Consider the following 71,028-nt stretch of genomic DNA (forward strand, 5'->3'; position numbering starts at 1 on the left):
CGACTGCTGTAGGAGAAGTAATCATTCAAGTTCCCCAGTAAGTCAGTATCATTGTAAAGGCTGCCAGGAATATCAGCACTGGAGAAATTAACAGGATTTTCATCTGGGGATATGCCAGAGCTCAACGCTGAATCATTCCCATTCTCGTAATCTATATAATCTCCATAATCCCTATCATCTCCAAATTGATAACGACACACAGTTTTGCCGAATTCATCTGTGAAGGTCTCATGGTAGAGGAAGGCAGGACAGCACATAACAAAGGCCAGGAGCCAGATACAACCGCACATCACTGATGCAAGCCTCACAGTACGGTGGTTCTGACACCAAACTGGCTTCATTACCATCAAGCACCGGTCAGTGCTGATGGCAGTGAGGAGAAAGACACTGGCAAACATGTTGAGGATGATGGCTGATGGGATAACCTTGCAGAGGAAGTGGCCATATGGCCAGTACTCATGGAGGATCAGGTGAATGATGGAGAATGGCAGAGACATGCAGCACAGGAAGTCAGCCATGGCAAGGTGCAGGAACCACACAGTGTTCACGGTCCGCTTCATTTTCAGGCCAGCCACCCAGATCACCAAGCCATTGCCCAGGAGACCCAGGATAAAGGTGACAATGAAGATAATTAAGGAACCAATGATTTCTGGCGTGTACTGTCGCGTGGCACCATCATCTGGCTTGTAGGTGCTGTTACTCCTCAGGAGCAGAGACATAGTCTTTAGATACTGGTGGCAAAAAAATAGAAGATCATTTGCTATACCATTAACACACCCCATTGCCAGCTGTATGTGCCCAACCCCAAGATTATGCTTTCTGTATGTATCAAGACATCTTTGTGTGGGTTGTCAGGAGTAGAGGTTGAACCTAGAAGCTATAAATATGACAGCACAAGTCCCCCCTACTGCCTGAGCAGGAAGACCTGGCTGTACTAGTGCAAAGGCTGTAGCCAAATCATACATCTCTATGTGGTCTAGCCACGAGAAGTGGTCATAGTGCCACAGTGTAAATGTTGGTGTACTCAGATTCTCCTATGTCCAAAATAGCCTTTAATGCCAGCACTATCCTTAGTAGAGATTATCCTTTATTTACGCTCCCGGTCACCCTAATTCCAGCTGTCCCTCCTCATCTCCTTTTAACTCTCTATAAAATATAAATAATTCTCTCCTTTACTGCCAAAACTTAGTCTTAGCTCCTCTTTCCTTTAAAATCGAAGTGGTTCCCTCTCTCTTGGGTGGTGAGGTTTATGCCTTGAAAGCAATTTTTGTATTCCCATGAGCCTCTGGTTTGCAACTGTTTCCATGATGTTACAACTAGAACAGTGGAGTCAGCGATCCCATACAGAAGGGGACATTTCCAGCAAAAGTCTTGTGTAAACCTTCCTTCTCCCCTGCTTTCCTAGCCAAAGCAGTTTAATTCTGAGCATCCCCCAACCCCCACTATTCCAAGGAAGAAGAGACACAGGATGTAGAGTAAGAAATTGATGGATAGAAAAAGACAGGTAAATAAAGAGGGATCTCAAAGACCTCTACATAAGTCAAAAAGTGTCATTAGACAGTACTTAGTCCTGCCATGAGTGCAGGGGACTGGACTAGATGACCTCTCGAGGTCCCTTCCAGTCCTATGATTCTATGATTCTCTCTAGATGAAGAAAGAGGCACAGAGAGATTAAAGTACAGTTTTACTCTGAAAAGCACAGTGTAAAAACAAAAAGAAAAGGAGTACTTGTGGCACCTTAGAGACTAACAAATTTATTTGAGCATAAGCTTTCGTGAGCTACAGCTCACTTCATTGGATGCATTCCGTAGAAAATACAGTGGGGAGATTTACATACATAGAGAACATGAAACAATGGGTGTTACCATACACACTGTAAGGAGAGTGATCACTTATGGTGAGCTATTACCAGCAGGAGAGCGGGGCCGGGGGAGGGGGGGAACCTTTTGTAGTGATAATGAAGGTGGGCCATTTCCAGCAGTTGAAAAGAACGTCTGAGGAACAGTGGGGGATGGGGGGTGGAATAAACATGGGGAAATAGTTTTACTTTGTGTAATGACCCATCCACTCCCAATCTCTATTCAAGCCTAAGTTAATTGTATCCAGTTTGCAAATTAATTCCAATTCAACAGTCTCTCATTGGAGTCTGTTTTTGAAGTTTTTTTGTTGAAGAATTGCAACTTTTAGGTCTGTAATCGAGTGACCAAAGAGATTGAAGTGTTCTCCAACTGGTTTTGAATGTTATAATTCCTGACGTCTGATTTGTGTCTATTTATTCTTTTACGTAGAGACTGTCCAGTTTGACCAATGTACATGGCAGAGGGGCATTGCTGGCACATGATGGCATATATCACATTGGTAGATGTGCAGGTGAACGAGGCTCTGATAGTGTGGCTGATGTAATTAGGCCCTATCTTAGGCTATTAGAGGCTCGTTCATCCCTAAAAGAGAGACGCACAGGGAGAGAGAGATGCTTTAAGAAGGCACGGAGGAAGTAACAAATCACAACAAAGATAGGGAGAGAGAGAGAGACACTGTAAGAGCAACAGATGGAGGGAAAGAGCAACACGGAGAAATTGAAGAACAGAAAGACAGAATGCTGTCTGCCTTCTGTACATACCCCAGTGCAGCAGATTCCTCAGTGTACTGGGGAGCAAGAACCACCCTGATCATAGGTCTTGTCTTACGCACTGGCTCTGGAGTCATCAGAGAAAAACTTATATGGTCAGTTTAGGAACTGACTTTTTTTTAAGCCCATTATTTGAAGATTTTTCGCACCCAAGCGGAAGGACAAGAATGAGTCACTTCTGTAATCAGATAACATGAGCTGCAAAACATCTGGCCTAATGCTGCTGAGATAAAGCAATAGTGGCATGTGGACAAATATGGTGCTTACAAGAAGTTTTCATAAGGAAATTGGACTCACCGTGTGAGATCAAAGCAGTAGATTTTGTCTCTTGCCTCTTGCCATGATAACACAGATCATTGCTCCATCTAGTTCAGTATCCCATAGCCTGCTCGACCACATCACATTACTGATCTATTTTGTCTGGTATAGCAGATCAGAACATTGATCTATCTGGTTCTGTATACTGTCTCCTGCATATTGGATCCATCTAATCTTATATCCCAACTCCCATTAACCTGGACCATCTAATTTGGAATACCATGTGTCACAGAAAACACAAAACTCAAAAAGAAGACACAAAACCCCATAATGCACCTCACTGCAAGGAAATTTCTTCCCAACCACCAGCTGATGATAAGATTTCACTCTGAAGCATGAGGAATCATAGAATCATAGGACTGATAGCCCATTTTTACTGTAAGTAGCATCACTGAAGATAGTACAGCTTTCTGATTCATGTAGGTGTCAAATCTTGTTACTATTAATCTGTTTTTGACCTCAGTAATATCATGCAGTGAGAAGTTACAGACTACTTGGCCAAGCACAGTGGGGCCTTACATTCAATTCGACAGTATTTCTGTTTGTCTGTGCAAAACCTTACACTCACTTCAGTGCCATTTCTGTTTGTCTGTCTGTCTGTAACTTGATGGCATATGAGGTTCTAATGAGAATGGCCAGCACATGAAAAATACCTTTACTACCTTCCAGTGACTTTCACTCAAGCCAGACCACATCCTTGATTTGCAGCCAAGGGGAAGTGAAGTGCATGTCTTAGCGCATATCTTGGGAAAAATGAGGAGGTCTCCCCATATCACCACACTGCACCCTCATTTTCCTCTTTGTGGATATAAATGTGTTGTTTCCTAAATGCTCCCTCCACATCACAATAAATAAATTACATAAAAGAGTAAAGAAAAATATAATGAGCTTTACAAAGCTCTGTACCTTTTCCCCAGCAGAAGTGGAAGGAAATGAATTTGCATCTCTTTTTAGTGATGTTATTTTCTGTTCTGAAACAATCAGAGGAAATGGATATGAACATCTTATTTCCTTATATGTGAGGGGCCAGTTGTGAAGAAGCAGAGGGTCTGCAGGGCATGATTGGCAGAGCTTCATGGAGAGCTCAAGACTGGAATAGCAGGGGAGCGGCAGAGCAGAATAGAGGGGCATTGGCATAGCCCTGACTGAGGGCAGGAGTGAGGAAGAGCAGGATTGTAGTATGAGATGCAGCTGTTAGTCACATTGTATGGAAGTGTTGGAGTGTTTTTTGTAGCAGAGATTTGTGGGGCAGGAATGGTTTGGATTTGTTGTTCATTTTGGGGTGCATCATCTTCATCATAGTGACAGGTGACAAGGAGGGGAAGTGGGCCATTTCCTCTCAAGTACTTTGTGATTGGTCAGTGTTGCCAAATCTTGCCATTTTTATCATGAGTCTTGCGGTACTGGGTGTTTTTCTTAAAGGCTCAGCTCCTAGATTAATGTGATCACAGTAGAATTCCAGCTTTAATTTAAAACAACCGTTTCTAGCCCTTGCGGTTACAGAGAGAAGCTTGGAAACACGAAGCCAGTGCACGCTAACGGTGCAGAAACCAGCAGACAAAGAATCACTAAAGGATCATTTTAAAAAAGAAAGTCTCCCGATTTCTGGGGCCTGACTTGATTTTGGAAGGCTCGGGTCGGCAGTGGTGGTGCTGCGGTCTTCTTGTCGGTATCTCCGTGGTTCAGCGGTGCTCATTGTAGCCCTACCCTGGGCACTGGGGCAAAGAGCGGCTGATGCCCTATGGGAGCCAAGTTGCCCATGCCACGTTAGGGCACTGGCAGCTCAGCTTCCCTCCTGAACCACCACAGCCCTGAAACACGCCCCCATGCTGCCCTGCACCCCTAATCTCTATCAACACACCCCACCTCAACACCTGCCCCCTCAAAATCTCCCAGGGCTCTTTAGCCCCTGGGCCAGCACGAGCCACCACCATCACCCTGAGGATGCCCCGCTGTGGAACCAGAGGGCCAGGGCCTGCCAGGAACCAAGATGGCCTTCTGTGGTTGCTTCACGCTGCCCGTTTCCACAATGCAGGCTGAAGACGAAAGACCAAGAAGGTGCCAGGATTAAGGATGGCGACCGCCGTAGCTTCATCAGCCCGCTTCCACCATGGCCTCCCAGAGCAGCGACAAGGCTGCCAGGATCCAAAATGGCGTCGGTCACCGCTTGACCAGACCGGCTTCCAATATGGCTGCCCTCCGCCCGTGTCAAGCTGCCAGGATCCAAAATGGCTCTCGCCACAACTTCAACGGGCCTGATTCCAACATGGCCGCCATCTCCCACGGAGCAGCCTTTGCCCGTAACAAAAATGGCGGTCGGAAGCACCCCCGGTTACTAGACCCCCCCCACCCCCCGCCAGGGTCTCAGATCCGAGATGGCGGCGGCCGAGGCGGAGTACGAATCCATCCTGTGTGTGAAGCCCGATGTCAGCGTCTACCGCATCCCGCCGCGGGCCTCCAACCGGGGATACAGGTAGCGGGGCCGCATCCTGCTCTGCCCCGCCCCGGGCCGGCGTGTCCCGTCCTGCCCCCGCGGGCAGCTTCACCCTCCTCCCCGGCCCCGCTTGCTGCCTCCCCCTCCCCCCCCCCGCCTGCTGCCTCCATCGCGGGGGCAAGGCCCTGCCCCAGGGCCTGGCGTCGTGCTGCCGGGACCCCGGCCGCGGCCCCCGCTCGGCAGCCCCGCTCCGCCCGCCGGCGCCCAGCGGGACTGTCACGCGGGTGTGTCGTCCGGGGGGCGCCGCTCTCCGAAAGCCGGGGGGGGGGTCCCCGCGGGTGTCGGCGGCGGGCACGGAGGGGGGCACTCGGTCTGGGGTCGCTCAGCCCACCACACCTGGGCTGCTCAGGCCCCTCTGCTCGCAGCGCCGGGGCAATTGAGCTCCCCCCCACACCCCGCCCCAGCGGGCTCTCCCCGGGGCGGGGCTGGGGCACACGGGCACGGGGAGGAGGGTCGCCTTTGAGAGGCGCTTGTGCTGCCCCTGTGTTTGCTGCCCTTGTTCTCCGGATAAAGGGAGCCTCCTTGTCTCCAGCAGTGCTAAAATTCACAGGCAAGCTAGTAGGGAGGGGGACCTCGCCAAGCTATTTCTCCCCCTCCCTCAGATTGTTCAAATGGGGAATACAAACAAAGCCAACTACCTCTTTGCCATTTGTAGATGTTTATTTCCCCCCATCTGACTGGTTAGTTTCACTTCCTAATGCTTGTGTCCTAGGCGGTGTTGTGGTCGATTTTCTGACACTGCAAGGGAAGGAAAAATGACTCTATATAAAAATGGCATCTTACTCAACAGTTCTGCTCCCTGTCTGTGCTCTGAGTCATACAATACCTGCTCTCTTCAGTGTCAAATATGTTTTACCTCCCATTAGCCCTGCAGATCCAGGACAGCTATGGAGGAGTGAGCTGGATTCTGTTCTGGTCCTTGCACAGTCACCTATTTGACTGGAGTCAGCATGACTTGTTCTGCATGAATAAGCAAAGGGTTGGAGGGCAGACGCTTCTATGTACTAATACCTGCCCTACCACTGACCCTCTCTGGCCTTGAGCAAGTCAACTGAGGCCTGACTTTGAGGTGCTGAGCATCTGCAACTTCATTGGCTTCAGCTGGAGTAGTGGTTGCTCAGCTCTTTTGAAAATCAGAACCAAAATCTGTCTCATGCTCTTCATTTTATGGGTGGAGAACATTCTTTTCCTTTGCAGAGGTTTGGGGATTAACTAATTGACCTTATACAGATTGTTTTGATTATAAAATTAAAATATTTATTCCAATTTCAGGGCTAACTTCTGTCCTCAGTTACACCTGTGCTACTCTCTCAGACCCCAAGAGTGAATGGGCTTAACTAAAAGTTGAGCTTAGCCTACACAAAATCTTTTCATACTGATCTGTGAGCCAGAAGGAATTCATCTTGACCCTCAAATCCTGGGATGGCTTCACAGGGCCAGCAGTTAGCAAATCTTTCTCTTTGCCTATAGATGGACCATATGTCATCTGGAATTGCAGGACATGATTACCAAACTCTACAATGCTATCCTTACAAAGTCACTGTTGTGACTGGCTTGCACCTTGAAGTGCAAGTGTCGATAGTAATTTTAATCTTAAGTGTCAGTGCAGATACTATTCCTGGTCATATAAATATATAATCTGATCTCTGAAATCCCTTAATTGGTTTGCTTAAGTAACATCGTGCAACAGAGTTTTCCATTGTTAATGATATGGTATGTGAAAGTGTGACTTCCTTTTTAATCCATTTTAAACACACACTGTTTAATTTCAGAGCGTCTCATTGTTTTCCTGGAACAGAATGGGGTAAATAGCAATAATAATGTGGTTTCCTTCTCTAGGCCAGTAATCATTTTTACAGGCCTTCCCTGTTTCAACTCAGCAGCCTTGTACTCTGAACATCTCCTCGGACTGAACCCTTTCCCTTTCCCCGTCTGTACCTCTGATAACTTTGGATGTCTTTCTCTGGGTTATTTCTACTTCTGCCTGCACAGAGGAGTAAATACAGAAAGATGGGCCATCATAGTCTCCTGTGTGGAGCAAGTAACAGCTGAGAGACGTTTGTGAGTCTGAGACTTGTACTTAATTTCAGATGAGATGTGAAAAAAGGGAGCAGTGAGTGCTGCAAGTCAGAACTGAGATGCATCAGCTAAGCTGTGTGGGAAGTGGAGGACAGGAAGAGGCTGCAGGGCAGGCCTGAGGTGCTGTCAGAGAACATACCTTGCTGTTCATTTCCCCTCCTAGGGCATCTGACTGGAAACTGGACCAGCCAGACTGGACAGGGCGTCTCCGTGTCACATCAAAAGGCAAAATTGCATACATAAAGCTAGAGGATAAAGTTTCAGGTAAGGCAGGGTGAGGATGTGAGGTTACTTTATGGCTGCCACCTCTGACTCACCCTAGGGGGGACACCCTAGTTAATAGCTCAGCATAGCAGTTTCCTTTGGGGTTCCTTTCCTTAACTCCCTGCCCTTTATCCCCCAGGGGAGCTCTTTGCTCAGGCTCCCATAGACCAGTTCCCTGGCCTTGCAGTGGAGACTGTGACAGATTCCAGCCGATACTTTGTCCTCCGAATTCAGGATGGGAATGGTGAGTAGAAAGGGAAGATGCTATGTGATGCAGCAGGGAGCGTGCCATGGAAAGGCGAATACAAATGAGGTGGGTTCAGGCCAGGGCAAAGGAGATCTGGCCATAGCTTGTTGACTGAGTTACACGGATGCTAGCTGCTCTCTTGAGTGCTGGTGTGTGTTTGGAATGGGGAGGTGGCTGGACAGTATGTCCATGGATGGGACTGCTGGGGGGGGATTGCAGTAGGCCGAGCAGGGCTGGTGGATTGGCGAGTGAGGATAGGTGACATCTGGGCGAGGAGTGGGTTGATACATTGGGCTGATAAGGAATCTGCATGGCTTCCCCTTCCCGGCTGACATCTGTTTCCAACCAGGGCGAAGCGCTTTCATTGGCATCGGCTTCTCAGATCGGGGTGACGCCTTTGACTTCAATGTCTCCCTGCAGGATCACTTCAAGTGAGTCCCATCTCCCCTAGGGCTTTGTTCCTCTGCCGGCATGCAGCATGCGGTGGGTGCTCATCCATGGCACCATGGGGCAGGATTCCTTTGGGCCCTGGTGCAGCCCAGCTGTTCAGTTTCAGCAGTGGCACTTGAGGATGTCACCCAAGGTATGGGCTAAAAGTTAACCTGGGTCACAGAGTTGCTGTTGCCTCTGACGTGGCAGTCTCCCAACTGGTGCCACTGTAGGGCAGGATGGGGTGGTTGGGATGTACTGTTGTGTTAAATAGACTGACCTTCTGGGGACATGGAGGCTTGAACTCTCTGCTGCCCGTCTCTAGTGCTGACACTGCAAGGCAGTATTTGGGATAGAGCCAGACAATGTGCTTCCCAGGGGAAAATCTCCCATGGTCCCTTTGAGGCCCTCCTTTGTCAAGGGCTCTCAACTGCTTCTCCCTGAATCTGAATTCTCCTTGAATCTAGGTGGGTGAAGCAGGAGACTGAAATCTCCAAGGAATCTCAGGAAACTGACACACGCCCCAAGCTGGACCTAGGGTTCAAGGAAGGACAGACCATCAAACTAAACATTGGGGTAAGGATCTCCCCAGCCGAGCCAATTCTGAGCCAGGTGCCATCTCCAGGCTTACAGCTGTATTCCAATAGAGAATCCTCTTCAAATCCATTTGTGTCTTTACAGAACATGCCAACAAAGAAAGGAGGGGCACCCAAACCCCGTGCCGCTGGATTGGGGGGGCTGAACCTGCTCCCACCCCCTCCAGGTGGTAAAATCACTGCCCCTCCAATCCCTCCCCCGTCTTCAACAGCCATTTCCAACCATGTGACGCCGCCACCAGTGCTGAAATCCAGCAACATGGGCAATGCTGGTAAGTGCTGAGCATGGATGGGTGGGGTCACCAGCACACGGCAACTTATTCTAGTTAAAACGGGAATTATTTTGTTGAAGTTCTATGGCCTGTGTTAGATAGGAGGGTGGGCTAGATGGTCTGTGCTTGAAATCTATGAATCTCTCAAGCCCTGTCAGTTGCCTGTTTGGTCACTCATTTGAGTTCAGCCCTGATCAGTACTAATCTAAAGTAGTTCCCATCTGTTAAGTGGCTTGTGTGACATGAATTGGTGGGTCTTAGTCCTCTGTCTTTTTGGAGCTAGTGTTCATGGCACAAATGATGAGGCTGCTAGTTGTAATGGTGGAAAAGGATGGAATGGGTCATGAGGGTGGCGCATTGCTGAGGTGGTTGCAGCAAAACACAGCTGGAAACATGATGCAGACCCAGCGAAAATAGCCAAGAAGAGCTAATAATATAGTCCTAGAACCTTCACATCACTTCTGAAGGCAGGGTTCTCTCTACAGGTGATCAATGTATTTCAATAGCAATGATCTTGCAGGGAGGAAATATCCTGTAGGAGGATGATATTTAAACACTGCAGGGCTGTGAATCCGTTCTTTCGACAACTTTGAGTGTGTATGTATTTCTTCCTGCCCTCAGATATTCTGTTAGATTTGGACTCTCCTGCATCCATCCCTAAGGCACCAGCACTTGCTGCTATTCCAGCCACCACAGACCTCTGGGGAGACTTCAGCACTGCATCCAGGTAACTAGCAGGGTAGGAGACAGAAGACCGAGTATGTGAGAAGGAAGGGAGCACTGCAGGGCAGGACTGAGGGACATTGGCAGAGCTGTGTGGGGAGCCCAGGACTGGAACAGCAGGGGGGTTTCAGGGCAGGTCTATAGGGCATTGGCAGGGCTGTGAGGGGATGCGGGCTGCAGGGCAGGTCTGAGGGGCATTGGCTGGACTCTGTGGGGAGCCCAGCACTGGAATAGCAGGGGGGCTGCAGGGCAGGACTGAGGGGCATTGGCAGAGCTATATAGGTGGGGCAGCAATCCCAAGACTGGAACTGTCCCCTCTGACAGTCTTTTTTGTCCTTTCAGCGCTGTTCCCAATCAGGCTCCTCAACAGTCCAACTGGGTCCAGTTCTGAATGGCAAAGGCAGTGGAGTGGGAACAGAGGGATGACCAAGAGGCTCTAGGGGCATCAAGTGGGATGGGAGGGGTCCAAACCTCTCAAGACTTCAATCAAAAATCCTGGACAATCTTTCCTTCTAAAGTTTCCACTTCAATTGAGACTGATTTTTGATCTCACAGTGAAACTGCCAAGCGCTAAGGGAACATCTCAAAATTCTACCATGTGATAGCCAGGGAGAGGAAGTGAGTTATATCTCCTCTATCCACCTGGCTATTGAGAGGTGCATCCTGTTTCTGAGCTGTCTATATAGGGAAATCAAGAATCCGTAATGTGGGGCCCATAAGGAGGGTTTGAAGTTGTCTGATGCTTTTGTGTTCTTAACCTCTCCCTCTGGCAGGGGCCAGCTCCCTCCCACTGTTCAAAACCTTTCACAGGTATTCTACAGTAAAGACCCAAATCACTACAGCTTGGCTTGCAGGGCTGAGGGCTGTTAGGGTTTCATGCAGCCGTGTTTGGGGCACTAGTTTGTATTGATGGGTTAGCTGCGGCCCTAACATAGGAGCAGGTAGGAGATTGGAGCAGTCTGCCTTCTCTCGCCTATGGAACAGGATCTTGTGCATTAAGGATTAATCATGGCATGTCTGTCCAGGCTGAGCCATAACCACCCTCTTGTGTTCTCTCCTTGGTCTGATATGCAGATCTTCCCTGTGATGGGTGTTCCCTGTGGCTTGGGGGGAGGAGACACAGGTCCATGTATAGACCAACCTGCCTCCGAGCCACAGACCTGGCACTTCATGATCATGATGTTCCCTTACTTGGTTTGTTCTTTTAGAAGCTGATCTTGGTGCTGCTTCCCTCCCTGCCTTCCCAAAGCACTCTCTTGTTTCCCTCCTCCCCTGCTGAGATCTCAATATGCCATTGAGCTGTTTTAACTGGAAGTGTGTAAAAATGCCTGTTTTTATAATTGAACAGCCATGCTAGTAATGTGGCTGGTTAGCAACTGGATTATCCCACCTCCATCAGCACTTCATCTTCCTGCCATCTCCCTAGCCTCAGTTGGGATATGTCCTGGTGAGACACCTGCATCTGGCAATGCTGTGCCGAAATCATTTGCATTACAACAGTTTCCCTGTGCCCATAGATAGCTCAGGCTGCACTGAGGGAGGGTGGGGAAGGGACAGATCCCACAGGGCACCCCCACACACACCCAGTCTGTTTGGGGAGGGATTGATTGCAGGTGGGAAGCTGGCTGGACCCTGACCCCCCGCCGGTAACTTTCCATTTGTGGGATTTATTTGCCATGATGATTTAATGTGCCCTGAACCCCCCTGTCCCTCAAGCCCTTCTTAAGGGCATACAAAGTCTCTGAGGTAGAGGGGTCTTGTACCTCATCCCTTGTTCTGTTGGGGAGGCTCTTAAAGCCCCTTGCTTTTCATTCTCCCCCACCCTGCTCCCAAGTAGCCATGCAAGTCCGCTTGCTAATCTGGGTGATTTTACAGGGAAGCCTGGGCTCCTACCCACTTCCACCATATGGGCTTCAGTGGAGTCCCTAGCAGAGCAGCCAGTCTCCCCAACCCTCCTGTAGCTGGGATCCGCTTTCTAGAACACTAGGCTTGGGCTTTGCAGGCAGGTGTCGTCTTGTTTGTGACACTCAACTAGGGGCAACACGTCTATCCTCAGATGTACTCTGGAAGCGTTAAAACTTTGCTCACTTAGTTTCTGCCCTCCACCCCTAAAATCGCAGGCCTAGAGTTCTCAAAGGGGAGCAGCTAATTGGACACTTTTGTATTTCCAATTAGTCTCCAACCCTTTTTTTCTCTTCTCCGCTGTTGCGATTGTAGACTACCTCTCTGCAGGCTCGCTAGTAATGAGGGCATTGAGAGGCCAGTTTGCACTTGGAGCATCTCTCTAGGAAGCAAAATCTATTTTGAAGAGACTTGTGGGAGTGCCATGTCTCTGTAAAGCTGCTGCAGTTCCACTTGTGGAAGTGGGGACCAAACTGCTGGCTTGGATGGATGGATGTGTTTTAAATAGCCACCTGTTCCTGACCCCCAGCTGTATTTTCCCCTCTTGATACTTGCTCCTGAATCTCACTGTTGGTTTAGCTCCCTGTCTCCGAGGCTTCCCTTTCTCCTATGAATTTGTTACATGGATGGGTGTAAATCATTAACCCCTTCCTCTCCTGGTGTCCTCTACACCAGGCCACGTGCCCTAGTGGTTGGCTCAAATCTTCCATATCAGTGGCAGGTCCAGTCATTTCAATTATATATCAGTTTCCAAAACTAAGGAAGTTCACAGCATCAATTAGCAACTAACCAGGAGCCTCTCCCTCTGTGTAATGTCTCTTAGCTAGTATTCTGGAGATAATATATTATGTATTTGCAAAGCTGAAGAAGCAAAAATTAAAGAAATATGTATATAAAGCATAAAATGTACTGGTGCAATAATGGTAATTAAAAACAAGAAAAAATTGGGAAAATGAACTGTCTTAAATGAAGTGAATTTTGTGCTGGGGCAGCAGCCCTGTTAACTGAAGGCCTCTGTTTGTACCTAAAAACTGCCATACTGGGTCACACTAACAGTTCATCAAGTCCAGCATCCTGTCTCTGACAATGGCCAGCATCAGGACTTTATGGGGAGTGTATAGAACAGGGCAGTTGAGTGATCCACCTCATACCCTGCCCCGGCACTCCCCACTTCCACACATACAGGGCTGTCAGAAGTTTGGGGTCATCCAAGCATGGGGTTGTGTGTCTCACCATTTTGGCTAATAACCGTTGACGGACCTATTTTCCATGAACTCATGAAGTTCTTTTTTGAATCTGATTATACCTTTCGTCATCACAATGTCCCCTGGCAATGAGTTTCACAGGTTAATTGTGCATTGTGTGTAAGAGTATTTGTTCTTGTTTGTATTAAACCAGTGGCAGGAGTATATAGTAGTTGAAGTGCTTTGGAATGAAAGGTACTACGGGGAATATTTCTCCCTGAAACCCACTACCATTGTGCTCCTGCAGCAGTACCACAAAGTGAAGCGATAAACCCCAGCACGGAGCAGCCAAACTTCATGGTGCTCCCTGAGAGAAGCACAAAAGGACAGCAGCCTTGGTAGATGCAAGAGTTCTTCTGCACTCCTAGAATATATTCAGGGGTAATGGGCTGCCAAGGCTAGTAACATGTCAAAAATCTTGAAGTACAAATGAAAATGAACAGCTATGTTAATGCTCAGGTAACTGTTAGAGGGAGCTAGAAACTTTGCCTTCTAGTACACCAGTAACTTCAACCCAGATTAGTGTAGATAGGAGCAGCTGGGAACAGTTTTCTGTGGTGGCTGATGTGAAAGGTATTTGATAGCTTTCAGTTACCACAACATGTCTCCCCCTGGTATGGGACAACAGCAATCATCATTCCTGATACTCCTTTTCAGTGTCAGTCATGGCAAAGAGGCTAAGGATTGGCCCTGGAGGCTAAGCACCCCCGCAGATTCGGGGGAGTGACTTTGTCTTAGTGTGAAGCATGTATCAGAAGTGGTGGGTAATGTTGTCCTACCTGTTCTGTGGATGTGAGTAAGTGGAGGATTATGTACAGCAGCTCCTTTCACCAGAATCAAATCTGCATGGAAATAACAATTCAGGGAGGTACTAGAAAGGGGGAGAAAAGAGGGTTGGACAGAGCAGTGTGGGAATGTGTAAGGAGGAGGGAAGAGGAAGGGAGATCCTATTGCTTTGGTAGCTTTGATCTTGGTTTTGCAGGTACAGCAGCATGGATGTGTCTAGTAGGAACTAGTAAGGGAACCAGTTTGAATTGCATTGTCTTGATAACATCCTATAAATCTGCCCCCCCCCCCCCACTATGAGCAGGACAGGGGGACAGCTCCTCTTCTCAGTTTGCAGTGAAGAGGGTTTGGTTCTGGCATTAGGTTATTGGTGCAGTGACCCCAAGTCTACTGTCTGTGACCAGCACCTCCCATTCCCCGTCTCCCACACCTTGCATTGCAGATGCTCTCTTCTAACCCAGCCTAAGCAAGGGGCTGGCTGTTAAGACCACCTCCTACCCATGACGTTCTACACAACAGCTCTCTCTGGATGAAGGATTAAGGCTAGGCCTTTGAGTATGAGTCTGTGATTTGATCTCCTGATAATCTCCCAAGTAGTATTTATTTTGTACTGCTGAATGAACCAGCAGGCTTACTTGGTCTGCTGGGAATAGCTGCTTCTGGGTCCACAGCAGTGAGAGGAGAAGCTGGGTGGGAGGTGAGCCGTTGCGTTGGCTGAGTGAGAAGAGAATGCTACCAACACGAGCATGGGGTCTGAAAGGCTGTGGGTGAGAATTTGAGACACCTGGGCAAAACTAGGACCTATAATTTGTAAACTGTTCAACTCCACTGGTGGTAACTGTTGTGTAACTGGGCATTTTTCCCATTACGTCATCTAACCCTGCTTTGGCTAGGCTGGGCAAAAACACCCAAGCCCTGGTTCCACCACAGCTTCCGTGGTTGATGCCATCAATAGTGCGGCATCAGCTGTGAATTAAAGGCATGAATTTTTTGGTACAGGACAAGGTTTTGGGCTTGCACTGAATAGAATTTCTGAAGGACACGAAGAGGAAGGCAGTTTATATTTCTCAGTATTCAGACTGAGCTCCATTCCAGCCTGGGACCAAGCTCCCCAGTTCAAAGTTTTTGTCTTCCAGAGGATCTTCCAGGTGTTGAGATGGGATGGCCGGGGGGAGGAGAAAGAGGCCAAGTGATGATGTCACAGTTCCTCTTTTATATTTTCTTCTAGCGACTAGAAAGATCCTTGCCCTGATGTGGGGGGTCAGGCAGTCCCCATTGCATACGTGCCCTCTGTAAGGAGCCTCTGGGAGAGGGGATTCTTCTTGATGGGCCATCAATGCCTTTCTGGCCAGTGATAGCTGCTCTTTTGTCTCTACGGAAAGGCCAGCTGTGGGCATTTCCTAATCTTACAACATATTTCAGTAACACACATAACAATATGTCATCACTTCCCATACAATGATAGCACATCCAATCCATGAGGATATTAATGTTCAACAGATCAAGACTTTTAAAATGATACCTCCCAAGGCATACTTTGTACAAAACATATCCTATCACATCACGGTGGTGACTATAGAGGTACCAAGTGCCACACCTCCCCACTATCCCAAGAAGCTGATGACTCCAATAAGGGTAACTGCCAAAATGCTCAACTGACCAGGAGCCTAAATGATAGAAGTGATTTAGGGCCAGATTTTCAAAGGTATTTAGGTGCCTAAAGGTGCAAATAGGTACTGTGACAAAAGTTCCTCCTCTGCCTCGGACGCTGCTGCCGCTGCAGCTGAAACCCCCCCCCCCCGAGGGAGGGGGGGCCTGCTGACTCGCTCCCCGGAGGGGGGGAGTGGAAGGACCCAGACCCAGCCACTTGCTGTTTGTCTGCGAACCCATCTCCGGCTGAGAGAATTTCTTATCATGCGCTCCGGCATCCCTGGAATGTTTGCAGCTGTGACCCAGAACAGACAGAGAAAAAGCCATCTACCAGAGGAACACCGCCCGGGGAATCTACAAATCGCCGTGGAGGGGGCCTAAGACTGAGTAACTTTCAAACTGTGCTCTCGTGTGGGGGGAGGCCTTGATTGTGTCTTAACGGTGTTTGTAGGGACACAAGGGGTGTGGCACAGAGCTGCCCCCCAATCCATCTGTGTCCTCCCACCCCCCACGCTACCATCTTCACAGCTGCCTCCTCCACCATCTTTGCTGGCTGTCTAACATCTGCCTCTGGACGTAGCTGCTCGCCCTGATTCCACTGTGTGGGCCAGAAGCACCAGCCAACCAAACAGGACTCTCTGGACAAGTGTACAGTGGTTCATGTGCCCTCCTCCCTGAATTGTCCACCCCACAGCTTGTCCCTTTCTACCTGACCCCAACTCCTGTCAGTCACCTGCCACTGCCCCCACTGGGGCATCGGCAATGGAGGGCACCGGGGTGACCTCCGCCGCTGCCATGCCCATCACCTCCCCAGACTCTAGGGAAGCCCGCCCAGCTGGCGGGAAAGGCCAGGGCAAGAAGAAGCGGAAGGGCCCTGCTAAAACCACCAGGCCCTCCGTGGCAGGGGCCACCCCTACTGCTGCAGCCCCGCCACCGACCATGGCGTCCTCCCCCGCTGCCCCCTCCACCAGCTCTGCGTATGTCCCTCCCTCAGCCCCCAGGATGTTTGCTCGGGCGGCGGCAGCCCCCCCGTCTGCTGCCTCATCATCTCTCCCGCCCACCGCCGCCGCCACCATCAGTAGCGGCCGGGGCCCCTTTCCCACCATGGCAAGGAAGCAGGAGTCTGATGCCTCCTGGTGCCCGCCTTGCCCCACGTGGAGACCTATGTGCGGGCGTTGGTGAGGGTGGTGGGGCCCTCGGCCATTTTGGCGGCCTCCAAAATGTATGGGAAGGTTGTCTTCTTCTTAGCATTGGAGGCTGCCGCCCAGGAAGCGGTGGAGAGGGGCCTGGCGGTGTGGGGGGTGTTTGTCCCCCTAGAGCCGCTAGAGGACCTGGGCGTCCGCCTGGTCCTGACCTCTGTCCCTCCTTTTCTCCCCAATGCTGCCCTGTTACCCACCCTTTCCACCCTGGGGAAACCTGTTTCTGTCATCAGCCCTCTCCCGTTGGGCTGCAAGGATCCCACCCTCTGTCACATCTTTTCCTTCCGCCGGCAAGTGCAGCTTCCACTGCCGTCGGTGGCGCGTGATGGAGAGGCGCTCGAGGGGTCCTTCCTAATTCCCCACAAGGGGACCCGTTACCAGGTATATTTCTCCACGGGGGAAGCCCGGTGCTACCTCTGCCGGGCGTCAGGGCATGTCCGGAAGGACTGCCCCTTAGCCCGGCAAGAAGGGGCACCTGGGATCCCCGAGACCCGGCAGGACATCGGCCCCGTCATTGCCGATGCCCCTGGCTGCCCGATACCCGAACCCGCCCCCCCACTCCTATTCGGACCACCACTTCTCCCGCTCAGGGCCAAGGGGCACCTCCCCTACAATGCCCAGACGAGTGGGAGAGCCCCGCCCTCGCTGCTGACAATCTGGCGGGGCCTATGGAGGAGGGTGTGGCAGAGATACCACCAGGCATGGGAGAGAGCCTGCCCCAGGGAGAATCCTCCCTCCCTTATGCCGCCCCACTGTCGTCCCCCCCCCGCCTTTACCCCCTGATACAACCCCTGCTAACCAGCCCCCAGATGATGCCATGGAGGGCTGGGCCCTAGTCCAGGGGAAGCGAGGCAAGCGGAAGGCTCGAGCTCCACCTCATCTACCTGAGGTGGAGGCCCCCTGGAAGACCAGGAAGGGGGGCACCGATGCCGAACCTTCCGCTTTGCCCACGAGTGCATCCCATCCACCGGTGTCAGCCAGGAAAGATGTGGTAGCACCGGAAGGTAGTGTCTCCCCTCCAAGACCCTTGAGGAAGCCCTTTCTGTCCTGACACTGCGCAAAGCCCCCGTGAACCCCGAGGCAACCGTCGTGGCGGGTGCCAGCAGGGAGAACCCCAGGGTGATGGAAAGTGTCCTCTCCTCCATGTTCGAGGAGATCGAGGCCCTAGATCTGACCCCAGTCGCCCAGGGGGAGGACGACCTTTTGCCAGCAAACCTCGATTTGGGCAACCTCGCTCCACCCCATGCTCCCTCCCCCTAACTGCTGCTTCTGCTCCCACCTCCGAGGAGCCCCTGGATTCTTCCATCGACCCGGCCGCTGATGGCACCCCGCTGATGACCACCGAGCCTGCTCAGATGACAGCCGGCGCCACGCGACTGGGACACGAGCCGCCAGGGGCACCCCCCGTTGGTGCGGAGCAATTGATTTCCTTCCCGGGCAGGGGCCCAACAGAAGATAATCCGCCTCCTGATGCTGTAGCCGCCAAATCCACCATAGAGCTCCAGCACATCAGGCACCCCGTCGGGGGTCCGCACCCTGCTTGCCCGTTTTAGTGGGCCACGGGACTGCACCAAGGGCCCTGCCGGGGAACAACCGGGAAACCGTAACCCCCCCCCCCCCCCCCACGAGCTGCGAGGAGAGCTGCGGAAGTTTTTAGAGGATGTCCGTGGCTCCCGCAACAAGGTACAGCTTGCTCTCCAGTGATGGGGGGATTTTTTTTCAAATCCTCCAGGCCACAAGGGCCCTCATGGGGGAAGCTAAAGGGACGGGGAAGCAGGATGCCATGGCCTACTGGCGGGTCCGCATCTTCCGTGACCAATTACTCACCTACGGGATGGGTCAAGGACTGTTGCGTGGCCTGCTGGGGGATGCGAGCGTCCCTGCCAGTGAGGATCCCCCCCGGCCCTCCCCATGACACCTCTCACCATCGCAACGTTGAACACCCAGGGTTGTAGGATGGCGCTCCGCAGGTCCCAGGTGCTCTCCTTCCTTCGGGAGGGAGGGTACTCTGTGATTTTCCTGCAGGAGACCCATACGGATCTGACCGCCGAAGATAGTTGGCGGCTGGAGTGGGGGGACAGGGTCTACTTTAGCTGTTCCACGATTCGGCAGGCTGGAGTGCCCGACCTACGGCCCGAGGTGCTAGGGGTCACCAAGGCTGTGCAGGGTCGCCTGCTGCATCTCCGGGTCCGTATAAAGGGGCTCGTGGTTAACCTCGTTAATGTCTATGCCCCGACATCGGGCCCAGAGTGGCTGCAATTCTATCAGCAGGCATCCGCCTTCCTCGGCACCTTAGATTCTCACGAGTGCCTCATCCTGGGAGGGGATTTTAATACCACCCTCGAGGAGCGAGACCGCTCGGGGACCGAGCAGTGCCCAGCCGCCGCGGACACCCTCCGGGAGATAGTTGAACATCACTCCCTAGTGGAGATCTGGCGTGACCACCACCCGGATGACACTTTCACATTCACCTTTGTCCAGGTGGAAGCCCATCAGTCAAGCCACTCCCGGTTGGACCGCATTTATCTATCACGCTTCCATCTCTCACGAGCCCACTCCTCCAGCATTCGGCTGGCCCCATTTTCTGACCATCACCTAGCCACCGTGACAGCCTCCCTCTGTGCAGAGAGGCTGGGGCCGGCCTATTGGCATTTTAACAACAGTCTATTGGAGGATGAGGGCTTCGTGACGTCCTTCCGGGAATTCTGGCTGGCCTGGCGAGGGCAGCGCCGTGCCTTTCCCTCGGTGCGGCGATGGTGGGACCTGGGGAAGGTGCGCGCCCGGCTTTTCTGCCGTGACTACACCTGGGGCACCAGCCGACGGAGAAATGTGGCAATAGAGCAGTTGGAACGGGAGGTCTTAGATCTGGAGAGGCGTCTGGCCGCCAGCCCCGAAGACCCGCTCCTCTGCGGAGCGTGCCGGGAGAAGTGGGAGGAGCTCCGGGCCCTCAAGGACCATCGGGCCCGGGGCGCCTTTGTTCGATCCCGCATCCGCCTCCTTCGGGAGATGGATCGCGGCTCCCGCTTCTTCTATGCCCTGGAGAAAACGAGGGGGGGCCAAGAAACACATCACCTGCCTCCTGGCAGAAGACGGTACCCCCCTCACGGAACCGGCAGAGATGTGCAGGAGGGCCAGAGCCTTCTACACAAGTCTTTTCTCCCCAGATCCGACCGACCCTAGCGCTTGCAGAGTGCTTTGGGAGGAGCTCCCTACGGTCAGCGCGAGCGACCGAGACCAGCTAGAGTTGTCTCTCACTCTGGCCGAGTTCTCGGAAGCCCTCCGTCATATGCCGACCAATAAGTCTCCAGGCATGGACAGGCTGACCATGGAGTTCTGCCGCGTGTTTTGGGACGTCCTCGGCCTGGACCTAGTCACTGCCTGGGCCAAATCTCTGCAGAGCGGGGTCCTCCCTCTCTCGTGCAGGTGAGCTGTGCTCGCCTTATTGCCGAAGAAGGGGGACCTCCGCGATTTACGAAATTGGCGTCCCGTCTCGCTCCTCAGCAAGGACTACAAAATCGTAGCGAAAGCAATCTCACTGCGGCTAGGGTCTGTGCTGGCGGACGTGATCCACCCAGACCAGATCTACACCATCCCAGACCGCAGTATCTTTGATAACCTATTTCTGGTTCGGGACCTTCTGGAACTCGGGCGTAGAGACGTGTCATAAATAGAAAGGGAAGGGTAAACCCCTTTAAAATCCCTCCTGGCCAGAGGAAATCTCCTCTCACCTGTAAAGGGTTAAGAAGCTAAAGGTAACCTCGCTGGCACCTGACCAAAATGACCAATGAGGAGACAAGATACTTTCAAAAGCTGGGAGGAGGGAGAGAAACAAAGGGTTTGTGTGTCTGTCTACATTTTGTCTTTGCCGGAGATAGACCAGGAATGAAGCCTTAGAACTTTTAGTAAGTAATCTAGCTAGGTATGTGTTAGATTATGATTTCTTTAAATGGCTGAGAAAAGAATTGTGCTGAATAGAATAACTATTTCTGTCTGTGTATCTTTTTTGTAACTTAAGGTTTTTGCCTAGAGGGGTTCTCTATGTTTTGAATCTAATTACCCTGTAAGGTATTTACCATCCTGATTTTACAGGGGGGATTTCTTGTTTCTAATTACTTCTATTTTTATTAAAAGTCTTCTTGTAAGAAAACTGAATGCTTTTTCATTGTTCTCAGATCCAGGGGTTTGGGTCTGTGGTCACCCATGCAAATTGGTGAGGCTTTTTATCCAACATTTCCCAGGAAAGGGAGGGTGCAAGTGTTGGGAGGATTGTTCATTGTTCTTAAGATCCAAGGGTCTGGGTCTGTAGTCACCTAGGCAAATTGGTGAGGCTTTTTACCAAACCTTGTCCAGGAAGTGGGGTGCAAGGTTTTGGGAAGTATTTTGGGGGGAAAGACGTGTCCAAACAGCTCTTCCCCAGTAACCAGTATTTGTTTGGTGGTGGTAGCGGCCAATCCAAGGACAAAAGGGTGGAATATTTTGTACCTTGGGGAAGTTTTGACCTAAGCTGGTAAAGATAAGCTTAGGAGGTTTTTCATGCAGGTCCCCACATCTGTACCCTAGAGTTCAGAGTGGGGGAGGAACCTTGACATGGTGGCAGAGTGGTGGGATTAACCTGAAATCGTTTTGAGATCCAGTTGAGATTTGTTGAACTAGAAATACAGATTTTAAAAAAGGAGATTTTTTTTTCCTTTGGAAAGGAAGTCCAGAAAGCAGCTTGTTTTTCTCTGCTTTGTGGCCAAGCAGAGACAAAAGGGGATTATCTTTGTGAATTGCAGGTTTTCTTTGCCTGGAGGCAGGGTACTTAACTCCTGCAGGGAAATTCACAGTCTTCCAACCCAGAGTTTTTTTTTTTCCCTAAAAGTAAATTGAAGGGGGGGTGTTCTACCCATTTGCCTGGAGACAAAAGTGGCAGGGTTTTTTTTTTTTGGATTTTGATTTTTTACAAGGAGCACAAGTTTAAAAAGGAAACTTGGTTTTTCTTTGGGCTGGGTAAACAGGTTTCAAAGTAGTTGGAAGTTTTTGCTTTGATTTGGGCCCAGAGCAGAGACAAGGGAATTGTCTTTTTCTGTAGGCTGACAATCACTATCAGAGAATAGGTATTCTATTCCAGCACAGCAAAATTTTACAGCCAAGTTTTGTTTGTTTATTTCTAAACCTCGGGTGTAAAGTTAGTTAAAAACAGAGAGGTTAGGATGACAGAATCCACAGCACAACAAAAGATGGAATTAGCCAGATTTCAGGCTGAGGAAAAACAAAAGGAACATGAAAGACAGATAGAACTCATGCGGCTGGAAAAGGAGGTACAGGAGGCTGCCCACAGGAGGGAAATGGAGGCAAGGAAGCATGTGGAGGAGGAGAAGGAAAAAGAGAGGAAGCATGTGGAGGAGGAGAAGGAAAAAGAGAGGAAGCATGTGGAGGAGGAGAAGGAAAAAGAGAGGAAGCATGCACTGGAGATGGAGAAGGTAAAGGCTCAGCAGAATATACCAACAAACCCTAGCAATCCTTCTCCAGGTACCACTCCCCATCCCAGAAAGTTCCCCACCTACAAGGCAGGTGATGATACTGAGGCCTTCTTAGAAAACTTCGAAAGGGCCTGCCTTGGGTACAGCATCTCTACTGACCAATACATGGTAGAGCTGAGGCCGCAGCTCAGTGGACCCTTAGCTGAGGTGGCAGCTGAAATGCCTAAAGAACACATGAACAAGTATGAACTGTTTAAATCCAAGGCGAGAGTCAGAATGGGGATAACACCCGAGCAGTCTCGTCGGAGGTTCAGAGCCCTAAGGTGGAAACCAGACGTGTCATTTACCCGACATGCCTACCACATTGTGAAACATTGGGATGCCTGGATATCCGGAGCAAGTGTTGAATCTCCAGTAAATTTGCCCTTCCTAATGCAAATGGAACAATTCTTAGAGGGTGTTCCTGAGGAAATAGAAAGATACATCCTAGATGGGAAGCCCAAAACTGTAATCGAGGCAGGAGAGATTGGAGCCAGATGGGTGGAGGTGGCAGAGAAGAAGAAAACTGGTCGCAGTTGGAGCGGAGACCAGAAGGGACAACCCCAGACCACACCCTATTACCGGGGGCCGCCCAAAGCCCCACCTACCTCCCAAAGAACCCTCCAGACCCCTTATCGTCCCACCACCCCGTTCTCCAGCAACCCTCCTCGCCCCAGTGACCCGTCAGCTGGACGATGTTTTAAATGTAACGAGCTGGGGCATGTAAAGGCCAACTGCCCCAAGAACCCCAACAGATTACAGTTCATTGCACCGGAATCGCACCAGAGGTCCACAGGCCCAGATACCTCCCAGATACCCTTGGAGCGGAGGGAAACTGTGAGTGTGGGCGGGAAGAAGGTCACCGCGTGGAGGGACACCGGAGCACAAGTGTCAGCTATCCATGCTTCCTTAGTGGACCTCAATTTAATCAACCCAGAGATCCAAGTGACGATTCAACCCTTCAAGTCCAACTCTTTCGATTTGCCTACAGCCAAGTTGCCTGTCCAGTACAAGGGCTGGTCAGGAATGTGGACTTTTGCAGTCTATGATGATTATCCCATCCCCATGCTGTTGGGGGAAGACTTGGCCAATCATGTGAAGCAGGCCAAGAGGGTGGGAACGGTCACCCGCAGCCAGGCTAAACAAGCCGTGAGGCCTAGCTCTGTTCCGGAAACTTCTATCAGGACCCGGTCAAAGGTGATGGACCCGGACCCCAGGCCAATGTCTGCAACAGCAGTAGTGGATCCAGTCCCAGAGACCCAGACGGAACCAGTCCCAGAACCGGAACCAGCCGAACAACCAACACCAGACCCATTGTCAGCACTGAATCCAGTACTTGCAACCTCAACACCAGAGGGCCCCACCGACCCTGAACTGGCAGCAGCCGATAACCCGACACAAGAGGCTCAGCCGGAGCCTGAACCCCAACATAGTGCACCAGCGGAGAGCGGTTCACAGTCAACAGAAACAGCTCCATCCCCTATATCGCTTCCAGAGGGACCAAGCCTAGGTCCACAATCCAATGAGGAACTGATGTCTCCAGCATCAAGGGAACAGTTCCAGACCGAACAGGAAGCAGATGAAAGCCTCCAGAGAGCTCGGACGGCGGCACGGAGCAACCCACCGCCTCTCAGCTCTTCTAATCGATCCAGGTTTGTTGTAGAAAGAGGACTTTTATACAAGGAAACTCTTTCTGGTGGACACCAGGAAGACTGGCATCCTCAGAGACAGTTGGTAGTTCCAACTAAATACCGGGCCAAGCTCTTGAGCTTAGCCCATGATCACCCTAGTGGCCATGCTGGGGTGAACAGGACCAAAGACCGTTTGGGGGGGTCATTCCACTGGGAGGGGATGGGCAAGGAAGTTTCTACCTATGTCCAGTCTTGTGAGGTGTGCCAAAGAGTGGGAAAGCCCCAAGACCAGGTCAAAGCCCCTCTCCAGCCACTCCCCATCATTGAAGTTCCATTTCAGCGAGTAGCTGTGGATATTCTGGGTCCTTTTCCGAAAAAGACACCCAGAGGAAAGCAGTACATACTGACTTTCATGGATTTTGCCACCCGATGGCCGGAAGCAGTAGCTCTAAGCAACACCAGGGCTAACAGTGTGTGCCAGGCACTAGCAGACATTTTTGCCAGGGTAGGTTGGCCCTCCGACATCCTCACAGATGCAGGGACTAATTTCCTGGCAGGAACTATGAAAAACCTTTGGGAAGCTCATGGGGTAAATCACTTGGTTGCCACTCCTTACCACCATCAAACAAATGGCATGGTGGAGAAGTTTAATGGAACTTTGGGGGCCATGATACGTAAATTCGTAAATGAGCACTCCAATGATTGGGACCTAGTGTTGCAGCAGTTGCTCTTTGCCTACAGAGCTGTACCACACCCCAGTTTAGGGTTTTCCCCATTTGAACTTGTATATGGCCGTGAGGTTAAGGGGCCATTGCAGTTGGTGAAGCAGCAATGGGAGGGATTTACACCTTCTCCAGGAACTAACATTCTGGACTTTGTAACCAACCTACAAAACACCCTCCGAACCTCTTTAGCCCTTGCTAAAGAAAACTTACAGGATGCTCAAAAAGAGCAAAAAGCCTGGTATGATAAACATGCCAGAGAGCGTTCCTTCAAAGTAGGGGACCAGGTCATGGTCTTAAAGGCGCTCCAGGCCCATAAAATGGAAGCATCGTGGGAAGGGCCATTCACGGTCCAGGAGCGCCTGGGAGCTGTTAATTATCTCATAGCATTCCCCACCTTCAACCGAAAGCCTAAGGTGTACCATATTAATTCTCTAAAGCCCTTTTATTCCAGAGAATTAAAGGTTTGTCAGTTTACAGCCCAGGGAGGAGACGACGCTGAGTGGCCTGAAGGTGTCTACTACGAAGGGAAATGTGCTGGTGGTGTGGAAGAGGTGAACCTCTCCATGACCCTTGGGCGTATGCAGCGACAGCAGATCCAGGAGCTGTGCACTAGCTACGCGCCAACGTTCTCAGCCACCCCAGGACTGACTGAACGGGCATACCACTCCATTGACACAGGTAATGCTCGCCCAATTAGAGTCCAACCTTACCGAGTGTCTCCTCAAGCTAAAACTGCTATAGAACGGGAGATCCAGGATATGTTACAGTTGGGTGTAATCCACCCCTCTGAAAGTGCATGGGCATCTCCAGTGGTTCTAGTTCCCAAACCAGATGGGGAGATACGTTTTTGCGTGGACTACTGTAAGCTAAATGCTGTAACTCGCCCAGACAACTATCCAATGCCACGCACAGATGAACTATTAGAGAAACTGGGACGGGCCCAGTTCATCTCTACCTTGGACTTAACCAAGGGGTACTGGCAGGTACCGCTAGATGAATCTGCCAAGGAAAGGTCAGCCTTCACCACACATCTCGGGCTGTATGAATTTAATGTACTCCCTTTCGGGCTGCGAAATGCACCCGCCACCTTCCAAAGACTTGTAGATGGTCTCCTAGCGGGATTAGGAGAATATGCAGTCGCCTACCTTGACGATGTGGCCATATTTTCGGATTCCTGGGCAGACCACCTGGAACATCTACAAAAAGTCCTTGAGCGCATAAGGGAGGCAGGACTAACTGTTAAGGCTAAGAAGTGTCAAATAGGCCTAAACAGAGTGACTTACCTTGGACACCAGGTGGGTCAAGGAACTATCAGCCCCCTACAGGCCAAAGTGGATGCTATCCAAAAGTGGCCTGTCCCAAAGTCAAAGAAACAGGTTCAATCCTTTTTAGGCTTGGCCGGTTATTACAGACGATTTGTACCGCACTACAGCCAAATCGCCGCCCCACTGACAGACCTAACCAAAAAGAAACAGCCAAATGCTGTGCAGTGGACCGAAAAGTGTCAGAAGGCCTTTAACAAGCTTAAAGCGACACTCATGTCTGACCCTGTACTAAGGGCCCCAGACTTTGACAAACCGTTCCTAGTAACCACAGATGCGTCCGAGCGTGGTGTGGGAGCAGTTTTAATGCAGAAAGGACCTGATCAAGAATTCCACCCTGTAGTGTTTCTCAGCAAAAAACTGTCTGAGAGGGAAAGCAACTGGTCAATCACTGAAAAAGAATGTTACGCCATTGTCTACGCTCTGGAAAAGCTACGCCCATATGTTTGGGGACGGCGTTTCCACCTGCAAACCGACCATGCTGCACTGAAGTGGCTTCACACCGTCAAAGAAACTAACAAAAAACTTCTTCGGTGGAGTTTAGCTCTCCAAGATTTTGATTTCGACATCCAACACATCTCAGGAGCTTCTAACAAAGTGGCTGATGCACTCTCACGTGAAAGTTTCCCAGAATCAACTGGTTAAAATCGTCCTTGAGATGTGGAAAATATTGTTAGTCTTTATGTACTTGGTGGTATATTTAGAGATGCATGTGTCTTATTAACTCTGTTTTCCTAGAGCTCCAGGAAGAAATCCCAGCCAGTGTTTCACCCTAGCTGAGATTTGGGGGGCGTGTCATAAATAGAAAGGGAAGGGTAAACCCCTTTAAAATCCCTCCTGGCCAGAGGAAATCTCCTCTCACCTGTAAAGGGTTAAGAAGCTAAAGGTAACCTCGCTGGCACCTGACCAAAATGACCAATGAGGAGACAAGATACTTTCAAAAGCTGGGAGGAGGGAGAGAAACAAAGGGTTTGTGTGTCTGTCTACATTTTGTCTTTGCCGGAGATAGACCAGGAATGAAGCCTTAGAACTTTTAGTAAGTAATCTAGCTAGGTATGTGTTAGATTATGATTTCTTTAAATGGCTGAGAAAAGAATTGTGCTGAATAGAATAACTATTTCTGTCTGTGTATCTTTTTTGTAACTTAAGGTTTTTGCCTAGAGGGGTTCTCTATGTTTTGAATCTAATTACCCTGTAAGGTATTTACCATCCTGATTTTACAGGGGGGATTTCTTGTTTCTAATTACTTCTATTTTTATTAAAAGTCTTCTTGTAAGAAAACTGAATGCTTTTTCATTGTTCTCAGATCCAGGGGTTTGGGTCTGTGGTCACCCATGCAAATTGGTGAGGCTTTTTATCCAACATTTCCCAGGAAAGGGAGGGTGCAAGTGTTGGGAGGATTGTTCATTGTTCTTAAGATCCAAGGGTCTGGGTCTGTAGTCACCTAGGCAAATTGGTGAGGCTTTTTACCAAACCTTGTCCAGGAAGTGGGGTGCAAGGTTTTGGGAAGTATTTTGGGGGGAAAGACGTGTCCAAACAGCTCTTCCCCAGTAACCAGTATTTGTTTGGTGGTGGTAGCGGCCAATCCAAGGACAAAAGGGTGGAATATTTTGTACCTTGGGGAAGTTTTGACCTAAGCTGGTAAAGATAAGCTTAGGAGGTTTTTCATGCAGGTCCCCACATCTGTACCCTAGAGTTCAGAGTGGGGGAGGAACCTTGACAAGACGGTCTGTCGTTCGCCCTCCTGTCCCTAGATCAGGAGAAGACGTTCGATAGGGTGGACCATGGGTACCTCCTGAGCACTCTGCAGGCGTTTGGCTTCGGACCCCAGTTTGTGGGTTTTCTCCAGGTGCTGTACGCTTCCGCAGAGCGTCTGGTTAAGCTCAACTGGACCCTGACCGAACCGGTCAGCTTAGGGCGAGGAGTACGGCAGGGGTTCCCCCTCTCAGGCCAGCTGTACGCTCTGGCAATCGAGCCCTTCCTCTGTCTCCTCTGAAGGAGGTTGACAGGGTTGGTGCTGCGGGAGCCGGAGCTGCGGCTGGTCCTGTCAGCGTACACTGATGACGTGCTCCTCGTGATCCAGGACCCCGGCGACTTGGCGCGGGTGGAGGCTTGCCAGGCCATCTATTCGGCAGCCTCCTCCACCCGGGTCAACTGGGTCAAGAGCTCTGGCTTGGCGATAGGAGACTGGTGGCAGGTGAGCTCCCTCCCACCCGCGCTTCAGACCAGCTGGTGGAGCGCGGGTCCGCTACTCTACCTCGGCGTTTACCTTTCTGCCACGCATCCCTCTCCGCCGGAGAACTGGGAAAATTTAGAGGGCGGGGTGATAGAGCGGCTCCGGAAATGGACGGGACTACTATGATGTCTCTCCCTCCGAGGGAGAGCGCTGGTGCTTAATCAACTAGTCCTGTCCATGCTCTGGTACCGGCTCAACACCCTGGTCCCGGCCCCGGGTTTCCTGACCAACCTCCGGACATCGGTTCTGGGGTTCTTTTGGACAGAAACGCACTGGGCTCCTGTAGGGGTTCTTCATCTACCCCTGAAGGAAGGAGGACAGGGCCTGAAGTATCTACACACTCAGGTCCGTGTCTTCCGCCTCCAGGTCCTACAGAGGCTCCTCTATGGTGCAGGCAGTTGGCGAGGAGCACACTGGCACATGCCATCCTGCACCGCATCCGAGGGCTCCGATATGACCGGCAGCTCTTTTATCTCCGTCCAGGAGGTCTTCCGCGAGACCTCTCTGGGCTGCCGGTCTTCTACCAGGACCTCCTCCGGACTTGGAAGCTATTTTTAACGACCAGGTCCGTGGTGGCTACCGAGGGGGTAGATCTCCTCGCGGAGCCCCTGCTACACAACCCCCAGCTCTGTGTGCAGGTGGCGGAGTCCCGCTCGGTGCGCCAGAACTTGATCCTGGCGGAAGTCACGAGAGTCGGAGACCTCCTGGACTACGACCGGGGAGACTGGCTGGATCCCCTGACGCTCGCCTGGCTCATGGGGCTCTCTAGACCTCGTACCCCTCGGCGCGTACTTCAGGAGGTGAAGGCCGCTTTGCCGCCCACTGCTCGAGCTTACCTCGACCGGGTCCTACTCGAGGGCATGCTCCGCCCACCCTCTACCCCAGGCCCGCCGGACTTTTTAATTGGACCCCTGCCCCGTAGACCCGATCGACCCCCTCACCCCTTTACTGCGAGCCGGCTGCATGAACTGCAGCCGGTACGCTTCCAAACCGCGCCAAGGAAACATCTATACACGCTCGCGCTCCACACCCTTCACGCCCTCACCCTAGTGTCCCGCCCCGACACAAAGTGGCGAGACCTTCTGCCACCTTTGAAGGGTGAGCAGCCCCGGTGGGCCAGCCTATATTCCACCTTGGTTCCGAGGCCCGTCGAGGACATCAGTTGGCGGCTCCTTCATGCAGCTGCAAGCACGGGCACGTACTTGGCGTGGTTCACCCCCATCCCAGATACTTGTCCTTTTTGTGGTGTGAGGGAAACCCTGGCGCACGTATATTTGTAGTGCGCCAGGCTGCAGTCCCTGTTCCAGCTCCTCACAAATCTCCTATTACGTTTTTGGTTGCATTTTTCCCCTCACCTTTTTATTTATGCACTCCCCATCCGTGGCCTCACAAAGTCGCGGGATCTCCTAGTTAACCTCCTCCTGGCCCTGGCTAAAACGGCCATCTATAAAACCAGAGAGAGGAGGTTGGCCGATGGAGATTCCTGTGACTGTGGGGCCATTTTCCGATCCTCGGTCCATTCACGTATCCGGGCAGAGTTCCTCTGGGCGGCGTCCACCAACTCCCTTGATGCTTTTGAGGAGCGGTGGGCGCTGTCCGAGGTTCTCTGCTCGGTGTCCCCGTCCGGGTCCCTTTGTCTGACCCTTTGATTGGGGGAGAGAGTAAGGGACCCCAGCCCCAGCCATTGCTGCTGCGGACACCACCACCTTAGAGGGGTCCTTTCACATGGGGGTGCATGTGTTCCCCGCCCCCGGATTTTGCACCCCACGGCCTGCCCCTCTTGTTGGGTGCTTTCAGAGGAGGGAATTGTTGGTGACACTCGGGCGTGGCGCCAAGTAACTCAAGGGGGTGGAAGACCACGAGAGTCGATGAAGCCCCTTGTTCTGGGCCACCAGGTAACTCGGAAGGGTAGAAGACCATGAGAGTCGAGGAAGCCTCCCGCTCTGGGCCCAGGCAAGCTTGAACACTTCCCTCCCCTGAAGCTAATGAGAAAACAATTGTGATTGGTTGCTGTGTTATACATTGCATATGCTGCTGTTTTTACTTTGTAAGTGTGTTATGCAAATAAAAACATCTTTTGCTTCAAAAAAAAAAAAAAACTGCTCTCCTGTAGCCATCTGGCCTGACCCTGTCACAGTACTTAACAGGTACAAAAAACGGTGCCTAGGCACCTAACCTGTGTAATTCCCACTGATTTGTCAGTGATACTTGGGCTCCTTAGTACCTGTTTATACTCAAGTTGCACTGCTTTAGCTATAGCGGTGTAGTTAAAGAGCTACAAACACCCACAGCTAGAGCAATAGAAAGGTGTTTATATCCGTAGGGCTAATTCCCATGTTGGAAAGGGCATAAATGATACTACTGTGCTACCACTAGAGGGGTTGTATCACTTTAACTAGATTGGTATAAAGAAAAGGAGGACTTGTGGCACCTTAGAGACTAACAAATTTATTTGAGCATGAGCTTTCGTGAGCTACAGCTCACTTCGGATTGGTATAGTTAATGCAGTATAACTCTTGGCTGCAGACAAGCCCTTAGGTACTTAAGTATCCTTGAAAGCTAATGCGGTTAAGGCTAAACTAAACTATTGAGGTTACAAAATTGCACCCTGAACTGAAATAGTTATACTGGTGTAAAATGTGGGTGCTTACCAGGCCTCAGTCATGTCTGGAAATGGAACCTGGGTGTTTCTGAAAACCGTAGAATCACCAAACCATAGGGTTAGAAGGGGCCGCAAGGGTCACCTAGTCTAACTCCTTGCCAAGAGGCTAGAGGTTGACAGGCACCCGCCCACGACAGACATTCTATAGACAAAAAGGGAAATAAAGCCAGCTAGAGAAATTTAACAAGCAGTATATTCTACCGAGAAACAGTTTCTACCAGTGTCTCTGCTGATTGTACCTTTCTGCTAGGAACTAACCGGCGGAGTGGAAGGGGACAGCCTGCTGTTACTTAAAAAAAAAAAATTAGTGTGTCAATTGGAGGCCTAGTCTAATACAAATAAGCCTATGTGCTGCAGGGAATGGTGTGAGTGACTCACAAGGGGCACTTTACCCTCTGAGTCAGCACTGCCCCAGATGCCCAAGATCAATGTCAAGAAGGGCTGGGCTGCAGGGCGCAGTGGGGATGACTCAGGAGAAGGTGCTCTTCTGGCTGTGTCAGCACCGACCCCCAACGCCGAGGGTTGGTGCCAGGAAGTGCTGTTCTGCTCTCTGTGCCAGTACTGAGCCCAACGTTCAAGCATGGCAGGAGGGGGGCTGGGCTGTAGCGAGGGGTGTGCGTTTCCCTTTGGGTCAATACTAACCTCAGGGCCCCAGTGTGGTGTGGGGGGCACTGTGGTTTGGAGGTGACATATTCTGGATGAAATCTAAAACTGGGGAGCTGACCACTTGTCATGAAAAGTCCCGCAGCGTGTTTAATAAAAGGTGGGGTGTTAACCTTGGCTGCATGGGAAATTCCAGCTAAGGTAACTGCATTTAGTTTACCTCAGTCCCCCCTTTCAGTTTTAACTGGAGATGGCTTTCTTCTTCACCTCCTGTCCCGAACTGTTGTGTAGCACCACTGTGAGCTGTAGCACATGGAGGCAGCTACATTAGTCTAAGAAAATCGGCAACTGGGGATAGTGGCACGTGCTCTGTCCAGAGTATAGGGGGAAAAATACAGGAGGCTTCAGAAGGGAAACAGTGAATGTGCATACAGCCTTTTCAGCTATACAGCTGGGGCAGAAGATAAGGGTCAGTGCAGAACATTTATAATCCTTGTGATTAATCTTGGAAACAGTGAATCATTTAATACCAGTGCCAAGTAAACGCACATAAAGCCTCTGAGATTTTAAAGTTCTTGCAGTGCCATCTGGTGGGTAAATATAACAGGTGCAGTTTTCCTACAAATTATTTATCCCTTGATATTGCTGACCCAGATCCTCAAAGGTATTTAAGGTGCCTAAAAAGCAATGGGAGTTAGGTGCTTAATTACCTTTAATTAAGGATCTGGGCCACTGTGCCTGTATTCAGCCTGGTAGCAACAGAGAATGCCCTGAAGACACGGGAACGCTTACTAGTGCAGCTTGAACTCCTATAAGCCCATAAAGAGGAGGAGTGGCTGTGTGGTCAGAACACAGGACTGGGAATCCAGAGATCTGGCTTCCATTCCTAGAACTACCATTAACCTGCTTGGTTTAGTCACTTCCCCTCTCTCCCTTTTCCAACCTATAAAATGGGGTAATGATACTTATTTACCTCACGGGGGGAGATTGAGTCTAAATTAATTAACTTTTGTAAAGCATTGTAAAATCCTTGGATGGGAAGTGCTGATGAGATGCCAAGGATTATTGCGATAGCAGGACATTGTTTAGTTTGGGCTTCCCTGAACTGCACCCTCCCAAATCACTTCCACAAATGTCACATTTTCCCTCTATGGATCCAAACTTCGCAGACAGACCCTGTCACTGTAACTGACTGAAAGCTCTGAGCCAGGGTATGGATTTGGCCCAAGGAAGGAGGGGTGGTGGGGTGGGCAACCATGATGGTTGGAACGGACCTTTGGCAAGGTTTGAGAGTTTCTGGCACATTTTGGCTAGGCCATTAGACAGAGAGGTGAGCTGTGACATTTGGACCGAAGGCAAACAATGGCTGACTAATGCACCCCATAGTGCAGACAATTGACTTTGGGATATAACTTAATTATGATTGGGAAGGTTAATGAAATGTAGCCTGCTTCTGTGGAAAATAGTTCCTAGTAAACAGATGAGATAAATGGACAGGGCTGCGGTTTACAACCTCCCTTCCCCTACTAATTTGAAGTTTTCCTTGGACTATTTGGACCTCTTCTCCTTCCTCCCCTCCCCTCCTTTCCTCAAGCCCAGCTGCCTTTCTGCAGTTCTTTGTGCCTTTGTCTATCTTGTGGATTTTAAGGACCCTGTCCCCACAGATGGTCACGGTATTTGAGCTCCACCATGCAAAGAACAAGTTTGAACCCCCCGCACTCTTAGCTCCACCTTGTACACCTGGCAGGTTGGTTTCTGTGCAACTTATGTCACAAAGCCTAGTGGGCTACAAGGCTAGTCTACACTACAAAGGCTTTACAGATACTGCTATATTGGTATAGTTGTACCGGCAGAGCCCCTAGCAGTAATGTAGTGTATATCAACAAAAGGAGTTATTTTGCCAATAGAGTTAAACCACCTCTCCAAACAACATAAGCTGTACTGGCAAATGGACTCCTCTGCAGGTATAAGTTGTGTCTACATGTGGGTGGGGGAGTTGCTGGTGTAGCTGTGTGGGTTGGAGGGGTGTGTGGCTTTATCACAACCTTGACTGACATAGCTATGCTGACAAAACTTTGTAGTGTATACCTGGACTCAGAGTGCCTAGGTGTGAATCCAAGCTCCTTCTCAAACCTCACTGTAGTTTCCAGTGTTTGCCAATTCTGTTAGAGTCTCCCAGCTTTGGCTGTTACTGGTGGGTGCAAAACTTACTGAGGAGCAGCCCTTCTGGTGTGGTGTATTGAAAATTGTGATTTATCACTTTAAATTCACTGGGGTTTTCCTGGTCTGGCATCGAAGCTAGGGGACTCTGCAGGGAAGCAAGTGATCATCAGAGTCAAACTGCAGCCAGTCAACCTAGAATAAGGTGGATTGAGTTTTGGCTAGCTGTTTTAGGGAGCAGCCTGCTTTGTCTCTTTCTGGTTTGGGTTCTTGTGTGTTATCGTTCTGAATCCTAAGAAATGAAGTAGTGTTACTGTTAAGGGCTTTGCCTTCGACCTCCCCTGGTTCTTGTCACGCAGACAGAAAAGCAGAAGTCCAAAGTGCAGATAATGCAATGTTTATTGGGGTTAATCAAGTAAGCATATCCATAGCAGGTTTCCTCTTTCCCTTCCTTAGCAGGCATAATTAGCTTTGAATGCCCTTGATCCCACCCCTTACAATTTATGGCCATCTTCTGTTTTGGAGGGTCGTGAATCTGGGGGCTTCTGTATCCCATTGAAGGGGTAAGGAGTGAAGTTGTGCTTCGGTCAGGGACAGGCATTTCTTCTGCCTTAGTGTTTCTTAGTGTTCCCCCCATCCCCCTTGCCCCTCTTGACTTGTTGCTTGACCTTATCTCAGGAGAGGAGCTTAGGCAGGACTGTCCTTCAAGTGTTCACTTGTATATTAAAGTCCCACTCTACCCAGAAACAGTTTAGCTCTATCTCTTATCTCTTTTCACCTGATCTGCTTGTGGGCACATGTAACACCCAGTGTCTTTCTTCTGTGTTCACACATATTAGTAAGGATATAAAAGTATCAAAAATCAAACCCAAAATTCTATCTCAGGCCAACAAACAGGCCTATAGACTAACAGTTACTTTGAAACCTTCTGACAAGGGTGTGTTTTAATCTAACTTCTCTGTGAATGCCAGGAACATAACACCCAGGAGTGCACCATGGATGCTGTTGATCAGGGCAGAGGATCAAGAATATAGTTCTGGGTGGCTGTGGTAAGGACAGTGAGCACTGGGTCTAATTCCAAGCTGGCTGCAGTGAGACATCTGCCCCTGAGGAGTCTGGGTCATGACTCACTGAAACCAGCCTAGAATAAAAGGCCTTTCCTCTTCCTCCTACCGGGTTGGGGTGTGGGAGGAGGTGAGGGCTCTGGCTGGCAGTGCAGGCTCTGGGGTGGGGCTGGTGATGAGGGATTTGGGGTGCAGGACGGTGCTCTGGGCTGTGGGGTGGAGCCAAGGGGTTCGGAGTATGGGAGGAGGCTCTGGGCTGAGGCAGGGGGTTGGGGCACGGGAGGTGGTCAGAGGTGCAGGCTTGGGGCGGCACTTATCTCAAGCAGCTCCTGGAAGCAGTGGCGTGTTCCCACTCCAGCTGCTATGTGGTGGCACGGCCAGGCAGCTCTGCGCGCTGCCCCATCCGCAGGCGCCCCCCTCCCACAGCTCCCATTGGCCACGGTTCCTGGCCAACAGGAGCTGCAGAGCTGGCACTTGGGGCGGGGCAGTGTGCGGAGCCCCGGCTGCTCCTATGTGTAGCAGCCGGAGTGGGGACATGCCACTACTTCTAGGAGCTGCGCTGAGCCACGGCAGGCAGGGAGCCTGCCTTAGCCCTGCTGTGTAGCTGACCGTGCTTTTAACAGCCCTGTCAGCAGTGCTGACCGGAGCTTCCAGGGTCCCTTTTCGAGCAGGCATTCCATTCAAAAACCAGACACCTGGCAACCCTAACTGTGTGAGACACAGCCTTCCCCTTCATTCCTGTTTGTCCACCTAGCTAGTCTCCCCCCACCCTCATACACAGCAGGAAAACCAGGCCCAGAACATGACTATATTGACTCCAGGCCACAAGTGAACATTCTTTAGGGAATTCCTTCACCCCCCTGACCCATTTCCCACAGGTGTCAAGGGAGCCTTCCCCCAGGCTAGAGTGAACCTGCTAGTCACCCATAACAAGACCGCAAGTGACCAGACTGTCCCAGGCTACCAAAGGCCTTCTTTGCACCTTAACCCACTCCTTTAGGCCACAGGGAACCTGACTCCTCCCTTACATCTGTGGGGCCCACTTCCTACCCTACCCCAGGAGTCAGGGGAGGCATGGTGGGGGGATGGGATCACCCAGCAGCTCTCCATTGTTGTGTGCATGATGACCATGATGGCTACACGCTGCAGATGTGCTCCTGCCTAGAGTAGACAGGAGGTGGTGGATCTCTTGGACCTGGGGAGAGACATGGATGTGTAGGAACAGCTCTGAACCAGCCACAGAAATGTGGACATCTACGAGCAAACTGCTCAGGGGATGCAGGAGAAGGAGAATGACGGGGACCATCGGCCATGCTGCATGAAAGCCAAGGAGCTGCAGCAGGAGTACCAGAAGGCCAGGGAGGCCAACAATCGATCTAGTGTTGAACCGCAGGCCTGCTGTGTTTACAAAGAGCTGCATGCCATCCTCGGTGGAGATCACCCAAGAGAACCCTGGGTACTTCTAAGGAGCCCGAGTCTGCCATTCCCAAGGGTACAATCTGGACTGTTGGACAGATGTGTCCCCCTCAGTTCTCTGGCCTGGGGTGCCCTTTACACTGCTTTACTGTGAGAGCAACCACTCCTGGCCAGCTCACACACAACCTCCAGCATGTAAATCACTCCCAGTTATACTGTATGAATGCAATATCCAGCCATTCATGAATTACACTGCAGAGTAACACCAGCAAACTCCCAGTCCCAGACTTTCCCCCATAAATGTGCATCTTGTACTGCCCAGCTCTCTCCTGGAGAATACACACTCACATAAATTTACTAATTTTTATTAGTAAAAAATTATATGCACATCTCTTGTTATCCCAAATGAAGTTTCCCAAACACTTCAATCCCAACACACTGGTATAGATAAAACAAAAGTATTAACTGCAGAAAGATAGATCTTAAGTGATTACAAGTAATGAGTCATACAAAGTTAGCACTGATTACAAGAAAATAAAAGGTAAAACACAGATAATCCCTAATTTAACAAGATAAGTGAATTCAAAGCAAAGGTCTCTCTCACAAGTTCCAACAGTCTTACTGGCTTAATCCTTCAGTCAGGATCTCTCCCCAGTTCCATACTGCTTCCTTTCTTCTTCAAGTGTTGTTGATGCCGTTGGGAGAGAGAAAGGGAGAGATGATTTGAGGCATCTGCCCTCTCCTCTTATAGCCCTTTCTCTTGTGCTAGAATCATCTCAAGTTGAGGTCCAGGAGACAGAAAGTCTGTGTGGACAAGAACCCCAAGCTGATTCTTTGTTCCAGATGTAGAGTTTTGCTCACAGCCTCTCTCCTGCTGAAGAGTAGCCACTTAATCAGCTGATGGTCCACTTGATCCCGTTGACACCAGGCTGAGGTGTTGGCTAGCCTTTTGTCTCTGGGGAACTGGTTTGTGACTGCCCTCTGTAACATGTTACCAAAACATGTTCCAACATCACACAGCGGAATCTCATAATTGTACATATAATGGTGCCACACATATTTTACCAGGATAATGATGATCAGCAAATCACAAATTTTCAAATGATACCTCATAAGAATTTGTACCAATTCTATGAGGGGGTGACATAGGGGTACAGATTGTCACACTGAGTCACAGGCCCCTGCCATGAACAATGAGGAGGAGGTGGACGAGGAAGAAGAGGTGTCATGACAGTAGAGCCTGAGGCAGGGGAAGGAATCTCTGGTAAGTATGCAGTTTGTTTTGAGATTACAGGGACTACAGATTACATGTGTCCCCCAAAGTAGCAGGACACATGAGTTGATTTACTCTTTTTTATTTGTGCTAGAAGAGGGAGTGGAACAACCGAGAGAGGTAGAGTTGCTATCTGCTTTTCATTCCCCTCTATGAACTGCCTATTGAACATGTACGGTCTGAGTTGTTTCATGGGAGAAATGCTCTTTTTCTATTAGAGTAATTTTGTTCAGTGGGAGACAGCTTTTGCTCAGAAATGCAATGGAGCACTTCTTGTTATCCTCCCTGGTTTGCATTAGTGCAGCTCCAAGACCTGTGTTGCATGCATCAGTGCACAATTCAAACATTTTGTTAAAATCTGTACTAGCTAAAAGGGGTGTGTCTGATAAAATTTGCCTCACCATAACAAAACCCTTTTGACAGGCATTTGACCAGACCACTTTTTCTGGTTTTGGTTTCTGGCATAGATCTGTGAGAGGAGCCACAGTGTCACCGAAACCTCACACATCTTTTATAATAGTTAACCAGACCAAGAAAAGATTGAGCCTCTGTCTTCGTTTTGGAAGCAGGCCCATTGAAATAACTGCCATTTTCAGGGGATCTGGGTGGACTTGGCCTCCACCCACCCAGTGACCCAGGTCAAGGATCTCTGCTGCCCCTACTGTCTGCTTTGACTCCTTGATTGTGAGTCGTGCCTCCCTGAGGCTTTTCAATACCTTCCCCGCATGTGTGTGTGTTCCTCCCAAGGATTGCTAAATATAGCAATATCATCCACGTAGCTGAGAGCAAAATCCTGGAACCACTGTAGTACCTGATTAACCAGCCTCTGAAATGTGGCCCCTGCATTAATCAATCCAAAGGGTGATGCCTGAAATTCAAAAAGTCCACAATCAGTAATGAAGGTGGACTTTTCTGTGACTCAGTTTCCAAGGGAATTTGTCAGTATCCCTTAGTTAAATTTACAGTAGGTAAATAGTTGGGTCTGCTACATTTATCTAACTTATCATCCACATGAAGGATGGGGTAAGCATTGGAGACTGTAACCACATTAAATTTTCTATAATACACATAATACCTTACTGCACAGCCTTTCTTTGGGATTAAGGGCTGGTTTACACTGGAAACTTACATCAGGATAGCTACGTTGGGTGTGGAAAAATCCAGTGCCCGCAGTGATGTAGCTGTGCCTACCTCATCCCCAGTGTGGACAGAGCTAGGTGGATGGAACAATTCTTCCGCTGACCTAGCTACCGCCTCTCAAGGAGGTGAAGTAACTACAGCAACAGGAGAACCCCTCCCATTGCTGTAGTGAGTGTCTACACTGAAGCGTTACACTGGTGCAGCTGCAGCAAGGAAGGACATGCAGGTTTGTGGGGATTTTGAATAGAAGGTGCAAACTATTATGGGATGCAGATGAAATTATGGGATGGAGAACACTGCTTTATGGGAAGTTGACGCCATGCCCCCAGTCACCCCTGCACAACTCATTTTGGCCCCATCAGGTATTGCCAAAACTTTCGAAAAGACCCTGTGCTGGATGGTGGCGAGTTGCACTTGCAAAAACAGCCCCTAATAGATTCAAAAGTAAGGGAGCAAAGAACAAGCTTTTGGGTTTATTATTTTCTCTTATTTATTTTGTTTAAAGGAAATAGAACAAGGAAAGGGGGAAATGAGCAAGTTATTTCTTGAACACAATGGATAAAACGCAGCTTGGGAACTTATGTATGAAATATGGTTTACCCCACAAGGGGAAATGAGCAGAGGATCTGAAAGTCTCACTCACTAAGTATTTTGAGCAGGAGGAGGAGAATGAGGTGGGAGGTGACCCAGGGTTGGGAAACCAGCCAGACCTCACTTCCCCGCAGGAGATGGCCGCTCAGGACCGGCTGACCTAATTACATTTCTGCTGAGATAAGGAGAGGTCTGAGCCCCAGATGCAGATGGCAGAGCTCAGAAAGCAAGAGAAGAAAGCCACTGAAGAGGCAGAGGAGTGGGTGGAGGTGATCAAAGCAGTGGAGAGAGCACACAAGCAACAGATGGAGGCACAGCAAGTACAGCTCAGAGCGCTAGAGCTGCAGAAGTGTATTCCCCAGCCTGTGGGTAATTGCCCGCAGCATTCACCCAGCTGGGACTGACTGTGCCCACCATTTAAAGACTCAGACCCTGTCTACAAAGTTTTGTCAGCAAAAGCTGCCTTTTGCCGACAAAACAGGGGAGGTGTACACACCACAAAGATACTCTGCTGTTTTGCCCACAAAATAAAGCCACCTCGATGAGAGGCATAAAACCTTTTGTGGCAAAGTTAAAGCAACAAAGCGTCACTGCTGTTTGTTTTGTCGACATAACTGGCTTCCACCAGTATCCCACAATGCCCGCCATGACTGCTCTGCTCACTGTTTGGATCTCTGCTGCCCTGCTGGCATGCGCCCCTCCGCTTTCAAAGTTCCGGGAAGTATCTGACAGCTGAGTGTGCTGCTCCCTATGGGAAACAATTAGTGTGGAATGCTCCTCTGCAGCAGGCAGGCTGCGGGGGGGGGGACGACACACACAGATGACACACAGCTTTGCTGCTTTGACATTCCTCAGCACGGAAAGGTCACAGAGCGGCTCAGGATGCCGCTCCAGGCTGTGGGAGAACTCTGAGGGAATCACAGAACCATAGGGAGGCAGAGTGGGCTGCTTTGGGAGAGACTGCTGTGCTGTGCAGAGCCGGGGGCTGACGTGGGAGAGGTGTCCCCCTCCCTGTCCTGCCTCAGGATAGGTCGGTCAGCCTGCTGTCTCCCCTGCCCCCCGCACACCACTCTCCGCTCCCTCCCACACATACACTTCAGTTGAAAAGCGGCTGACAATCTACTAGGATGCCTCTGGAATGATGGGATTGAGAAACCTGCATCATGTGAGGCTGTATCTGCCCCATGAGGCATCGCAAACCCTTCCCAAAGCACCCTGCAGCCAGTTGCACAGTGGCATAGCTACCCACAGTGCACTGCTCTCTGGGTTGACGCAAGAGCTGCTAGTGTGGCTGCGCTCTGCCGCCACAAGAAGCTAGTGTGGACATTCAACAGCGGTTTTAATTAAAGCAGCATAACTTTTGCCGACAAAACATTGTAGTGTAGACAAGGCCTCAGACTGTATAGAAGAGTATTTAGCTGCTTCTGAAAGACTGTACCAGGCCAATGGCATCCTTAAGGGCAAATGAATGTCTGCACTGGTCCCCAAAATTTTGGATAAAGTTTTCCAGGTCTGTGCTGGCAGGGATCGGGGGAAGCAATGAACTATGATAAACATAAGGAAGCTCTGTTGCTAAGGTTTCAAATTGCTCCAGAATCATACTGTGTAAAGTTAGAAACTGCAGAAGCATGACAATATTAGTCATGAGGAGTTTATGCATCAAACGGGTGATTGTATTTAAAAAAATGGGTGAAAGGTAAAGGGGCAGAAGGAGATTGTGGGAAATTGTTTGGTTTATTCACCCAAGAACAGTTCTTTAATCCTTGCTCAGATGAAATTGGAGCTCCCATATGAGAAAAGTGTCCAGACACAGTGCAGGTGGCTGCTTGGGCTGCCAATTTGTATGTGCTGGTCAGAAAGCTCCAAAGGGAAGTATACAGGTCCATTGTAAAAGGGGGGTTCCAGATTTCTTCAAGGGAAGGAGCGGGGAGTAGGAGAGGTCAAATATACCACAAGCCCTCCAAGTAAGCCCACTTACAACCCCCCAACCCATGATGTGGGCCCAAGAAAATGCTTTGGAGTGTGGTTCTACTGAGCACATGAGGAGATATTGCCCCAAACTAAAGTGTCACCCTGCCCAGTTTAACACAGCTTAGTGAACTCAGGACACACGAGGTACCTGAAGGGGTGTTAGCAAACATTGTAAGGCTTCAACCCATGGAGGTGGACAAGATGTTCATGAACAATGCCAAGGTTAATGGCCCAGCGTGACAGGCACGGTGAGCTACGGCTGTGCCGATTTCACTGATTAGAAGTGTCAAAGAGCCTGACAAAAGGGTAAATGTCAAGCTCATATCTGCATCTAAAGTTATTAATGCAGTAACCCTCAGTGGGAAAGTGTGCACGCCAAACCCCCTTTTCCTGACCCAGGGGAGGAAGAGAGAGCGGGAACAGCGATGAACACTTTGCCTGCATTGCAGAGCAACGACACATCCCCATGGAAGGGATGTCAGCTCCTTTCACTGAGGCAGCCCTCCTGATCAGTCCGAAGCAAGCAGCCTTTGTTAAGGATTAGGACACAGACCCTTCCTTCAAGAGCATCAGTAGAGCCCTGCACAGATACAAAATTTGTATCCACATCTGATCCGCTTTCAGCAAACGTGGTGCACAGATGTCTGCAGATATAAAGCAGATATCTGCAGATTTGCAGGGCTCTAGGCATCAGGGAAGCAGTTTGTAGCAATGCGCCGGAATAGGATAACAAAGGGCATAGGCGCCGACCCCATGGGTGCTCCTGGGCTGGAGCACTCACAGGAAAAAAAACTATGAGTGCTCAGCACCCACTGGTGGCCCTACTGATCAGCTCCTCCCCCACCCTCCCAGCACCGCCCATTTGCCGTGATCAGCTATTCAGTGGCGGGCAGGGGGCGCTGGAGGAGAGGGGATGGAGCAAGGGTGGGGTGCGTTTGGGGGAGAGGGCGGAATGGGGTGGGAAGAGGTGGGGCAGGGGTAAAGGTAGAGTGGGGGGCTGTGACTGGGGCAGAGCAGGGGTCGAGCATCCCCGGGGAAATGAGAAAGTTGGCACCTGTGACAAGGAGGAGATATTTTGTGGAAGAGAGTAGGGTATTTAGGGAAGTCCCAGTGGGAAAGAATGAGGGCCCCAGGGAACCCTACAAACAACTCCTAACACTCGAAAAGCACAGGGCAATATTACTGTGTTTAGCCCATGACTGTCCATTCAATTGGCCTGTAGGTGTAAGAAAGGACATTGGAAAGGCTTCAGAAGATTGTTATTGCCCTGACATAAACCTGGACATAAAGGAATATTGTAAGTCCCATGACTTATGGCAAAAGTGGAAAAGGATTATAGGTCTTTGCAAAGCCCAAATGCAACCATTGCCTGTAATTGGAGAAGCGTGCCATAGGGTTGCCACGGACATTATTGGTCCATTCCCTAAGCTGTCCAAAAATGGGAAAAAATATATATTGGTGGAGCTGATTTTGCTGCCCAATACCCAGAGGCAGTGGCCCTAGCTAATATAGAAGCAGAAACTGTGGCAACTGTGCTAGTGGAAAAAAGTGTGCCAAAAGTGGAAAAGGATTATAGGTCTTTGCAAAGCCCAAATGCAACCAAGTTTCATGTCCCACATAGTCTGCACTGTAGAAAAGGTGGGGGGTAAAAGAACTGGGGTCTGCCCCATATCACCCAGAAACACATAGGTTAGTTGAAAGATTTAACGGGACACTTAAATCCATGCTGACAATGTATGTAGCCAGGAAGGCTAAGGAGTGGGATGTGCTACTGCCTTACCTATGGTTTGCTTACAGGGAAGTACCCCAAGGAGTCAACAGAATTCTCCCCATTCAACCTCCTGTATGGAAGGATGGTTAAAGGCCCCCTAGACCTGGTCAGAGATTTATGGGAAGGCAACATTGACTCAGAAGAGGAAACAGTGACTGAATTTGTATCCTAATTCAGGGCAGAGTTAAAATCCATTTTGGAGCTGGTACAGAATAATCTTGAAAAGAGCCAAGCTGTACAAAAAGCATGGTATAACACAGTGGTTTTCAAACTTTTTTTTCTGGCGACCCAATGCTGTGTCTGCATAAGTGCTGCCATGAACTCTGTTTATGGTGCCACGTGTCCCTTGCTTGGGATGGTGGGGGCTCACAAAAAGGGGACGGATGCATCGTGTGAGGGTTTTGTGCCATCAGTGCCTCATTAAAGGAACTAAACAGAGCTACTTGGCTAAATAAAGCTATGGCTAAATGCAGACTTGGCAGAGAGCTATAACCACTGTCTGTGTAGCTAATGACTGTAAACCCCATAGAAGGAGGGGATTGGTTAGGGAAGTCTAGTTAATTCTGCCCCCGCTCTTCTGTCTCTCATCTCTCTCCATGCTATATTTATTCCTCCCTCATCCCACCCTCAGCAGTGGCCTACTGGTGTTGTTTTGGCCAGATCTGTGACCCATGAGACCTGGCCTTTCCCCCATTAAGGCCTTGTATGCACTAGAGAGTTTTGTTGATGCAAGTTATGCCGATGATCAAAACCCAGTATAATTACATCACTTGTGCATGTTTTCACAACACTCCTTTTGGCAGAGCATGTCCACAGTTGGTGCTCCACCGTGAGAGCAGTGCTCTGTGGGTAGCCATCCCACTGTGCTACTGGCCACCTTCTGCAGCTAGGGGTTGTGGGAAGGCAGAGTGGATCATAGTGCATCATGGGTGCAGGCTCAACATCCCATGATGCAGTTTTTTCCATCCCAGCATTCCATGGGCTTCTGACTGCATTTCATGGCATTATTCAACAGCCCCTGTTTACTGTGCATCTGCCAACTCTGTCTGAAAGGATGGATCCTGCACTGCTCTCTAGTCTTGTGATAAGTGTTATGAAGACATCAAGGATGGTTATACAGTGTTTCACGAGCACCCAATCTGAACAGGAATCAGAGGTGCCTGACTTGCTGTGTGCCATGGAAAGAAAAAACATCAGATAACTTTTGTCATTCGCTGAGCAGCTGCACATGGTGGACTGTTGCTTTTGGGCTCGGGAAACAAGCACTGAGTGGTGGGATCACATTGTTATGCAGGTCTGGGATGATGAGCAGTGGCTACAGAACTTTCAGATGCAGAAAGCCAACTTCCTGGAACTGTGTGCGGAGTTCGCCCCAGCACTGCAGTGCAAGGATACCAAAATGAGAGCTGCCCTCTCGGTGGAGAAGCATGTGGCAACCGCAGTGTGGAAGCTGGTGACTCCAGACTGCTACCAGTCAGTCTCAAATCACTTTGGAGTCGGGAAGTCCACCGTTGGGGCTGCATTAATGCAAGTGTGCAGGGCCATTAATAGCATCCTGTTATGAAGGACTGACTCTTGGCAATGTGCGTGAAATAGTGGATGGCTTTGTAGCAATGGGATTCCCTAACTGCAGTGGGGTGATGGACCATCCCGGACCATCTTGTGACAGAGTACATCAATAGAAAGGGGTACTTCTCTTTGGTATTGCAGGTGCTTGTGGATCACCACGGCCCTTTCACTTACATCAATGCAGGGTGGTCCGGGAAGGTGCATGACGCATGCATCTTCAGGAACGCTGGCCTGTACAGAACCCTGCAAGCAGGGACTCTCTTTCCAGACCAAAGATTCCAATGGGGGATGCTGAAATGCCCAGCGTGGCTGGATGGCCCATGTTCCCTCTAATTTTTTCCACCCATGTGCAGAATAAATTTTGTTATGTGCACCGAGGTATGTGCAGATGTGCGCCACCAGTAGCAACAAAAAAACCCTAGATAGAATATAGATTTTTAAAAAGTTACCATAGGGATAATTATTCCAACCAGGACAAGTTAGGCATTTTAGAACTCATTACTCAAAGAATTCAATTTAAGTGTAAGAGAGAGAAAAATTATGAAATGCATAGACCAATGAAAACACTAAAAAAAACACACTTTGAAATAATAAAATTACAGAGAATATATGTGCATTGCAGGAAGTATCAAGAAGTAACAACAACAATAATACAAGTATGTGTTGGGAGGTGAATGTGAAAGAGACAGAGCGTGTGTGTGTTTGTGAGACACTGTGTGCGACACAGACAGTATGTGTGTGTGTGTGTGAGAGTGTGTGTGTCTGCTGGGGATGTTTCTGGGAGACACTGTGCACTGTCTCTTTAACACATTCACGGAAAGCTCTCCTGCTCTGTCCTGAGCCCTGTTGTCTCCCCTCCCCACTCTGCAGAGATGGGGTACATGTGCAGGGGGAGGGAAGAGAGACAGAGACTGTCTGAGCTGGCTGCTGGGGAAATCTCAGAAACAGTCCACTGTCTCTTTAAGAAAGGCATTCAGTCACTCACCATTCACCACAGCAGCTGAGAGTCCTGAGTCAGTCTGTGTCCCCTCTCCCCTGCTCTGCAGAGATGGGCTACAGGGGCAGGGGGAAGGTGGACACCCTAACTTCAGCACCCTCCTCCCTCCCCCCCACTCTGAACAGCCAACAGGAGGGTCCCAGGAGCAGCTGCAGAATGGAGCAACTTATGGGCAGGGGGACCTGAGCACATGTGGCTGGCTGTGCACACTCTACTAATCAGCTGGGCGGCATTTGAATCTCTCCTAAGTGGCCGCCCAAGCATGCAGCTTACAGGGAACACAGCATAGCGATCCTGGGAGACCCAGCATACCCCTTACTCCCATGGCTCATGAAGCCTTACATGGGAAACCTGGACAGCAGCAAGAAGCACTTCAACAATAGGCTGAGCAGGTGCAGAATGACTGTAAAATGTGTCTTTGGCAGATTAAAAGCATGATGATGCTACCTTTATGGCAGGTTAGACCTAAATGAGGAAAATATTCCCATCATCATTGTCACAGACTTCCCCGGGGGTGCAACCTGGAACTGGGGTACTACTGAACGCTCTATCTCACCAGCCTGGGCTCCCTTCCTGTGATGCTGTGACAAGCTGCAGACCTCTCCCAGTCCTTCACTCATACTAACATTTACATAGGCAGGAACACACTCAGCTGCAGTTACATTAATGTTTCTCCTCAGCCACTGATGAACTAACAAGGCTTCAGTCAGTCCCCCCACCCCAGCTCCTCAGCCTTGGACCCCTGAGCTGTACTGGCTTGCCCTTGTCAAAACCTGACCAGTGTAAGTTTATTTCCCAGTCTGCCCCTCCCTCAATGTGGAAAGGACAATGCACCAGCCCTCATTGCTGAGCAGATTTCCCTTTGCACTTCAAAGAACACACTGTTTTAAGCAAATAATATAAAACAGATTTATTAACTACAGAAAGATAAGATTTTAAGTGATTACAAGTAATAGTGTACAGATCAAAGTAGATTACCATAAGAAATAAAACCAAAAATACAATCTAAGTTCTATAAACTAGACAGGATTTGAAACAAGCAGTGTCTCACCATGATAGTACAAGCAGTTTGCAGATCTTTCATACAGAGGCTGGGATTCCTGTGACAACCTTCCCCAGTTCAGTCTTTGTTCCTGAGGTGTTTCCAGGTAGTGAGTTGTAGGGGAAGTGAGGCCAAGTGGTAATGTCACTTCCCCATTTTATAGCTTTTTCCATATGGAGGGAACTTCTTTGTTCCAAGCAAAGTCCCCAGCACAGTTTGTGGAAAAGTACAGGCACAAGATGGAGTTCAGTATCACATGATCTAGTCACATGCCCTTGCATGCTTCGATGAGTCATAGCTGCCATTACTCATATACTGACTGAAGATCCACATGAAAGTCTATCAGGTGAGGATAAGCTTTTCCCATGGCCCATTGTTTTCACTGATGGGCCATTATTATGAATAGTCCATTCACAATGTGCTGGCCGGATTGGATGTAAACTAACTTATGGGAGTTACCCAAGAGCAAGCACATTTAAAATACAGATGCATAGTCAATATTCATAACTCCAGATACGAAAATTATACATGAATACAAAGAGGATAATCATATCCAGCAAACCATAACTTTTCCATTGACACCTCACGTGACATACTTTATACAAGATGCATCATAATTATATCATAATCATATCACTATGGTGAATATGGGGTGCACAGGGTAGTCTGGGGCACAGAGCATCACAGTCATAGCAGCCTGCTGTGCAGTCCATAATATTTGTGATGTTAAGGGTGAAAAGTTTCCCCCAGAGTGCAGCACGGAGGTGGATTGCCTGGCAGGTGATTTTGAGCAGCCAGATACCAAAGCTATTAGAGGGGCACAACAGAGGGCTTTTCAAATCAGGGAGGCTTTGAGGCACCATTTTGACAATGAGCTCCAGTAATATGTCTTTCTGTACAGCACTCTTCCAGGCTTTGTTAACTTGCCATTTTGCATGAAAATTTTGATGATTCCTGACCATGATTTGCACTCAGCAAATGATCACATTGCCACTGTGTATTAATTCCAGCAGCAACCACTATGTGTAGAAGATAAATAAAGATTGGTTATCTTTCAGATAGTGTGTTTTTATTAAATACCTATTAACAACACACATAAAAGGCTTGGTGGGAAGAGAGATAACAATGAAGGGCAGTGTAGGCTCTTATAGCTGTGTGTAAGTCCAGCTGTCATTTTGGAAGCTGTCTGAAGGGGTGCAGTGAATGCAGTACCGAGAAAGGCCAGGAAGTTGCAAGGAATGTGTGGGAGGAGTTTGGGGAGGACATGGAAAGCAGTTCTGTATTGGCTGTTGGCGATGAGGGGGAAGCATGCATGAATTCAGCCTGAAGCATGATTGGGGACTTCAATCTCCATTTGCTCCTCCATCACTTTTATCATCTGCTCCTGGCCCATTATAATTCGTGCCTGGATCTCATTTCTCTCCTGCCTGCCTATTTTATAATTTTCTTTTAAAGTCTCTGAGGACTGGAGCACCTCTTGGAACAGATCCTCCTTGGTCACTTCCTTAACTGGTGGAGGTGCTCCACCAGTGTGTAGGGAGTTCCCCTGAAGGCCACATCTGCATAAAGATAAGAAACAATAAATAGAAGCATGATTGTTTGGAAAGCACACAGCTTGGTGAATGCTGTAAACGTGGTGAGGTCAGCCTGGGGTGGGGGGTGTTCAAGTTGGGGCAAAGGGTCTAGGTCAGGGGTTCTCAAACTTTTTTTGCTGGGACTCCCTTTGAAAATATTACAGGCTGTGACAACTCCTCCCCCCACAAAAACCCCATACTACGCCACCCTTACTGTTGCGCTGCTGCCTACAGAGTTGGGCATGTGGCCAGCAGCCCCTGCTCTCCAGCCACCCAGCTCTGAGGGCTTGGGCTGACAGCCAGAGCCCCGGCGTGCGGGGGGCTGCCAGCTCTTAACACCCTGCTCCCACAATAACCTTGCGACCCCCTGAGGGGTCACGACCCCCGAGGTTGAGAATCCCTGGTCTAGATGGTTTATTTAGGGGATCACTACAGGTGACTAGGGACTATATTGTAAATTCTGCCACCATTTTCCATAAGCGGGGGTTATTGAAGCCAATATCTCACTCCTGAGAGTAAGCAAGGATGTAAGGTGCATCTCCTGCATGCATGCAGCTTCAGACTGGGTGCTTATGGTGCTCGCCTATGTGCCGCTTTGGTCCCTACACAAGTGATTGCAGAGTGGTGCGGGAAAGTTGCCTACAATGGGGCAAGGAAGAAAGCAGCTCTGCCAAGGAACCTTCGGCAGAGGATTGGCAAGTACCTCCAGGAAAGTCTCCTAGAGATCAACCCTAGGAAAGCCCGAGTTGAATGGGGAGAGATAGGCACCTTAGACTGTGATCCACAAAAGCCAGCATGCTAAGCAGGAAGCCATTTAAGCTAGCCAATCGGAGCTACTGATGAGCGGGTTGTGTCCTCAGCCCTGCCCCTTCCTCAGAGATAGGGCTGCAGGTAGGTGCCTCTCTCTGCTTGCAATCCACAGCCGGGAACCCTCTCCTGGTCAGGAGGCTTAGGCACCTAATGAGTTAGGCACCTGCTTCATTCCATACAAAACACCTACAGGAGGTGGTGCTACTGCTGCCCACCTTATAACTTTTAGCTCAGTGGTGAGAGCACTCCCCTGGGATGTCAGAGAGCTGGGTTCAATTAAAGAGTCATTGGAGGAGAGGGACTGGACTCTGAGTAGCACACCTCCCAGGTACATGACCTAACAACCAGGCTATGAAGTCATTCTTTGACTTCATGAAAGCTCGGTGTGCATTAGCAAACTGTTCCACCTCACTGCTTAGCTGCACCGGGGAATGTGGAGCACACTCAAACACAGCTAGTCTTGTACATTTCTGTCCCTTCACCCACTTCTAGAATATACAGAGCAAAGGACAGCTCTACCTCATATAAATGAGCATCATCAACTCAAAAAGATCACTTACCAGGGGCTCTTCTCTCCTGCATCATGCGCACCAGAGATAGACTGCTAGGACTGGCTAGACCCCTCTCGAGTGGAGAGTTCCTGACTTGCCAAGCCCACCCGATGACCCTGCTGTATGTTCCACATTGTCCTCCAACTTGACCTCCTTGACCACGACTTCATCCTTAGGGTTGATTTCCGCTGTCCGCTGTCTCCAGTCCCTTTGAAGTATCCATGGGGGTCTTGGCAGTGGAGGTGGGGTCACCGCCGAGGATGGCATCCAGCTCCTTATAGAAGCGGCATGCCTTCAGTGCGGCACCAGTGATAGTTTGCCAACCTTGCCTTCTGGTATGACTGCCTCTGCACCTTTATCTTTGCCTGCACTGATGTGTGTCTCAGTCATAGCCTTTATCCAATGTGCAATGGGAAATCTGACTGTAGGTGTCGAAATTCCTATGGCTGAAGAGGAGCTGGGACGGCTCAGCCTCCTCTCCCCACAGTGCCAGCAACTCAGGTGTGCTCCGAGCGGGAGAGCATTTGCTGCGTGGAGCCACCATGGTCAGCTGAGAAGTTGCGATGTGAGCTGTCCATGCCAAGCCAACAGGAAGTGGAATTTCAAAAATTCCCATGCCTTTAAAGGAGGAGGCGAAGATGCCTGTGTATACAGCAAAGGACAGCTCTCCCTCATATAAACGAGCCGCACCAATTCAAAAAGTTCTTGTACCAGAGGTCTCCTCTCCTGCACCATGCGCACCAGAGATGGACTACTGGGATGCCTGTGTACCTGTGTGGTACCAGGGCAGTGGAGTTCAAACTGCTGGCCAGAGCGGTCAGGATTGGGCAGTGTGGAACACCTCCTGGAGGCCGTTTACAATGACATAACCAAGCGCAGTGTCTACACTGACACTTCATAGACATATAGCTTTGCCGCAAAAAGCTCTACGCCTCTTGTTGGGTTGGTTTTATGTTGTTGGCAAAGCAGGAGAGTTTTGTCGGCGAAAGGAGTGTTGTAGTATGTGCACCTCCACTGTTTTGAAAGCTGACTTTTGTAGACAAAACTTTACAGTGTAGACAAGGCCTAAGCTGTGGGTCTACTTAGAAAAGTGACTGTAAAAATGGTATTGTGGGGTCCAATGCTCTTTAGGATTCATATATCTTCACTGTCACTTAATGCTTCCAAGTAAAAAGAGATTTTTCTAATTTCCAGCCCTGCAGATTCCCCCTGGGCTCTTTCTTCCTCACTCACCATCACCAATAATAAGATTCCACCAAACAAATTTAGCCCTCAGCAATGGTCCCCCCACCCCTCACGGCACAATGGCGCAGACATGTTAGCCTTACTGGGACACGGAGCACACTAGCTCTGCCAGGGAACCTGCACAAGCAGATTGCCCAGCTTCTGCATGAGACCATTGATGAGATCACTGAGGCTGATTACCGTGATGTGAGAGAGCACATCAATGCCCTATTCCGCATCTAGGTATGCACACAGCCCTAACCCTTCTTTCTGCAACCCTCCTCGCCCCAAGAGCCTGCACTGAACAACTATAAAATAAAACTATAATAAACTATAAAAAACAACTATAAAATACTTATAATATAATATAAAATACTTATATAATATACTTATATTATAAAATACTTATAAAATACTATAAACTATAATAAACTATAAAATATAAAATACTTCCCAAAATAAAAGCTGCTTATCAGGCACCTCCTCTGCTGTTTGTTCTTCCCCAAGCACCATCTGCTGCAACTGGCTACCTTCCTCCTGTCTTGAGAACAGCTCCTGGCTGCATGCATCTAGGGATGCCGGGCCATCCTCTGGATCTGGGCCCCCCCCGTCCTCAGTATCCTCGTTCCCACTTTCCTCCTCCTGCCTTGTTGAACTCTGGGCTGCTGCAGCCTCTGAGGTGTCCATGGTAGTTCTCGGAGTGGAGGTGTACTACCATGGACGATTTTTGTAGAAACGGCAGGTCACAGGGGCAGCACCGGAGTGGCTGTTTGCCTCGCGGGCTTTGTGGTAGGCATTCCGCAGCTCCTTCACTTTAATCTTGCACTGCAGTGCGTCCCAGTCATGACCCCTTTCCATCATGGCCCTTGATATCTGCCCATAGGTATTGTAATTCCTATGTCTGCAGTGCAGCTGGGACTGGACAGCTTCTTCCCCCCAAACACTGATGAGGTCCAGCACCTTGCCATTGCTCCATACTGGGGATTGCCTGGCGGGTGGAGGCATGGTCACCTGGAAAGATGTGCTGGGAGCACTCCACGCCTGGCTGAGCAAACAGGAAGGGGAATTTCAAAATTCCCAGAGAATTTAAAGGGCGGGTCTGACGGTTGGTCACCTGAGGGCAGAGTTCAAAGTGATGACCAGAGTGGCTAAAACAGGCATTGTGGGACACTTTCGGAGGCCGATCAGACATTGGCATTAATAGACCAGGGTGTCCACACTGGTGCGGCACCACTCCAGTTGGGGCACAGCAAGCTTTATTCTTGTGGAGGTGGATTACCAGGGCACTCCAGCCACGGAGTCCGGGTACCCTACATGCCTTGCCAGTGTGGACACCTCAGGAGTTAGAGCGCCCAGGGCTGATTTAATGTGCTCTAACTTGCAAGTGTAGCCAAGGCCTAAGGAATGTGGATAATCTACAGTGACAGGAGAGCCCCTCCCATTGGCGCAGGTAGTGTCTACACTGAAGCATTAGAAGCAGTGCAGCTGTGCCCCATAGCAGTTTAAGTGTAAACATATCCATAGCCTTAGGGCATGTCTACATTACAAAGTTAAGTCAATGTAAGGCAGCTTATGTCGACCTAATTATGCAAGCATACACACTAGAGTGTTCCTCCTGCCACTGTAACTTGCTCACTGTGCTCACCTAGAAATCTGTAGTGAGCCCACTATGCTCACCTAGAAATCGACAAGAGGCATAGGGCTTAGGTCGCCATAGTTCAGGCAATGCAGGGTCTGTATAGAAACTATGTTACTTGCATTGCCTGTTGGCTGTCAGAGTGGCTGACAGCCCTCGCCATGAAATTGACAAGAATGTCAAATTGACTGCTGGCAGGGTCCCTGTTTTGAATTTGAGTAGTGTGTGTGTGTGTGTTCCAGCTGCAGTGCTGACATAGAATCATAGAATATCAGGGTGGGAAGGGACCTCAGGAGGTCATCTAGTCCAACCCCCTGCTCAAAGCAGGACCAATCCCCAATTTTTGCCCCAGATCCCTAAATGGCCCCCTCAAGGATTGAACTCACAACCCTGGGTTTAGCAGGCCAATGCTCAAACCACTGAGCTATCCCTCCCCCCATCTGGTGTCTTGCAGCCTAGCGCTGAGCCCTGGCTCTGGGTTCCCCGCAAAGCCCTCAGCTGGAGTCCGGCTGCTGCCTGAGCTCTCAGCTCCCAGCTCTGCATGGAGCTCCCTCCTGTGGGGAGCCGAGATCCTGCATGGTAGAAAGCCAAGCTGAGAGCCGAGCTGAAAGCCTGGGATCTCAGCCCCCCACACTGCCCCTCTTAAGCAAGCGCTCCTGGTGAGGGTGTGCACTACCGACAGAAGGAGGGCAGTGTGGACAGGAAAAGCTGCAATAATTACTGCGATGGCTGTAAGTCAACCTAATAGAGATTGACTTAATTGTGTAGTGTAGCTATGGCCTCAGTAAAATCAGCAGGTTGACTGGGAGCTCAGACAGAAAGTAGATCTGTAGGGGCACAGAGGTGCCATTTTTACTACCACTTTTTAGACGAGAAACCCATATGTAATCTCAGAGTAACTCCCCTCTTCCCACACCCTGCCACTTTCACACCCACATCAGATGGAGAGGGTAGGATACTTCCAACCTATCTGTGGCCAGAAGCAGAGGAAGACACTAAAATCTAGTCAGAAAACCAGTCTCCTTCTGGTGAGACACAGACTCTACAGTCCAGTATGGTTTGGATGCAGGAAGAAGGTTAGTCTGAGTGGAATTGCAGATGTTATGCAGCCTGCAACTATGTTTTGCTTGCCAGCTTTGAATGCTCATTCCTTAACTAGCCTGGGAGTGTCAGGCCCTAATCGTATTCTCCTGACTGAAGACAGAGAGATGCAGCAGGACATACCTCGCCTCAAGGAAAATGTGAGCTGAAGTGGTTCCCTGTCTCCTCAGCCCTTCCACCCCTGCTTTTGTCACACTGTGCAAAAAAAGAGGAACTGAAACAAGCACATAATGTGTCATACAAATCAGAGAACTTCAGAGGCTGTGGGCTTTACATGATTGGGGGTGGGGTAGCTCTCCAGAAAGGGTGTTCAGATATATGCTCCCCATCCTGTCCCATCTCCTTCCTCTCTGTAACGTGTGCACTTTGATTCATCAACTCTACCCCCACTCATGCTCTCTTTCATACCCAAATCATCCTCTTATGTCTAATCTTTGTACCTTCCCTGACCCTCTCCTACCTCCCCCTCACTGATAACCCCCCTACCCCAAGCTCCCTATGAACCTGACAAACAACCAGATATCCCTGCCCACCTGAAACAAGCCCTGTTCTTCTTCCCCCAGAGCCACTCTCTGATATTCCCTCCTGAGCAAGCCCTCATGATCCTCTTTCCCTCACTCCATTAAATCCCTGACTGTTATTTTCTCCTTCTTGCAAACTCCTTCTCTGTGACTCAGTAAATCTCAATTCCCCTTTTACCACAAGAAAGAAAGAAAGAAAAAGAAAAATCTGCTCCTACTCAGAAGCATTATTATTTGTATTAAGTGTTTTGTGGGATCTCCTACAGGCTCCAATCAGGACTGCTGGACATTGAACCAAAATAGAACAACACAGGGGTCTTTAACAGTGGGAAGGACTGAGAGAAGGAAAAGGGAGAAAAACAACATCTTGCGGGGAAGGAATATAAATATAGGAGCATTGCCAGCAGATTGAGGGAAGTGATTATCTCCCTCTAATCGGCACTGGTGAGGCCACATCTGGAGTACTGTGTCCAGTTTTGGGCCCCCCACTGTAGAAAGGATGTGGACAAATTGGAGAGAGTCCAGTGGAAGGCAATGAAAATGATTAGGGGGCTGGGGCACTTGACTTATGAGGAGAGGCTGGGGGAACTGGGCTTATTTAGTCTGCAGAAGAGAAGAGTGAGGGGAGATTTGATAGCAGCCTTCAACTAGCTGAAGGGGGGTTCCAAAGAGGATGGAGCTCAGCTGTTCTCAGTGGTGGCAGATGACAGAACAAAGAGCAATGGTCTCAAGTTGCAGTGGGGGAGGTCTAGGTTGAATATTAGGAAACACTATTTCACTAGGAGGGTGGTGAAGCACCGGAATGGGTTACCTAGGGAGGTGGTGGAATCTCCATCCTTAGAGGTTTTTAAGGCCCGGCTTGATAAAGCCCTGGCTGGGTTGATTTAGTTGGGGTTGGTGCTACTTTGAGCAGGGGGTTGGACTAGATGACCTCCTGAGGTCTCTTCCAACCCTAATCTTCTATGATTCTATTTAGATAGCAAGCTTTGTGAAGAGCGGTTTGTAGGAGTCAGGGCAAGGCACATGACCCAGTGAAGATGCTCATCTATCAGGTGATTGTGGTGTTTTCGTTAATGATATTCATGGTAGAAAACCCAGATTCACAGAGGTAATTTGATCCAAACATCGTTAAAAGGTAGATGGCCAGATTCTGGCTATTCTGAAACTGGTCACCATATTGAGTCCAGAAGTCACAAAGTCCCACTTCTCTGAATTTTGCCTTCAAGACATTTTCGGTGGCGTTTTAGAGACAATCCACTATCTCAATTTGGGCAGCCACAGACCATGACACACATTGTTGAGGACTGCAAAATGATTCAACTTCCTGGAGGTCTTTGTGCCTTGACCATCACTGATAAGAACACTGTGGCTTGGCTTGACTGAATTGCCTATGCTAAATAAATAAATAAGACATCTGAGTTGTGGAGCCTTATAATTTCTAATTGAAAGGTACCTTGATCAATTGAATGTTCTTTGTCTCAGAAGGGCAAGGTCCATCAGCAGAGAGAGACAACAAACATATCATGAACAAATAAAAACAAATCCTTTGGAAGTTGAAAATTCTCAAATCGCATTTTAAAATTTTTGATCAGATTGCTTAGGAATTCTTTCATTGTTTTCATCGAAGTTTCATCTGTACCAACAATACACAATGTGGGAAAGTGCAACATCTTTCCTGTTAAGTCTGTTGGAAAGATTACAAGATTTCTCTGAAAGACACACTTTTCCAAACAGATCCCCAACACTGCTTGCACAGCCTTGGAGCCACAAGTTGAGGGAATTCAAATAATCATAATATTGTACAGAAAAGTTACCTGTGACCTAGAAAGGACATCAGACATAAATTCCAGAAACATGCAAGCCTTGTTGGTCTTGTGGTTTGAAAGAAATTCTATTATTTCTTTTTGAAGCACACAAAACCTCTCTAACACATGCCCCCTACTTAACCAGCGAACATCATTGTGCTGCAACAGGTATTCGGCTGAAGCGTCTTGTAAAAGAGCTTTAAAAAGACGATGTTGAAAGCTAGAAGTTGAGCGCATGTAGTTCACTAATCTCATCACAATGTCTGTTGGGTTTTTTTTCAATTTTTCCCCGTGGGTGCTCCAGCCCAGAGCACCCACGGAGTCAGAGCCTATGCACTGTAGTATTTCTAGTGTAAACTAGCCCTAAGTAACATAACGTAACTTTTGTTATCTTAAGACATTTGAATTCCTCATAAAGCTTTTCCCTTTCTTTGAAAAAAGCCCTTATGTACCTACAAAAGGTGATCAGTTGTTTCTTCCACCTTACAGAGTGCACATAGCCCATCTTTGTGTCTATTTACTTGAATAACTGTTACGAATCACACCTTGTAGGACACACACACAACTGCTGCGAATTATACCTGGTAGGACACGCACACAAATGCTACGAATTACACCTTGTAGGACACGCACACCAATGCTGCGAATTATACCTGATAGGACACGCACAGTTCGAATCTAGGCTGAGGCACAGAAATAAAGTCCACAACTGCAGAGTTCCCAAAAGACACTAAGTTTATTACGCGCGAGCGTGGTGCCCCCCTTCTAGCCAGGAGGGGACCCTGAATGCAAATTATACAAAGGTTATATACCTTTTAGCAAAGCATGTTGCCCTCATGCATCGGAAACCTTAGCCAATAAACAAACCCTTTTCTTATCTACCACCTATCCCTGCTTGGTGCATTCCTCGTGCTAAACCAGTATGTTAATTACACAGCATGGTCCTAAAGCCATGCATCAGTAACTTTTATTATCAGGATGGGAGGCCTCACATCAAGACCAAGAGACAGGGAGTTAGACACTAACAAAAACCAGATACTGGGAGTCAAGGCAGGCTGGAGACAAGGAGGAGGATTTTCACAGGGATTCAGTATCTAAGGATCACTCCTCCTGGTGTATGATGTGCTGGCATTTAAACAATGGTGGGCCCCAAACCAAAATGGAGTCACATGTGCTAACTTTTCCTTAACAATAACACAATTGGTTAAGCCACAACAGCCAGTTAATACTCTACACAAAAGCACTTCATTAGTCGTGTCCAGGCCCTGCAGTTATCCTCCACTGTAGGGCACAATTAAAAAAAAAAAAACTTTCTCCTCTCTTTCATTAATCCAGATTTTTTGTCATTCCTCTTTTAAGTTTTTCTGTACTAGGCTTTTTAAATCCCTGTTTACTCAAGTATTTCTGTCAGTCTTCCCATTTCTTGCAGGTTTTTAGTAGCTTTATCTGCCATTTTGTTTCCTGTTAGATCTGCTAGGATCTAAGATAATGCTACATGGACCCCCATCTGTACTAACTCTGTTATTAAAAATATAATTTAATTGATTAAAGCACTTCTACGTACTGACACTTTTCCCTGGAGGGGAACCAGGGCCCAATGGCAGATGAAACTCAGATGGAGGAGGAGCTGGGCTAGGAGTATAAAACTAGGAAGTGAGAGCAAGAAGAGTGTATATATATATATATAATATCCTCTTCTTGCTCTCACTTCCTAGTTTTATACTCCTAGCCCAGCTCCTCCTCCATCTGAGTTTCATCTGCCATTGGGCCCTGGTTCCCCTCCAGGTGCAGCCTCTTAGGCCTTTGTCTACACTACACAGTTTTGTTGGCAAAAGTCAGCTTTCGCCGATAAAACAGTGGAGGTCATAGGTGCCCACTCCGTGGGTGCTCCAGCAGGGGCAGAAAGAGGCAGAGGGAGGAGGCAGGGGTGGGGAGAGGCAGGGTTGAGGCTTGAGGTAAGGAGTAGAGTGATGGCGGGGCCTGGAGTGGAGTCGGGGTCAAGCACCCCCCAGGAAGTGGGGAAATCAATGCCTGTGGTGGAGGTGTATACACTACAATGCTCCTCCCACCTGCAAAACTGTCCTGTTTTGCTGACAAAATAAAATCATCTCGACAAGAGGTGTAGAGCTTTTTGCGGCTAAATTATATCGACAAAGTGTCAGTGTAGACAGCACGCTTGGTTATGTCACTGTAAATGGCCTCCAGGAGATGTCCCACAATGCCCATCCTGACTGCTCTGGTCAGCAGTTTGAACTGCACTGCCCTGCACCCAAGTACACAGGCTTCTGCCCCTCCCCTTTTAAGGCCCAGGAATTTTTGAAATTCCACTTCCTGTTTGTTCAGCCAGGAGAGCTCACATTGCGTCTTCCTAGCTGACCATGGTGGCTCCCCACAGCAAATGCACTCCCACTTGGATCACAGCTGAATTGTTGGATCTGCTGAGTATATGGAGAGAGGAGGCTGTGCAGTCCCAGCTGCACTCCAGCTGTAGGAACTTTGATACCTACAGGCAGATTTCTCGTGGCTTGAGTGATAAGGGCTACGAACAGGACAGGGTGCAGTGCCGAGCGAAGACAAAGGAGCTGAGACAGGCATACCAGAAGGCAAAGGAGGCAAATTGTCGCTCTGATGCTGCGCCAAAGAACTGCCACTTCTATAAGGAGCTGCATGCCATCCTCGGCGGTGACCCCACCTCCACTGCCGAGACCCCCATGGATACTTCAGCGGGACTGGAGACAGTGGACAGCGGAAATCAACCCTGAGGATGAAGTCATGGACGAGGAGTTCACGTTGGTGGATGATGTGGAGAACATGGCAAGGTTGTCAGGTGGCATGGAAAGTCAGGACCTCTTTTCCACTCCAGAGAGGTCTACCCAGTGCCAGCAGTCCGTCTCTGGTGTGCATGATGCAGGAGAGGAGAGCCCTGGTAAGTGATCTTTTTGAGTTGATGCTGCTCGGTTATATGATGTAGAGATGTTCTTTGCTCTGTGTATTCTAGCAGTGGGTGAAGGGATAGAAATATACAAGACTAGCTGTGTTTGAGTGTGCTCCACATTCCCCGGTGCAGCTAAGCAGTGCGGTGGAACAGTGTGTTGATGCACCCCGAGATTTCATGGGAATCCTCCAAAGAAATCTCTAGGAAACTTTCCTGGAGGTACTTGCCAATCCTCTGCCAAAGGGCTGCTTTGTTCCCTTTCCCACACAGATCGGCAATCTTTTGTGCAGGGACCAAAGCAGCACACAGGTGAGCAGCAAAGGGACTGGGTCTGAACTCACACATGTGCAGTAGATGAACCCTTGCTCACTCTCAGGAGTGAGATATCAGCTTCAACAACCCCTGCGTGTAGAAAATGGTAGCAGAATTTACAATATTGTCCATAGTCGCCTTCATTGATCCCCTGAAAACATCACCTACACCCTTGCCCCATCTTGAATGCCCACCCTCCACCCAGGCTGAACTCACCATGTTTAGGGTGTTCACCTAGATGTGTGCTTGCCAAGGGTCAGTGAGAAAGTGATTGGTATGTTACAAGGGGTGTATTTTACTGTAATGATTGAATGCTATGCATGAACTAACAATCATGCTTCTGTGTATTGTTTCTTGTGCTTCTGCAGGTGTGGCCTTCAGGGGAACCCCTTACACACTGGTGGAGTGCCTCTGCCAGATAAGGAAGTGACCAAGGCATAGCAAGGAGGACATGTTCCGAGAGGTGCTTCAATCCTCAGAGGCTGAGAAAAGAGAATGCAGTGAGTGGAGAGAAAAGGAAAGACAGGACAGAAAGGAGAGTGAGGAGCACATGCTAAAGGGCCATGAGCGGATGATAAAAATGATGGAGGAGCAAACAGAGAAGTTGAAGTCCCTAATCACTCTGCAGTCAGAACACATGCATGCTCACCCACCCCCACAGCACCGATGCAGAACTGCTTTCTGTGCCCTCCGCAAACTCCTCCCACACGTTCCTTGCAACTTCCCAGCACATCTCGGTACCCTGTTCACTTCACCTCTTTGGACAGCTTCCAAAATTACTGAACTTACACACAACTATGAGAGCCTACACTGCCCTGCACTCTTATCTCCCTTCGCACGAAGCCTTTTGTGTGTGTTAATTGGTGTTTAATAAAAACAAACTCTCTGAAAGAGAACCAATCTTTGTTAGTGTCCTAAACATAGTGATTGATGCTGGTAGTAATACATAGATGCAGTTCAATCATTTGCTTAGTACAAATCCCACTAAGGAATCATCACAATTTTTAGGCAAAACAAGATAACTGAAGTTAATGAAGCATGGCAGATTGCTGTATAGAAATACATATTACTGGTGCTCATTGTCAAAATGTTGCTTCAAAGCCTCTCTGATTCTAATAGCTCCCTGTTGTGCCCCTCTAATAGCCCTGGTATCTGGCTGCTCAAAATCAGTTACCAGGCGATCTGCCTCAACACTCCACCCCTGGGAAAAGTTTTCCCCCTTAGTTTTACAAATTTTATGGAGCATGCAGGAGGGTGCTATGACCAAGGGAATATTTTTTTCATTTAGGTCTAACCTGCCATAAAGGCAGCATCAGCACGCTTTTCATCTGCCAAAGGCACATTCAATCATCATTCTGCACCTGCTCAGCCTATTGTTGAAGCACTCCTTGCTGCTGTCCAGGTTTCCTGTGTAAGGCTTCATGGGCCATGGGAGTAAGGGGTATGCTGGGTCTCCCAGGATCACTATGGGCATTTCAACATCCCCACTGGAATCTTCTGATCTGGAAAGAAAGTTCCTACTGCAGCTTTCTATACAGGCCAGTCTAGCAAAGTTATCAATTTAAGTTCCCACGCTTGTCTTTTGAAAGCACTGTGCAGGTTTCCCTTGAGGACGAGAACTGATACATCAGATGTAGAGTGATCGCTTTGTGAAAAGTGTTCACCCACAGCTGATAGGGTGTTTTTGTCTTTTATCATTTTGCTGTGTGAGTTCATTCGAGAGCTTAGTGATTGTCTGGTTTCACCCACATAGTTGTTATTGGGGCATTTAGTGCACTGGATAAGGTACACCACATGCTGTCATAGGCACATGTAGGACCCATGGATCTTGAAAGGTATGTTGTGGGGGGTGTTGGTCTTTGTAGGAGTGGAGATATGTCTGCAGGTTTTGCATCTGTTGTTCTGGCTTTGAGTTGGTGTTTCTGGGTCTGTGGGGAGCCTGCTTCTGATAATAAGCTTGGAGATGGGGACGGGGGGTTGAAGGCCAGAAGAGGAGGTTCAGAAAAAAATGTCTTTCAACGTGGTGTCCTCATCGAGTATGGATTGCAATTGTTTGATGATAATGTGATGGGTTCGGTCACAGAGACCCCCTTGGGACTGTCACCTGATATGCTGAAACTACCTCTGAGCCCATCTTCCCTCCCAGCTTGGGACTCCAGAACCCTGTCTTGTTGAGCCAGACACACAAGCCTGCTGCAACACAGACCCAGGGTCTGAACCATGCCCACAAAACTTCAGACTTAACTGAAAACAACTCAGCAAGTACTTCTGTCTCCAGCACCCAGACACCCAGCTCCCAATGGGATCCAAACCCCAAATAAATCCATTTTACCCTGTATAAAGCTTATACAGGGTAAACTCATAAATTGTCTGCCCTCTATAACACTGATAGAGAGATCTGCACAGCTGTTTGCTCCCCCAGGTATTTATCACTTACTCTGGGTTCATTAATAAACAAAAGTGATTTTATTAAGTATAAAAAGTAGGATTTAAGCAGTGGCGGATTAATGATTTTGCCGCCTCTAGGCCCTAAAATAATTGCCACTCCCCCCCAGCAGCTCCTGGCCCCCCACCATGCCCCAGCTCACCTCCGCTCGAACTCCACCTCCACCTCCTCCCATGAGCGCACCGCCGGGTCCTGCTTCTCCCCACTCCCTGCCAGTGCTTGTGCATGAAACAGCTTCGTGAAGGAGGGGGAAAGGGGGGTAACACAGCACGCTCAAGAGATTTGGGGAAGGGGACCAATAGAGGCAGGGAGGGGGTGGGGAATGGGGGCGGGGAAGGGGAGGAGTTGGGGTGAGGCCGGGGCGGAGGGCATGAACCGTCACCGGGGGAAGCAGCCTCTGGCTGCTATTATAAATTTGCCACCCCTGCAAATTTGCCGCCCTAGACCTAGGCCTTATCGGCCTAGGCATTAATACGCCACTGGATTTAAGTGGTTCCAAGTAATAACAGACAGAACAAAGTAAGTTACCAAGCAAAATAAAACAAAACATGCAAGTCTAAGCCTAATACATTAAGAAACTGAATACAGGTAAATATCTCCCTTAGAGATGTTCCAATAAGCTTCTTTCACAGACTAAACTCCTTTCTAGTCTGGGCCCAATCCTTTCCCTGGTACAGTTCTTGTTAGTTCCAGCTCAGATGGTAACTCGGGGATTTCTCATGACTGGCAGCCTCCTTTGTTCTGTTCCACCCCCTTTTATATCTTTGGCACCAGGCGGGAATCCTTTGTCTTTCTCTGGGTTCCCACACTTTCTTCTAAATGGAAAAGCACCAGGTTTAAGATGGATTCCAGTATCATGTGACATGTTCGCATGTCCTGTGAGACTTCATTACTCACTGGCTGGCACACACGTGTACAGGAAAGCTTACAAGTAAACAGAGCCATTTACAACCAATTGTCCTAGTCAATGGGAACCATCAAGATTCTAAACCACCATTAATGTCCCACACTTTGCTTAACTACAATAGGACCTCAGAGTTATATTTCATATTCCTAATTTCAGATACAAGAATGATACATTCATACAAATAGGATGACCACACTCAGTAGATTATAAGCTTTGTAAAGATACCTTACAATAGACCTATTGCGTAAAGCATATTCCAGTGACATCATATTCACACTTATAAACATATTTTTATAAAGCATATAGAGTGCAACATCACCGATATCCCATCTTGGATCCAGTGTGGGGTGGTAGGTGACAATCAGGGGTGCGCGGATGGAGGGGGTTTATTTCAGTATTGAAGCAGGTTCTCTTTGGGTATTTGATGACCAGTTTCTTGCCAACTCTCATGATTTTGTCATGAGGCTCATAACAATTATTGTTTTCCTTAAAGCCTCAGTGTGATGTTGCACTCCATATCATTTTATGCTAATGAGTGTGAATATAATGTACCTGGAATATGCTTCATGCAAAAGGTCTCTTGTGAGATATCATTACAAAGCTTATAATCTACTGAGTGTGGTCATCCTATTTGTATAAATGTATCATTCTTGTATCTGAAATGAGAAATATGAAATATAACTCTGAGGTCCTATTGTAGTTATGCAAAGTGTGGGCCATTAATGGTGGTTTGGAACCTTGATGGCTCCCATCAACTAGGACAATTGGTTGTAAATGGCTCTGTTTACTTGCAAGCCTTCCTGTGAGTTAGGCCAGCAAGAATGAAGGCTTGGGGTCTCCCAGGACATGTGACCATGTCACTTGACACTGGAATCCATCTTAAACCTGGTGCTTTTCCATTTAGAAGCAGGGGTGGGGACCCAGAGAGACAAAAGATTCCCGCCTTGTGCCAAAGCTATAGAAGGGGGTGGAACAGAACAAACTGGGTTCCAGTCATGAGAAATCCCCGAGTTACCCTCTCAGCCACTAAGTTCCTGTTTTTCATTTACATAAACCCATGAGGAGAAAAGCCTAGGCTGATTTTCTGCGTGAAGAGTTCCAAGAGCTGTCTGGGATATATCTCCATCTCCATCACCTCCCAGCTCATCTTAGGGGCTTTCCTCTCCCTGTCTCTCCTCTTCTGACAGGTGGGAGAAGGGGTGGCAGACACGCCAGATGGGAAGGACTGCATGACTGGCCTGTGGCTCTTGGGAATTAAAAGATCAATTCTAAATGCAATAAAAATATAAATATATAAAGAAAAGGGACCAGCAACAATCTCCAAATGGCATCAGAGGTTACTTACATTGAGGTAAAGTTCAAGAATGCGCCACCACGACCTGCAGAGACCAAAGGTAAACTACAGACTATTTAGGGGAATGGGCTATGGAGATTTTCACTTTTGCAGCACTGTTTCCCATCTAGCCCTAGGTTAGGGGCACAGTCTGGCTCAGGGGAATCAGGAAGTTACTTGTTAGAGCCTTTACCCTGTAGGTCATTAGCTGCCACCTGACCCTGAGATAATGTTGGTATAGATGCAAATTTTGCCAATACCTGGGCAGTGATGAAGGGAAATTTCTAGGGTACAGGGGATCAAGAAAAAAGTTATGGATCTGAAAGAGATACAGGGAGTGAAATCTCCAGAGGAGATGCACTGAGGGCATTAGAGGTTAGGGTATTTCAGAACCCCACTTGACTATCCACATAGAGACAAAGGGCTGAGATACAGAGAGGGGGATCTCTAGAGGAGGTCTGTCTGGCTGGAACAGCTCAGAGCAAGGTTAAAATGTGAAGGATAATGGATGGGGTCATACCAGCAATAGAATTATGAGAGCCAACAAGGAGGAGATATAGTATTGAAGTCTGTACCCCCCAAGATGTTGGTAGCTAAAAGATTCAGGGGCCCAGGGAATGTTATTTTGCCTAGAAGAGGGGCAGGAACAGCAACTAAACATACTGTTGTCAGGTCTTTTCCCGAGTAAGGACAACACCTGCAGTATCTCAAGGGCAGGCAGGGAGGGGAACCCAGAGCAGAGATTTCATGATGGCTGCTTGTCCTCTGTACCCATCATGAGAGCCAGCATTGAATGCAAGGGCACATAATCTGCCCAGATTGGGTGCAGAATTGAATTTGGTGAATAACTGGTGGGGGGGGGGGTTCACTGGCAGATCTGGAAAAAAACAGTTTGGGTCAAACTGAATCCAAACTTTTTTGAAATTTTCAGCAAATTGTAAAAGTCGACAGAAGTCCCTTTCAGGTTGAGCTAAATGTTTTGGTTTGGGGCATTGTTTAAAGGGCTAGGTGCATAAAATAGGTGGAGTTGATGGTGCTCCCTCCTTTAGCCGAGTTCTTAGGGCACTCACCTGAGAGGTGGGAGACCCAGATTCAATTTCCTGCCCTACAACAGGCATTTGAGCCTTGCTTACACCCCCTCATGATTACCTAACCACCAAGATGTAGAGTCATTTTCTCAGTCTGGTCTAATGACTGGGTATTTTACACAAAGAGGAAAAGTTTCAGCAGGAAACACTGGAAGAACTCTACCCCTACAATACATGATAGCCCTGTTGTGAGGGCACTCCCCTGGCAAAAAGAAGACCTAAGTTCAAGTCCCTGTTGTAAGTACTAGTTAGTTCTTTATACAAACTGAAACAGTTTCAACAGGGATAAGTGAGACACCTATCCCTGACTAGCTGGATGGGTAGGAGAGGGAGAGGCTGGGGTTCAACTCCCTGTTCTAAAACAGCAAGTCAGATATGGGTCTTCCATATCCCAGGGTGAGTGCCCTAACCACTGATCCAAAGGTTATAAGGGGGCACCTCCTCTGCTGGCTGTTTTGTGAATGGTACCTAAGTCCCCTTCTGAATCTAGCTCCCTGAAAAATATATATTAAATTAATCAATAGCTTTTGTTAGACTGAAACTGCATTTTTTGGTGAATATACTAGTCATCCAAAATTTTTTTGCCCAGCTCTAGAGAAGAATAGAACTAAGAAAAGAAGGAAACAAAGGCTGAGTAGAAGAGATGGGCTTGAACCAAATCCCTGGAGACTTTAAGTATCTGAGATCTGAAACTGGATCCAGTTTTGTGCCTCATGCCTATCTCTGCTGAAAAGTAACTAACATTTAAAGATCAAAAAGACTGAAAATTGTTATTGCTATTAACAAATGTTGTATATAATGATGCAAATTTACTAGGCACTTTACAAACATAACATATGTTCCCTGTCCCAATGACCTTACAGCCTAACTGGCCTGGTCGTTGCTCTGAACACTACACAGGTGAAGACAAGACAAACAGCAATGTAAGGAAGAATATTTCAGAAGCAGCAACACGTAGAGCGATCATAAAGGAGGCGAAGTTAGGAGGGGTTTCTTGAGGAAGACAGAGGAACCTAATGCGGACTGAAAATAATCCATAAGTCAGGAGCTGCATGGGATAAAGCACAAAGCTGAATGTGGAAGAAAATGATTAGGGGACTGGAACACATGACTTATGAGGAGAGGCTGAGGGAACGGGGGATGTTTAGTCTTCAGAAGAGAAGAATGAGGGAGGATTTGATAGCAGCCTTCAACTACCTGAATGGGGGTTCCAAAGAGGATAGAGCTAGGCTGATCTCAGTGGTGGCAGATGACAGAACAAGGAGCAATGGTCTCAAGTTGCAGTAGGGGAGATTTAGGTTGGATATTAGGAAAAACTTTTTCACTAGGAGGGTGGTGAAACACTGGAATGCGTTACCTAGGGAGGTGGTGGAATCTCCTTCCCTAGAAGTTTTTAAGGTCAGGCTTGACAAAGCCCTGGCTGGGATGATTTAATTGGGGATCGGTCCTGCTTTGAGCAGGGGGTTGGACTAGATGACCTCCTGAGGTCCCTTCCAACCCTGATATTCTATGATAAGGACATATAGGGAGCAGTGAGATGACAAGCCTGTGAGGATCAGCAGGAATAGAAGGGGGTACTGTATAGGGAGGAAATGCAGGCTGGTTCATATTTATTTGGATATAGAAATTCCTCTGCCCTGTGGGTCTCCATCCCAAGCTGCAAGACCCTGTGCACAACCCCATGATGCGGCAGGGTTATATAGACGTACTGAGTGCTGTCAAGGACATTTGCAAGCTGACTTTGCAGCTCTTCCCTCAGATTTGCCAACCTCAGCTGCCTTGACAGAGACCTGCCTGGGGTTCTTCCCTGCCTGCTTCAAGAAATGAGTCACAGAAGCCAGACATGCATGCACAGTTAGGGTGACTGACTCAGTGACACTGTGTTGTAACGGAGTCTTGGAGATACTGTACTCAGATGTTCCTCCTGCCCTCACTCGTGCTCCTGTCAAGATGAGCTGCTGCTAGTTTAATATTCCCCCATGTCCTGTTCCAAAGGCATTTGATGAGTCTGCTTTTGCAGGTGAACATTGGGAGGTTCCAGGGCATGCTCAAACTCTGCTGCCAGTACTGTGGGGGGTGCCCGAGGGACCCTGGACTGGCCATAGCTAGTACATTGCTTTCAGAGAGCAGTAGAAATATCCATCGATGCTGCATGCTGTTGCAGTGTTGTCTCTCACAGAGACAGGGCCTCTCTAGATGACTTGGGTGAGTGATTAGAAGATAAGGGGTGTGACTAAAGTCCTGGCTGCTGCTCTAGTGCTCGTGGATAAATACTTTGGTCATGTTGACCCCATGGTCAGTGACAGCAAAGCTGAACATAGGCTGCCTGTCTTCTAGCCACATTCCCAGGATTCTCTGCAGAGTGTCCTGGAGTATATCAATTGGTGTGGGGAGGGCCTCCCATGAGTGGGGCTGGTATTAGATATACAACTGGCAGAGCCACAGGAAGATGGGAAGAAGGGGGCAGCAAATAACTAACCAGCAGCCGCACTGCAATGGCAACTCTTCCAGGGGACCGTCAAAGACTGATGAGGGTGAGTTTCATGCTGCCCAGTTATCCATAGTGCAGTGGAAGAGAACCCCCAACATCCTCCTTGAGAAGCTTGGAAACTCCTAAATAGGACGATGTGCTGGAGGGGGCTCTCAGGAGCTGCATGTTAAAATGTCAGCACCAGAGGGAAGAGAAGATTGGGGTATTTTCCCTGCCTCTGATGGAGAAGTTTTACTTTCTCTTTGGCTACTGCCAAGCAGCCACTCAGATACCACCACAGTGATAGATATGCAGGTAGGTAGATTCTGCCAGAGGTGACTTATCCAAGGGGCTCATAAAACTGCATTGGAACAATCACTATTTTACCTTTGGAATGGGGCAGAAGGGAGCAAAGTCAGGGATTTAAAAATCTCCCAGAGGAGGAGAGATGATCCTGATCTCCCCTGCAAAGATCATGCATAGACACAACCAAATGCCCCCAGTTAATGAGCATAGTGTAACAGCTAGTGGGAGCTGAGGAGAAAATGGTGTTTTTTCCTCAGAAAATGAAAGCAGACACTACCCGTGAAAATTTTTGTTTTGTCAAAAACCCAATTTTCCATTTTTAAAAAAAAGTTTCAATGGACAATTTTCAACCAGCCCCAGTAACTATTGGTGTACTCACTGTGTATTTTAGGAATGATATATACACTTTCCCAGCAGAGTGCACTATCAAGAGCCTTGCTTCTGACTCTGTTACCCTACCTGTTGCTGCTACTGGGTGACTTGAGAATTACAAACTGAACAAAGAAAAAAAATTGAGTCTTTCTAGACCTAAACTTAAATTATTACAGCCTCTCAAGGGACCTTCACCAGGTATTAGCACTCCAGCTACTTTACTCTTCTCCTGCAATGGGTGTTGCTGCCTCTAATCCCCTCCCTTATTCTCCATGCCCCTGTGTTACTCCAGTGCTCCTTACTGGGACCGGAGCAGCCAGTCCCTCAGTGAGTGTTCCCCTCCCCTCCCCTCTGTGTGTGACCCATTCCCCTCCCTCCTCTGTCACCTCCCTGATACCTGTGGTGCCCCTGACAGTAGTGAAGAGACAGGACTCAGCTGTATTGTATCTAGAAAGGATTCTTTAGTGAGGAAGCTGGACACAGATAGACCATCCTGTGGTTCTCCCTGATTCTCAAGCTCCAAAACTGGCTAACAACCCTGGGCTGCCTAGTGTCCCTAAATCCTGCTCTGGCATGAGTAGTGGTGGAAGGAGCAGCTGACTACACAAGTTAGCATGACTAGCCTCTCATGTGTCTCCATTGCACTTCTTTCTCACACTCCTCCCCACTCTCCTTATTTCACCTGCTGGTGCATCACCTATCCCACCCCAACCAGTGGGTCCAAATGCATGTGGAGGAAATAGAAGTTAGAACAATAAAACATTCTCTGGGGAGTGCAAAAGGCTCTGGGAATGCCCTTGAAAAAGCTTCACTTAGATCATATGAGATCATAATAATACCTAGCTTTTATGTAGCGCTTTTCACTTCGATTTCAAAGAGCTACATGAAGTTTGTCAGCTGTGGGCATACTCTGGTGAGACATGAAGAGCTCCCTCAAACACTTAACCCCACAGAATCATGGAAGATTAGGATTGAAAGAAACCTCAGAAGGTCATCTAGTCCAACCCCCTGCTCCAAGAAGGACTAAGCCCAACTAAATCATCCCAGCCAGGACTTTGTCAAGCCAGGCCTTAAAAACCTCTAAGGATGGAGATTCCACCACCTCCCTAGGTAACCCATTCCAGTGCTTCACCACCCTCCTAGTGAAATAGTTTTTCCTAATATCCAACCTAGACCTCCCCCACTGCAACTTGAGACCATTGCTCCTTGTTCTGTCATCTGCCACCACTGAGATCAGCCTAGCTCTATCCTCTTTGGAACCCCCATTCAGGTTGTTGAAGGCTGCTATCTAATCCCCCCTCACTCTTCTCTTCTGCAGACTAAATAAGACCAGTTCCCCCAGCCTCTTCTCATAAGTGCCCCAGCCCCCTGATCATTTTCGTTACCCTCCACTGGACTCTCTCCAATTTGTCCACATCCTTTCTGTAGTGGGGGGCCCAAAACTGGATGCAATACCTGAGATGTGGCCTCACCGGTGCCAAATGGAGGGGAATAATCACTTCCCTTGATCTGCTGGCAATGCTCCTACTAATGCAGCCAAATATGCCATTAGCCTTCTTGGCAACAAGGGCACACTGTTGACTCATATCCAGCTTCTCATCCACTGTAATCCCCAGGTCCTTTTCTGCAGAACTGCCACTTAGCCAGTCGGTCCCCAGCCTGTAGCAGTGCATGGGATTCTTCCTTCCTAAGTGCAGGACTCTGCACTTGTCCTTGTTGAACCTCATCAGATTTCTTTTAGCCCAATCCTTATTTTAGGCCAATCCAATTCTTCAATTTGATTAGGTCACTCTGGGCCCTATCCCTACCCTCCAGCGTATCTACCTCTCCCCCCAGCTTAGTGTCACCCATGAACTTGCTGAGGGTGCAATCCATCCCATCATCCAGATCATTAATGAAGATGTGGAACAAAACCAGCCCCAGGACTGACCCCTGGGGTACTCCGCTTGATACTGACTGCCAACTAGACATCAAGCCATTGATCACTACCCATTGAGCTCGACGATCTAGCCAGCTTTCTATCCACCATGCCCCTGAAACACTTAACCTCAGTCCCGAACACCTGTGATTGGAATATTTGCTCACCATAGGGGCTGGAGTTGGGGAGTTTGGCTTGGAATTTGAGCTTCATCAGAGGGGTCATCACCCAGAGTTCTAATTTGGTCCCGTCTCTAAGAACATTTTAACTCTTGAATATGGGTTGATATTTGGTCTCTGCATGAAGTTTTTCATTCAGCTGCTAACACCTAGCAGACAGGGCTACTGTCAGCAGAACTGACTGGTTTGGGGGCTAGGGGTTTCTTTTCCTTTAGCTCCCGCAGAGAAGAGCATGCCGCAGAGTGGACCCCAGAAGCCCACCTGGAGATTCCTGTGGTTGATCTCAGCATTGTTGCTGTTGCTGTGTGTCTCTCTCCTCATTGCCCTCATTGGTAAGTATATACTGGCTGATTATCCAAGAGGGAGAGGAATTGTTTGAGGAGGATGCCTGAGGGAAGAGAACGGGAAATAAAGGGGATAAAATTAAGCAAAGAGGGAAATATCCTACTGGACAATCAGGAAACAATTCCCAGCAGAGGTGTTTGTTAGACTGTGGAAAAGTCTCCTTGAGGACAGTGTGGGAGCCCAAACATTTGAGCCCAGAGAAAGCCCTGAAGAATATATTGTTGGGAACAATCCTTTTTTGGCTGGCAAAGGGGGAAGGATCAGTGGATGGACAAGATTAGAAATGGGCAGCAAGCAAAATGGTCTCTTGAGAAAAGTATGTCTGGGATATGAGGGAAGGATCTGGCAGCGGGAGGTAAATGTCCAGAGGATCAGGGATGTTAACTAGCAATGGTAGGGTGTGAGATGCTCAGAAGGATCAGGGGAAAATATCTAGAGCTGTATCAGGGCACCAGTTCTAATCCAACTCTATGTCATGGAGACTGGATGAGTTGAGGGATCAGGGAATGGGGTTCTGAGCCTTTCCCTTCCCTTCTAGGGCATCAGTTCTAATCCAGCTCCAGCTTGTGGGGTCCAGGTGACCCAAATGGATTGGAGGATGGGATACACAGCCTTTCAGCTCCAGGACACTGGTTCTAATTTGGCTCCAGTTCAGGGAGACTGGATGGGTCAGCGGGAATGAGATACAG

The 71,028-nt window shown here is 48.9% G+C and overlaps 3 protein-coding genes across 4 annotated transcripts in view; 2 read left to right on the forward strand and 1 right to left on the reverse strand.

Annotated features, from left to right (window-relative positions):
* The window catches only part of LOC141984950 (C3a anaphylatoxin chemotactic receptor-like), a 1,447-nt gene extending 728 nt beyond the window's left edge, over positions 1–719 (reverse strand). Inside the window, exon 1 of the mRNA XM_074948540.1 lies at positions 1–719. This exon is cut by the window's left edge and continues 728 nt beyond it. Coding sequence (XP_074804641.1) covers positions 1–719 — 719 coding nt within the window.
* Positions 720–5,300: 4,581 nt separating this feature from the next.
* NECAP1 (NECAP endocytosis associated 1) lies at positions 5,301–59,550 on the forward strand. Of its 2 annotated transcripts, none has more exons than XM_074935357.1 (8): positions 5,301–5,420; positions 7,684–7,784; positions 7,924–8,028; positions 8,381–8,462; positions 8,928–9,036; positions 9,142–9,328; positions 9,950–10,055; positions 59,344–59,550. In XM_074935357.1, exons 1-8 carry the CDS (start codon positions 5,323–5,325, stop codon positions 59,414–59,416), a joined length of 861 nt encoding a protein of 286 aa, XP_074791458.1. In that variant the 5' UTR covers positions 5,301–5,322; the 3' UTR covers positions 59,417–59,550. The 2 variants fall into 2 exon arrangements, with proteins under 2 accessions (XP_074791458.1, XP_074791467.1); XM_074935366.1 differs by lacking the exon at positions 59,344–59,550 and adding an exon at positions 10,394–13,008.
* A 4,102-nt stretch (positions 59,551–63,652) lies between these two features.
* Positions 63,653–71,028, forward strand: part of LOC141984959 (C-type lectin domain family 4 member E-like) — a 12,310-nt gene continuing 4,934 nt past the window's right edge. The window contains exons 1-2 of the mRNA XM_074948553.1: positions 63,653–63,722; positions 70,210–70,326. Coding sequence (XP_074804654.1) covers positions 63,653–63,722; positions 70,210–70,326 — 187 coding nt within the window. The remainder of the gene's footprint in view (positions 63,723–70,209; positions 70,327–71,028) is intronic.

This window comes from Natator depressus, chromosome 1 (genome assembly GCF_965152275.1).
Source record: "Natator depressus isolate rNatDep1 chromosome 1, rNatDep2.hap1, whole genome shotgun sequence".
Lineage (NCBI taxonomy): Eukaryota > Metazoa > Chordata > Testudines > Cheloniidae > Natator > Natator depressus.

What these genes read in the sequence shown, in the direction of transcription:
- NECAP1 (XM_074935357.1), top strand. Translation starts at nt 5,323, where the DNA reads ATGGCGGCGGCCGAGGCGGAGTACGAATCCATCCTGTGTGTGAAGCCC. An exon ending in CCGAATTCAGGATGGGAATG is followed by an intron (nt 8,029 to 8,380) that starts GTGAGTAGAAAG and finishes GTTTCCAACCAG; the next exon opens with GGCGAAGCGCTTTCATTGGC. An exon ending in CAGCAACATGGGCAATGCTG is followed by an intron (nt 9,329 to 9,949) that starts GTAAGTGCTGAG and finishes TCCTGCCCTCAG; the next exon opens with ATATTCTGTTAGATTTGGAC.